Source organism: Pelmatolapia mariae, linkage group LG17, assembly GCF_036321145.2.
Source record: "Pelmatolapia mariae isolate MD_Pm_ZW linkage group LG17, Pm_UMD_F_2, whole genome shotgun sequence".
NCBI classification, from domain to species: domain Eukaryota; kingdom Metazoa; phylum Chordata; class Actinopteri; order Cichliformes; family Cichlidae; genus Pelmatolapia; species Pelmatolapia mariae.
The window spans coordinates 31,077,898-31,146,114 of NC_086242.1; the positions used below are offsets into that span (position 1 = coordinate 31,077,898).

The following is a 68,217-nucleotide window of genomic DNA, read 5'->3' on the forward strand; positions in this document are numbered from 1 at the left end:
AATTAGTGACATCCGATCTGCTTTAAGCTGCTTTTCCTGGTAATAAATAAAACTGTTGTTGATATGATTGAAAAAATTTGCTGTCTGGATCAGTATCACCTAGAATGTCTTGTGGTCGCTGTTCTGCATTAAGGTTTAAATTCTCTTAATGCACCTATATTCCTGTCTTCATTATTAAAAGAGCAAGGATAATTAGACAAGACATTAATCATGAAGTCTGTCAGTGAGTGTACGGAAAAAACATATTCATACTGTGCTGTACTTCTACTTATATCTGTCTAATTCATGTTGTTCCTTTATCCATATGACTTTTGCTTCTTCTTCTGGTTTTCCATTTAGTTCAATATATACCTTACAGTTTGACGTCCATGTTGCTTGGATCCTGTACTGTTTTTAAGATATGGGCTTCTCTTGTGATGTGTGCATTTCTTTCTTTCTTTTTTGGGGGGTAGGGGGTAAGATGCTCATTAATGAATATGTCTTTTTCAGTTTCCTCCCTTGCTAAAGCATTTTTCTTTTTTCGGTTCAGAAAACTCACTACAACTGCAGGTTTACACTGTCTTTCTTTCCTGGGGAGAGGGTGCCACGCCTCAGTGCCGCCGCTATAAACCATAATCCCTTTACTGTTCAGGAACTTGATCACCTGCTGTTCAGTGGAGTCTCTAGCATTATGTCCAGGGCTTGATCTCCAAACCAGTAATCATTGTATAATTTATCCGGAAGTATTGTTCCATGTCGGCCACCTGAGTTTCAGTAAGGATAATAGTTTGTCTTTTTCTTTGTTAAGTCTTTTCAGTTCTTTACCATCTTTCATCAGATCCATTATTTCCCTTAGCTGCAGCTTGAAGCGCAGGTTGTTGGTTGTTGGTACTGGAGGCCTGTGTTTGGCCTGGCAGCTAAGCCTCTGATAGCTGTTAGTGGAGGCCTGGATTCAGCTTGGAGGCTAAGCTTCCGATGGCCGATGGTTAAGCCGTCGAAAGCTCAGTGTAAGCTGCTGGTGTCCAAGCTGCCTGGACTCAGCTTGAAGGCTAGATTGTTGGTACTAGAGGCCACATCTAGCTCCTCTACTTTCATAAAGAACGCTTTCAAACTGACAATTGGGGGGGGGGGGAGTAAGCATCCTGGAACAAGCATCTGACTGTGGGATCTATTGTTGACCTTGCAACTTCTTGGAATGCTGATATTTTTGAATGAGGTGATTGCAAAGAGGTGATGCATATTTGATGATTCTAAATTGCTCATAGGTGGGAATGTGAATGGTTGTATGTCTCTCTGCATCCTCCTGTGACTGTTTGAATAATAATTTGATTTAAATGAATGGAGTGTAATTAGTCCACGTCTGTCTAATTTTCCTGTTACATAAAGGTAGTTATTTGGGTAAAATTTGCAGTCGTGAAGTTGCTGCACAGCTGGGTTATAGCATTTGTATACGCTGCTGGCTCCCCTGTGTGATTGAGGCAATGTTTTGGTCCGGCCACCTGTTCTTGACACTTGACAAGACTCTTCACTTTAAAATAATCTTTATTTAAATTGTTGTTGTTCTACCAGAAAAGAGAGTAGCTGAGCTATAAAGACGTTCGCTGTCCTCTTTGGGATCTGGCAGCAGTTTTGTAGTTGGTGACCCAAAGAAATATTTCTCTCTTGTATATGAGTCATTGAGTCTTAATGGGACTACCTGTATAAATAAAGGCTAAATTTCAAAAATTTAATAAAATAAATTAACATTTACACAAACACCAATGACCCCAAACACAAGCGTTGTGGCGATTCTGTCATCCAAATGTTCACTAATTCCTGTTTCCCAATTCATTTACATGAGGGGACATTTTGTCAAGCAGTTGCTAGGAAGCTGGCTTGTGTCGTCTGGGGAAGTGGGGCGACTTTGAAGCTTATTTTTGCTGATCAAAGTAGGGTGAAGATGTAGCTATGGAATATTTAGCCCAAACCTAGCACTGGAAATAGATTTGATGATATAGCTCAAAATTAATGCTATCCATCCCACATCTCAAATCTCGTGGCGACAGAGCCTTCTCTGTGGCAGGTCCCAGACTTTGGAATAGTCTTCCCCTAAATATTAGATCTACACAAACACTTGATCAATTTAAATCACTACTAAAGACATATTTTTATGCCCCGGCCTTTAACACACTATGACCCAAGAATTTTGGTCTTAGTTATCGTTTTAATTCACTTACTTTCCTATTATTGTTTTATATTGTTATTTTTGTTTTATATTATTTCTTTTAAATGACATTTTTAAATTGTTAAGCTCTGTGTGCAGCATCGTCTGTCTGGAAATGTACTATATAAATAAATTTGACCTTGACCTTGATATTGTTGGTGTTAGTCTGTCATTTTTCTCCAGCTTCCTGCGGTAATAGGTTTTCCACTTGATGTTCGTCACTAAACATTTAAACAAATACATTCTTAATGACAAACCTATCTGCATCTGTGTCTTCCTGCAGCAGTCACCCCAGACTAACAGTGCTGATTGCCATCTGTCCTCTGGTGATCAGCCCAAATCATCTGGAAAAAAACAGAACAACTTCAAATTTCTTAAATTTTTTCTCCATAAAAAAATTTATAGTGCAATTGGAAAATTAGGTTGGTCTCTCCTGCTCTCCACTCTAGGTTCTTTATCAGTTATGATTTCAGCAGTGACTGACTACTCTGACTGACTACGGTTGTTAGGTCCTCATCTCCTTAATGATTTGCCTGCAGGTAAGTGATCTTTTAGACTCATTTAATCCACCTGCAGGTTTTCCTGGATCAACAAGAAAGCAGAAAAGAAATCACTTGAGAAATTTCATCTTTGCCGCCAAGATTGTTGTGAAAAAATAAATTGAGCATTGAAACCAAGACTGAAATGTATTGAAAGAAACCTTTGAAATATAGCACAAACAGTCTGTAGCAGCAGTTTTAATGCCTTAAGGGAAAATTAACACCTCGTTTATACCTGCGTGGACACTGTCTTTGTTTCTTCCAGCTCATGATCTAATGACCTCCAACACAGGTTACAATTCGTTGTTTTGTATCTTTGCACGCAAACTCTTCATACAAACAAGTTACTTCTTACAAGACTGTCATAGAGGTGTTTTTGTTTGTGTTTTTATCATTATTGGATAGGTAATTATTGAAATGAACAGAGTACACTTTTGTGTATAAGTTAGCACACTGTTCATAGATACACCAAAGAACTTTCTACTTTCATGGGTGCATTCTTGCAAATGCATTATAAAGCTACTTTTGTCCCACAGCTTTTAGTTGCAAAACTTGCAACTCTTTGGTGAAACACTACTCATGTCTAAACCAACCAATGATCATTTCTCACGATTCATGTGTCAAACCAACTCCCTAAACACAACCCATTTAGAGGCGCTGTAGGGCGGGCTACAATTTCTGAGAATTCCCATAGTCCTTTTCGACATAAAAGCAATCTCACATGACACACACTGATTTTTCCCAACTGTCACTGACATGTTTATAAAAAAAATACAAAATTACCAAGGTCGGTGACCGCACAGCTGATTACAGCCACTCGGGTGACAAATCTCAACAACGTGGCCATAAACAAACTGTAACATCAGTCATCATTTCTCAGAATTTGGTCACAGTTCAAAGTAGGACATGAAAAAGATTGGACTTTTACTGATATTTCACACCTCTTATCAAGTTGTTGTAAAGTCACGTGTCCTTCAAGCAGAACAGAAGGAAAATGAGAATGAACTCTTATTGTTTATTACTGTGGTCAGACTTGTTCCCATTTATGAACCCTGGAGTTTCTTCTTCCCTCCCCCCTTCACTGCAGTACAGTGGCAGTGCAGAAATCGATCTTGCCTTTGTCTCTCTGTAACTAATATGAGATATAAAAGGGCGCTGACAATGGAAATGGTGGTAAGCGCAAATAAGCCCTCACCCAACACCAAGCCTTTACTCATGAACTTCATGGTGTGAGTGGTGAGTGCGAAGAATGAGAAAGAGCTGAAGACGATTGTGGTTTATTTCTCTTTTTCATGTGGCTTTCCCTTTTTAAGAAGCTTAGTTGTGTGATTTTTATTCCCTTCAGGAGGATCGTTGTCTGTCAGGAGTTTAATAGCGAGACCCCTGGGGTTAATAATAGGCTTGACCCCACAGATAAACCTGTGTGCATGTTTGCCTCTCTGTCTATCAGAGTGTTTGTGCATGCATGTGTGCAGCCTCCTTCTCCTCTTTACGTTGATAGTCAGTGTAATGAGCTGTTTTATAGATAATGCCAATTGCCTTTGACTGTAGCAGCGCTGCGATAAGCTGCCAAACGCTCTGTGGCTGCTTGACTCGTGCTTTGTTACACATTAATATTACCATTAAGGGTGGATATTATTAAGTGGGCACCCCTGGAGGTGCAGATAGTACCTTCTGTTCATCAAATATGTGGCTACAATAATCTTCGTGTCCCAGATAACACAAACTGATGGGTCCTGAGTAAAAGAGGGGCAGAAAACACTGACCTATTATTTTAAAGGGAAAAAAGTGAGCTAAGAGGCAAGAAGCCAGTCTTATCCAACTTATCATTGAACATTATCTTATGGTATGTTAATGTTAAAATTGTATTTAAAAAAAAAATAATGAAGGATTAATATTTGAAAGCAGTTATTTCAGATGAAGATTATGTTTAAAGATCAAGGACCGAGCATTTGCTCATGCTTGTCTCTCTGATGGCTGGGGACAGATATTTGTTTTGAAGGAAATCAAACTGTAGTGTAAACTGTCTGATGCAAATACATTAAAAGCATGAATGGCAAGATACCCCCAAATCATAAACTGGGACATTCAGCTTCAAGATCACAGTGTTGGGGAGTAACGGAATACATGTACCGCCGTTACGTATTTAGAATACAAAATATGAGTAACTGTATTCCGTTACAGTTACCGTTTAAAAAGGTGGTATTCAGAATACAGTTACTTTGGTGAAATAAATGGATTACACGGCGGTACTTTCCTGTTTCATATTGTCGCGGGTCAGGACTGTTTGGGTTTGTTTGACAGCTACGCTCTGTTGTTCCAGGCGGCAGCGTTACGGTTGCCATGGTTACAGGGTGACGCTCTCTCGCTGCGTGTTTCCTGGGTGAGAGAGCGCTTTTTTGTTGTTGTTGTTGTTGTTGTGCTAAGCTAAAAGGCAGAATGCTACAGGCATGGATCTAAGGAATGTAGCCTCATGGGCAGTGTAGTCCGTGCTGCAGGGAGAATGGACTGCCATACACGTTATGTGTCTGTGAGCGAGGGAGGGAGAGAAAGGAAAAGTCCGAGCTGTTACGGAGCAAAAACGGGAGCTGGAAGCATGTAAATATAATAATAACCACAGCAGCCAAGAAGAGTGCCTGACGAGCCCAGCTGTAAGTAAGCTATTAAGACTCGACTGTACGCTGTATTCGTGTTTTCCTCCGAAACAATAAGTTCCGTTGGAGCAGCCTTTCAACGCCTCTCTCTGTCTCTGGCAAGCAAAGTTGACCCAGACAACAAAGTAAAGCTATTTTTCGGCTACCAGCCCGACACGGAACCCGACGTATTAGCCAGAGGTCCCTTTACTACGGTTCGGAGCCGCGGACCTTCAGTAACAGTAATAAATCACATCAATAGTACATTCACGTAGTTGTAAACAACATGATAATATATTAAGTAATCCAAAGTATTCAGAATACGTTACTCTCATTGAGTAACGTAACGGAATACGTTACAGAATACATTTTGGGGCATGTATTCAGTATTCTGTAATGGAATACATTTTAAAAGTAACCTTCCCAACACTGTATATATATATATATATATGTGTGTGTGTGTGTGTGTGTGTGTGTGTGTGTGTGTGTGTAAAGCACAAAAATATGTACACATATGCATTGTGCTAATTGTGGACTTGGTAAGATTGTCTGAGGTTCAGATTTGCCACGCATAGAGTTAAAATGTCAAAAGAAGAGACTGAGGAATGTAGGAGGATAAAACTGAAGCAGAACTCCTCGTGACACATCCGTCCAAGTCACAAATCTGAACAAGTGCAGGATGTAGGACAAGCTATGGGAAAGCCTAATACATGGCAGAAATGTGGAGGGGGAACGAGAAGATGGAGGGAGAAATACTGATGGCTGTTTTTGTCTTGTGAGGATACAGGGCATTGAGTTAAGGATAGTCCTGAAAAGCAAGAAACTGAGGCTGATTGAACTAATTTGATGGTCTATTGGCATGGACCTTGGTCTTTCTTTCACCTTGCAGATGTTCAATGGGATTCAATGTGCAGGCCAGCCTGTCACTTTCACTTTGGTCTTCTGGAAGTAGTTTTTCACCGGGAGTGATGTACAGTCAGGTCCATAAATATTGGGACATCGACACAATTCTAACATTTTTGGCTCCATACACAACCACAATGGATTCCAAATGAAACGAACAAGACATGCTTTAACTGCAGAGTGTCAGCTTTTATTTGAGGGTATTTACATCCAAATCAGGTGAACGGTGTAGGAATTACAACAGTTTGCAAATGTGCCTCCCACTTCTTGAGGGACCAAAAGTAATGGGACAGAATAAGAACCATAAATCAAACATTCATTTTTTAATACTTGGTTGCAAATCCTTTACAGTCAATCACAGCCTGAAGTCTGGAACACATAGACATCACCAGACGCCGGGTTTCATCCCTGGTGATGCTCTGCCAGGCCTCTACTGCAACAGTCTTCAGTTCCTGCTTGTTCTTGGGGCATTTTCCCTTCAGTTTTGTCTTCAGCAAGTGAAATACATGCTCAATCGGATTCAGGTCAGGTGATTGACTTGGCCATTGCAAAACAGTCCACTTCTTTCCCTTCAAAAACTCTTTGGTTGCTTTTGCAGTATGCTTTGGGTTGTTGTCCACCTGCACTGTGAAGCGCCGTCCAATGAGTTTTGAAGCATTTGTCTGAATATGAGCAGATAATATTGCCCGAAACACTTCAGAATTCATTGTGCTGCTTTTGTCAGCAGTCACATCATCAATAAATACAAGAGAACCAGTTCCACTGGCAGCCATACATGCCCACGCCATGACACTTCCACCACAATGCTTCACTGATGAGGTGGTATGCTTAGGATCATGAGCAGTTCCTTTCCTTCTCCATACTCTTCTCTTCCCATCACTCTGGTACAAGTTGATGTTGGTCTCATCTGTCCATAGGATGTTGTTCCAGAACTGCGACGGCTTTTTCAGATGTCGTTTGGCAAACTCTAATCTGGCCTGCCTGTTTTTGGGGCTCACCAAAGGTTTACATCTTGTGGTGAACCCTCTGTATTCACACTGGTGGAGTCTTCTCTTGATTGTTGACTCTGACGCACATACACCTGCCTCCTAGAGAGTGTTCTTGATCTGGCCAACTGTTGTGAAGGGTGTTTTCTTCACCAGGGAAAGGATTCTTTGGTCATCCACCACAGTTGTGTCCCGTGGTCTTCCTAGTCTTTTGGTGTTGCTGAGTTCACCAGTGCATTCCTTCTTTTTGGGAATGTTCTAAACAGTTGTTTTGGCCACGCCTGATGTTTTTGCTATCGCTCTGATGGGTTTGTTTTGTTTTTTCAGCCTAATGATGGCTTGCTTCACTGGTAGTGACAGCTCTTTGGATCTCATCCTGGCAGTTGACAGCAACAGGTTCAAAAAGCAAACAGCACACTTGAAATGAACTCTGGACCTTTTATTTGTTCATTGTAATTGGGGTAATGAGGGAATAACACACACCTGGCCATGGAACAGCTGAGAAGCCAATTGTCCCATTACTTTTGGTCCCTTAAGAAGTGGGAGGCACATATACAAACTGTCATAATTCCTATACTGTTCACCTGATTTGGATGTAAATACCCTCAAATAAAAGCTGGCAGTCTGCAGTTAAAGCATGTCTTGTTCGTTTCATTTGGAATCCATTGTGGTTGTGTATAGAGCCAAAAATGTTAGAATTGTGTCGATGTCCCAATATTTATGGACCTGACTGTATGTTTTTGGTCGCTGTCAAGTTGGAAGACAAAGCGACAATAAAGACCCGGTTTTGCTGCTCACTGCTTTTCTTTCAGAATCTCTTCATTCTTCATGATTCCTTCTGTCTTGATGAGATTTCCAGTTTCTGAAGCACTGAAGCATCCCCACAGTATAAAAGTTCCTTCTCCGTGTTTAACTGTGGGGACTGTGTTCTTTGGGCTGTAGTCTTCTTATTTCTTTCTCCAAACAGTGTCTCTAATACCAAAGTGCTCTAGTTTTATCTTATCTGTAAAAATGATGCACTTGCAGTCTGAATATTTTTTTTCAAGTTTTTGTTGGTCTGCGACCTCAAATTCCTGTCATTGTCTTCTTTGAGACTAAAATTCCTGACTTGGCAAACTCACAAGTGTCTCTGTAGTTGTTCTTGAGTCTATAGACACATCTCTCATTAGATTTCTTTCCAGAGTCTTTGAGATCTTTTGCTTCCTACCTCTGCCAGTCTTGTTCCGTGGTGTGTGGCTGCCTTTGAATTTCTTGATGATACTTCTCCCTCCAGTTCTTGACACTTGAAACTGTTGTTAAATATTTAGATATCCATCTCCTCCTGTGTAAGCTTCTCCTTCTCCTCCTTCCCTGGATTCCTGAGTGTAGGTGTTGGCAGTGTGGCGTGGCATGACCGTAACAGAGTGAACTGTATGTCAAAAGCAGAGTGAGTGTGTGGTTCAGCAATCGGGTATGGTGTCCCTCTCGCCTCCTTCCCGTGGATCCCTGGAGCCACTGACTTTACCCACATTTGTAAATAGTTCACTTGGTGTTGTAAGTAAACCCTCTTTGCACTTTATCACTGAGTTTGCGCCTGTCCATTCAGTTAGCCTTGACAGTTATGGGTCAATAAAAAGGTCCGCTTTTTAGGGGGATAATAATGCTGATCTCGATCATCTTTTTTTTTCTTTCTGAAATAAATGTCACGGATTATTGAAATAGAGATGTTTCAAAAAGTACAGAAAACCAAAATCATGGTTTAAAAGTCCACCACATTACAGAGATGAGTCCTAGCTGATAGTTAGCAAGTATAAATGCATGCACCTTTAAGTCAAAGTTGCTATGTCCCCAGTGCCTGATAAAAAATGGATTTTCTTAATAAAAACAAAAAGGCAATAATTAGAATTAAAAATACTCAATAAAAAAAATCTTGAACTGCCAGAAAAATTACATTCCTTTGTTGTCAGTAATCTACCAGCAAAAATTCGAATGTAGTGAACCTAAAAACAATCACACAGTTACAGTACTTACAAAAAATAAATAAGCATGTATCCGACAGACACAGAGACAAACAGATGTGCAGACTGGTGGGATATGATGGCACAGAGCGTGTAGCATTCATCAAAACGTCTAAAACCAGACAATGAGGCCCCATGTAAAGTCCCTCTCTATTTTTCTATATCTCTTTATCCCTGCTAACATTTAGACAAACAAAAATATCTTTAAAGACTTTTCGTGAACAAATAGTTACTCAGTAACAAAAAGGCAACATAGTATATCATAGATTCATTTGCTTTGTGCAGACTCTTTGTTTGTGTATGTGCATGCCTGTTTCCATTTTCCATTACACAGCAGCTGTTTCAGACAAGAAGCACAACAACACTAACACACAGAATTTTCATTGTCTTTCATTGCATGTAAGTGTGAGGGCACATACATATAATATACATACATATAAGAGCCAAGAGGAAGTGACATATTGAGGCGAGCTCTCGCCCGCGTGTGAACGGGGAGGTGCGCTGTTGGGAGCGAGCGAGGAGTGCGGTACCTATCTCGCGCGTGCCATTAGGGCCCGAGACACCAAGAAAACCCCGCGGTCAGGACGAGCCCGAAAAGGAGTATCCGGGAGGTTAGTGGGGCCACGGACGGGATTGCAGTGAGTCTAGGCGGAGTTTTGCTCCGTGTGCAGAATCCGGCTCCGGTTACTGCAGACCTCCGGGCATGGCGCTGTGGTGTAGTGGAGACGGAGATAGCGTGGTGCAGAGGAGCTAAGTGAGAGCCCGAAAGCCGCCCTTCCCTTTCTAACTCACCTCTATTCCTGTCGCTTGAGGCTGAGTATGACTGCGGAGCTCGCATTGAAAGTGAGGCAGCACGGCTGGCTGCCTGGGAAAGAGCAAGCGTGTTTCCAGGAGGGGCGTTGGGCAAGTTCGCTTCGAGTTGCCCGTGGACTGCCGGAGCTTCGATATATTCCACGAACCCGACGTTTGGGGCCACGTGAGTCGGCGGCATTTTGATTACCCTGACATCCAGACGATGTCCGGGTCTTTCACCATGCTCCAGCTGGCTGTATGTGAGAACATAGCTCTTTTCTAACCCTGTGGTTCTTCACACCCCGTTTCTCTCGGGGCAAAGGTACAGTTTCTGTGTTCTTTGTATTTTGGGGGGTTTTTTAACACGGGACTGGTTAATCTGCTTCAGCTGCGGAATCTCTGGGCAGCCTAACAAACTGGAACTCTAGTTCACGACAGCTACACCTAAAACTGTTTATTGGTTTCACATACCAGGGACTGGATCAGACTTTACTTTAAAGACTGGAACTATTTTTTTGGTTTGGACATTGCAAATAATGTGATGAAGCTGTGTTAACCTTAATTGTTCTGCTGTATTGTGATCTTTGCGCCCTTTTCCTGTGGCTATTGTGGTTTGGGAGGGGTTGAGAACTCACAACATTGGGTCATAAAAGCCTGTTTGATTTGTTTTATTTGATTTCTTTTATTTCTTTGGTGTTGGGGGGTTTCCTTTCTGTCACCCGTGTTCCCCAGGGCCCTGTTAACATTGATAAACAGTCTTGGTTCATGAGGGCCATCTGAACAAATAAAAGGTGCCACATTGTTTAAAAAGTGACTGTTGCATGCTTCTGTCAAACCCAGGTTGCCTTGGAGTAGGGGCACCTGAGTTGTCTGGTCAGGTACAAAAAAAACGGAGGTAGGCTAGGCTGTGTTAATATTTGACAGTACAGTGCACTCCAGGCAGTCGTTGTTTCGCAGGTTTGAGCCCTGGAGCCCTTCTTCTGTGCCTGTAGCAGCCGGACAGCTAAAACCATTCTTACAGTAGTAAGTATCAGGGTCAACTGTACTGGGGGGGGGGGGGGGGGGTCACGGACTCAGATCCCATCACCCCTGTGGGCAGCCTGTGCACATATAACACCCATACATAACAGGGCTAGTAGCCCCTTACAAGAACAGGATCAACTTACTGGCTTGGGGTTGTTATATTGTGACAAGGAATAGAGCTGAGAAAGGCTAAGGTAGACATGTCAGAACTAGAAGATTTGAAAAAGAGCTTTGGTGAACTACAGGCTAGGCTGGCAGAGCAGGCAGGTGCTTTACAGCAGCCCCGGGAGGAGCAGAGGGAGTCCCTTTCCCTCGCAAAGGCAGTGATTGATCAACAGGCCAAGCTTTAAAAGCCCCGACAGCAATCTATGTCCACCAAGACCACAAACGGACAGATTTTAGTGGTTGCCCGGATGATAGTGTGGAAGGATGGATTGCTGCAATGAGGTCTGCATTCCAAGTCATGAAGGTGCCAGAGGAGGACCGTGTGGAGCTAGTTAAGCAACACTTAAAAGATGAGGCTAGGGCAACTGTTAAGTTCATGCTGGGCGGGGCAGAAGAGTCTGTTGAGGAGATATTTGATGTTCTCCTCCAAACCTATGGAGACAAAATCCAAATAGGTACCAGGCTAAAGGAGTTCTATGAGAGAAGGCAGATGTCAGGTGAGACAGTCAGAACTTATGCCTATGACTTACAGGAGAATCTAGCCACGTTCTCGACTCGGAGACAGTGTTGAAGGAACAGCTAGTATTGGGCTTCGAAACGAGCTTACCCTTCATACTGACCACAGATGGAAGTCTGCATGGACTCGGGGCTGTACTTAGTCAAAAGCAAGGGGGGGTCGAGCATGTGCTAGCCTATGCAAGTCATGGGCTAAGGTGCTCTGAAAAGAACGACAAGTATTAGAGCGCATTTAAACTGGAACTTCTTGCGCTTAAATGGGCTGTTACCGAGAAATTCAGGGACGACCTGATGTTCTGCAAGTTCACTGTGGTTACTGACCATAACCTGCTGCGCTACTTGGGAACGGCTAATCTGGGGGCTGTTGAGCAGCAGTGGACAGCACAACTTGCTGAGTACAACTTTGAGGTGTGTTACAAGCCCGGGCGGCAAAACACGAACGCAGACGTCCTATCCAGGATTCCTTGCCAGGAGAAACCTGATCAGGAGGACATGGACAAGGACTTTATTAAAGTGGGTCCTGAGGAAGTGCGTGCGTACTTGTGGCCTGCTAGACCGGACGGGGATGGTAAGACTGACCTGCAGGCCAGGGTGCAGGTGACTGCTGGGAAAGCCCTCAGTGGGCAAAGTTGGGATGAAGTGGAAGAAGCACAGAAGAATGATCCCGTTGTCGGGCCCATGTATCGGGTGGTTGAGAAGGGCACTGGAATGAGCCATGCCGAACTTTGCATGTCAACACCAGGTATAAGGCAACTTCACCAGCAGTTTGACCGCCTTAGGCTTTATAAAGGTGTGTTGTATAGGCATGTTAAAGACCCCCGTGATGGAGAAGAGATCAGGCAGCTCATTGTCCCAGAGACCTTGCAACGTAAGGTATATGAGAGCCAACATGAGCATGGGGGGCATTTCAGTGCAAAGAGTACCCTCAGTGTGATGAGGAGGAACTATTTCTGGCCCACAGTGAGTAAAGATGTTCAAGACTGGGTTCAGCAGTGTAAGCGATGCACATTGGCAAAGCATATCTTTCCTAACCACAGGGCCCCAATGACCTGCAGCAATGTCACAGCACCCCTGGAGGTCCTTGCTATGGACTATACGGTGCTGGAGAAGTCCTGTGGGGGATATGAAAATGTCCTTGTTCTTACAGACATGTTCACCAGGTTCACAGTTGCTGTCCCCACCAGAAACCAGACTGCTGAGACGACGGCAAATGCTTTGCTAAAGCACTGGTTCGCATACTATGGGTGTCCAGCCCGATTGCATTCAGATCAGGGGAGAAATTTTGAGGCTAGTGTCATAAAAGAGCTGTGTAAGGCCTATGGGATTGCCAAGAGTCGTACCAGCCCTTATCATCCGCAGGGTAACGCGCAGTGTGAGAGGTTTAATAGGACCATGCATGATATGCTTAGAACACTGCCACCAGAGAAAAAAAAGGGATTGGAAAACATACTTGCCAGAGTTGGTCATGGCGTATAACACTCGTGTGCACTCCTCCACTGGTTATGTGCCTTTCTACCTAGAGTTGGGGAAGGACGCAAGAATGCCCCTTGACCTCCTGGGAGGAAAAGACATGAGGGAACCTAAGGTAGATAATCTGGATGACTGGGTCAGGGATCACCATGAGAGGCTTAGGACTGCTGTAGAGGTAGCAAACTCAGTAGCTTAGGAGGCCTCCAGGAGGAGGAAGAGAATCTATGATCGAAAGTCCCACGGCGCTCTGCTCCGGTCAGGTGACCGGGTGCTGTTGCGTAACCACAAGCCCAGGGGTAGGAACAAGGATAAATGGGAACCAAACCCTTATTTGGTGGTGAAACAGAACCACCCCGACATTCCTGTGTTCACAATCAAACCAGAGAGAGGTGGCTCAGTGACGGTCGTACATAGGGATCAGCTCAAGTTGTACGCTTTTCAACCGCCAATACGGCGGTTAAGGCATGTCTATAGGTTACCAGCAGAAGTGGAGTCTGATACAGACTGCATGGCAGTTGTTTGTGTTCCGCCACCCCCGTGTGTGTCAAACCCGAACACTCGGATTGCCCCAGGGGTCGAAGAGGTTGGTACTTGTGTTTCCCAGGAGTCAGAGCCAGATTTAGCAGGAGGAGCGCAGGCAGCCATGACTCCAAGTGAACAGGAGGAGAGTGATGGGGCCTCCGTGATGAGTGACGAAGTGCAGGAAGAGCGAGGCGAAGTTTTGCAGTCTAAGCGTCCATTGAGGCGAACTAGAGGGGTACCCCCTGTAAAGTATAGGGATTATGTTATGAGATGAGGTAATGGGCCACTGCTGTGTTCATTTGTTATGTAATGTAATTCGTATGTGGACGATATAGAGTGTTACTGAGCAAGTGAGTTAATATGTGTTATTCTGTGTTTGTTTCAGGGATGCAAGACGTCGCTGGCGTGGCGGGATTTAGCCGGGGGGAAATGTGAGGGCACATACATATACCTTGTGGAAAACTGCCATGTAGGGCATTCAGTGGCCCGTCTGGAGCCAAGAGGAAGTGACATATTGAGGCGAGCTCTCGCTGTGAACAGGGAGGTGCGCTGTTGGGAGCGAGCGAGGAGTGCGGTACCTATCTCGTGCGTGCCATTACGGCCTAAGACACCAAGAAATCCCCGCGGTCAGGACGAGCCCGAAAGCTGCCCTTCCCTTTCTAACTCACCTCGGTTCCTGTCGCTCGAGGCTGAGTTTGACTGCGGAGCTCGCATTGAAAGTGAGGCAGCACGGCCGGCTGCCTGGCAAAGAGCTAGTGTGTTTCTGGGAGGGGAGTTGGGCAACTTCCCTTCGAGTTGCCTGTGGACTGCCGGAGCTTCGATACATTCCACGGACCCGACGTTTGGGGCCACGTGAGTCGGCGGCATTTTGAGTACTCTGCCATCCAGACGACGTCCGGGTCTTTCACCATGCTCCAGCTGGCTGTATGTGAGAACATCGCTCTTTTCTAACCCTGTGGTTCTTCACGCCCCGTTTCTCTCGGGGCAAAGGTACAGTTTCTGTGTTCTTTGTTTTTTTTGGTTTTTTGTGAGCCCAGGACTGGATAATCTGCTTCAGCTGCGGAATCTCTGGGCAGCCAAACAGACTGGAACTCTAGTTCACGACAGCTACACCTAAAACTGTTTATTGGTTTCACATACCAGGGACTGGATCAGACTTTACTTTAAAGACTGGAACTATTTTTTTGGTTTGGACATTGCAAATAATGTGATGAAGCTGTGTTAACCTTAATTGTTCTGCTGTATTGTGATCTTTGCGCCCTTTTCCTGTGGCTATTGTGGTTTGGGAGGGGTTGAGAACTCACAACATTGGGTCATAAAAGCCTGTTTGATTTGTTTTATTTGATTTCTTTTATTTCTTTGGTGTTGGGGGGTTTCCTTTCTGTCACCCGTGTTCCCCAGGGCCCCGTTAACATTGATAAACAGTCTTGGTTCATGAGGGCCATCTGAACAAATAAAAGGTGCCACATTGTTTAAAAAGTGACTGTTGCATGCTTCTGTCAAACCCAGGTTGCCTTGGAGTAGTGGCACCTGAGTTGTCTGGTCAGGTACAAAAAAAACGGAGGTAGGCTAGGCTGTGTTAATATTTGACAGTACAGTGCACTCCAGGCAGTTGTTGTTTCACAGGTTTGAGCCCTGGAGCCCTTCTTCTGTGCCTGTAGCAGCCGGACAGCTAAAACCATTCTTACAGTAGTAAGTATCAGGGTCAACTGTACTAGGGGGGGTCACGGACTCAGATCCCATCACCCCTTAGTCATCCAGGGCAGCCTGTGCACTTCTACACCCCTACATAGCGGGGCTAGTAGCCCCTTACATAAGCTAATATAAAGCAAGCACCTACCTACAGGTATACAGTAACAATTGGCAGACTGAGGGATGTTGTAACTTTTATGGAAACACATACACGCCAGCACTTTTAGGTGGATCGAATGTACTCACGGCTTAAACAGGAACTGAACCACTTCTTGTTATAAATATATCATTAAAATGTCATTAATATGAATAAGGTGTGTTTCTGCTTGTCAATGAAGTGTCCAGTAACTTTATACTTGTATTTTGTATGATCTAAAAAAAAAAAAAAACGCATGAAGAAACCACAATGGCCAAGCACAAACGCCACTCTTCCTCGTCATAAAACTGGCCTGCTCATTGCTAAGTATGTATCACCATCTAGTGAGGGGAAAGAGAACTGCTGGACCAAAGGAATTTTATTTGGTACAGTTGACTGATTAGTGTATACTTCACAGAGCGATCCAAGATAAACTGTATAAGTAAGTTCACATTTTACTTGAGCTTGAGTATCCAGCTGTCCTGACAACTGACAGTACTGCCTGTAAACAGAATATTGAAAGAATATGTGATCAGAGAAACTGCATAGGGCAATGCAATTAAATTTGTTTATTTCGGTAACATTAACTTCAAAACATAGGCTGCAACTGTCTGTCAAGCATTAAGTGCATGCGAGAACTTTAATTACACAATATGTAACAGGCATTTATAAGGTTTACCTCAGTAAATAAGGTTATAATTATTCAAGGGTAAGTTTTAGCCTATTTGATGCTTCCTGTGTTGAAGTACATGTAGAAACTGTAAAATGTCACCACTGTGAAATGTCCCACTCTAACTGATATGCTAGCAAATAGTGTAGAGTTCACTATAAATGGCACATAAATAAAGCTTTATCCTCCCCTGAGCTCTTAAAAAGCAAATGCATCGAAAATGCTTTGAATTAGGAATTAAACTAGACATCTTTTTAAGGTGACAGCAAAATTAACTAACGCCATGTTAAAAGCATTCACAGGTATTTATATGTGATTAATTTGCTAATTAATCAATTCTAAGATGTGCTTGTTCTATAAATAATAAAAGAGTAAACATATCATTTAAACCAGGCGTGCACCCACACACACATTTAATTAATCATAGCAAACAAAGTGAAGATGATGTGGTATTTAATAACGTAAGATGAGGTGGGGGTGGGTTGTAAGGAGCATTTACACACACATTTATATATATATACATATACTTTTCAGAAAGCCATATCCTCCTTGCTTTCCTGCTTTTGTCATTGACAGCTGTTGGTGTTTAGTGGCACGCTGCCTCTTCAGAAGAAAAGATATGGGGGTAACAAGAGGGACAGAAGGAAAACCAGGGGAAGAGGGAAACACAGATAAGGCACATGTTTGGTCTGGGCCTGATAGAGGCTTCAGATAAACATGCCCGTCTGTCTGCCCCCAAACCCACACCTGACTCCATATGTAGCAGCGAGAAGAAGCACAAGCACCTGATCACTGCCTTTCTCCTTTCATCTCCATTTCTATCTAAAGGAGCAATCCAAAATCTGTGTAAGTGTGAAGTCCTAACAGTTGTTGGCATAATGCAATAAGGTAGAGCATCTTATTGCATTATTTTGTGAAAAGCAGCCTGATTTAAAGACATCCCAATTCATACCATGCATTAGGCCAGGTCTATCAATGGATACTGGTTGGTGTGAATTTTTGGATGCTTTTTAACTTTTTCCCCCATTAACATGACATTTGATGACTTGACTGTCACATGTATTTGATTTCTAAACCATGGCACATTTAAGCAACCGAAGCTGATCCAAAGTGATTTAAAGGAAGATCTCCAAAAACCCCACTTTCAAAATACATGAAAAGCTGAAAGGTCTGTTTTGTTGTGTTAACTAATTATTGTAGAAAATAAAATTCACAGTGATTTACTGGTCATTAAAATGTCCCCTATATAAGCTTGCTTTATAAGTTACCAATACTGATACAGGTAACTTTATCAACATTACTGGCATCGTATTTACTTCTGAACAATACCAAATCTTGTAGTGTCACACAGTACTACCAAAAACTGCTGGTTTCAGAAAAGAGCTTTGAGGGTTACTCCTAGTAGTATTCAATAAACAAGACTTGTTTAAATGTTAAACTCCCTTGCCTTGGCTTCCAAATAATTCTCAAAGGTGTTAATCTGTTCAGATATCGTTTCATTTCAGTCATCTGACCCCGAACACCTGGCTTTGATTTTTTTCTCCCTATTAGCTTCTCACTTAAAAGGTTATCACTGTCCCCTCAAATCTTATCGCATGCTTAGACTCTGCAAACACACCAAATCTGGATGTTGTGTGCATGCGCCTATAAAACGTGCTAATCTGTGAGCCCTTGTTTTATCCTTACTAAATTCTGTTTATCAGTTATTACAAAATGCAAAATACGCCATTTGCATTATTGCAGGAGTAACAGTAGCAGCATTTTCAGTCACCCCATGAGTGTGTGCACACACCGATATTCTGTCTCGCACACACACACAGTAGCAGAAGTAATGGCAGTATCGCGCATTACTTCAGTCAGTGCAGATAAGAGAAGTTGTGAAATGAACTGTGCAAATCTTTCCACTTCAGCTCAAACTCAGTCTCATATCAAAGGTGTGGAGCGATAACAGCTCGCTCTCGCTCACATACAAGGTTTTAGATAGAATTGGTAACTATGCTGGTGGTCTCTCACCCCACCCCCCCCTCTTGTCTGCCACTCTTTTAGATTAGCTTACTGACTGACTGGTATGCATGTCTCAATTACCAGACATAGAGTCAGACTTTAACAGCTGTGTATGTTAAGGAGAAGGTCGTGCATTGAGACAGAGTGAGCAGTTTTAGGTGTTTTTGTGTCTTCAACTGATACTTTTATGTTCTGTTAAAGGTTCCGTGACAGTTTAAAGAACATATACATCTAACGAACTGGCTCATAACCTTGATTGGACAAGAGTTTGTGGTCACATGATCCAAAAAGGGTATATTTTCCATGTTTTATGACAGTAACATGCTTAAAAACACAAAATCTTAATAGCAAAATCAGTGAATCAATAAAGTACAAAAAAGCATAACGTAAAATTTTGCACAAGTTCGCACGCAAGTTAGCAACGCTAGCGCAACACAATTCCCTGCTGGGATTGAGCTACATAAAAGCAGGTCTCTTGAAGATACTAATCACCGCCTCTGATGATAAATGACTACTGCACAAACAGGATGTGTTAACTACTTCTACTTTTTTGCACAGCATGTATGCAGAAGCAGAGCTCAGTGTGTGTGTGTGTGTGTGTGTGTGTGTGTGTGTGTGTGTGTGTGTGTGTGTGTGTGTGTGTGTGTGTGTGTGTGTGTGTGTGTGTGTGTCAGGCTGCAGGTGTGCCATAAGTGTGCTTGTGTGTGGGACATTCTCTTCTGGTGCTGGAGCAGAACAAACATGGATTAGAGCCGCACCACCATGCAGGTACCAACAGCTCCCCGTTGGCCTGCGCGCACACACCTAGAAGCACTCATGTTCCAAACAGCCAGCTGCTGCGGCTTACATGATGTCAGGGCCATTAAAGTCGTGTAGCTAGAGAGAGCTGGCAGATGAAAGGCTTGTCATTTAAACAGAGCAAACTATTAGAAGGCTCATGATCGCTGATGGACAGGCAGGTTTACGGCCTCAGGCGTGGAAGGGTGCAAAGGCCTGTAAGATGGAGAGGCTGTTAAATATCTAGGGTGTGTCTATGGAGGGGGAGGGGTTATGCCGTGGCTGAAGTTCAACACTTTGTAAAAATAGGATTATTCACTGTTAAAAATCAATGATGTGATAAAGATGGAAAGAGAAAAAATGCTCAGTCTCACTCAACAGGTCTGATTGATGACTCCAGTGTTGGCTAAGTCCTTTACAAATATGCACTCATACACTCGCCCACAGTCTGTGCAGCAACCCACTCAGAGTTCAGCCGGAGGTTCTCCTGATAACATTTACACATATGCTCAGTTGCACATGCACACCTTTAATTTGGCTGGCCACTGCTTCACACACACGCACATGTGTTTTACTCTTACTTGACCCCTGGAACAATGCTCAGAAAGATCATCACTTTGTTTCGTTCTTCTTAACTGCACTGGAGTGTTTCTACTCTCTACAGGTTCAGCTGCTTTGCATTGCACCAATGTCATCTCTGCCATGCCATGCCATGCCAATATAAGTCATTACATTACAAACTAAACTGTTACTGTTTTGAGTTATTTAGTTATGACACATGTCCAGCTTTGAGAAAGTCATTCATTTGGCATGGATCACTGCTTAAGATATCGCCTGATCACTATGTCAACGAAACAGACATTTCTCATGTGGTAGAATATTTGTGGGGCCTTAACTGCTTAAGTAGAAAAAGGACTTATCGCTAAGTTGGCCATCTGCTAAAACAAACCACGCCACTGAGCATGTCTGAACTCATGGAGACACACCCGTCCAAACCAGCTGCGGCTCAGCCGGCCTCTACCTGGGTAGCCAAGAGAGGGAAGGAGTGAGAGAGATAGGGGCCCCCAAAAGGCCAAGGTCACCTGGGTCAAATGTTTCCATAGCAATGTTAAACACGCAGGCACACGCACATATACGCACAAAGCATTTACACAGGCAGACATATGATTTGAGCTACAGGGTTACCACGGTGACTTAATGCCAAACGCATACACCTCATGGAGAAGAGAATGCACGTGTTGTTGACACAGGTGCTTTTATCGCAGTTAATTTCGGAAACCTCTTCTGCATGCAGGGTCTTTCACCAGCATCTCTCCTCTAAACCTCTCTGCTCTGCTTGTGGCTCATTTTCAGTCATCAAGCATTTTTAAATGTAGCTTTTCCTTCCGTAGCAACAAAAAAAGAGAGACGGTAAGTTGAAAGTTCAAACAAAACAGCAGAGGGCGAACCAGAGTACAGTTTTTTTGCCAGCTACTGTGGCAAATTTCTTTTCAATAGAATGCCCTTCAGTTTTAATTACACTGGTAATAATTTAATAATAATATATAATGAGATAATGATAGTTTTCAAGTAAAGTAATTGTTTTCATTAGCAAAAGGGGGAGCTATATTTAATGGAGTCTTTATTTAAGCATTTTTGGTGATTAGCAGTGCACATGTGGAAATGAAATCACATCACGCTATTAGTTTGTGGGCATATGTGGATGAATTTCTCAGTTTATAAGATTTTTTGTCCACACTGATGCGTTTCTGTCATGACCTCTGTTTGTGTTTGTCTGAAGTTTGAGTTAACTAACCTCATAAGCAGGCAGGATTTCACCTACACCAAACCTCTCTGAAAGTGTGCGTCTGTCAGAATGATGGAGAGCCGAGGGGTTTTTTAAAACTTTTTTTGCACTTTCAAGCAGCTGCTTGTCCTGGTAGAAATGAAGCAGATCGAAAAAAGCAGAGAAAGTGCACACAGCAACCTTCGTGCACACATACCAACCTTCACCATCTTACAGAAGAAGGAACCTTGTGACACACGAGATACCAAACAGTTTAGGAGCTTCGTGGGTGGTTGCACTGCGGCAGCTGCCACATGGCGTCACCCAGAAAGTCATGTGTTATCTCCAAGATTCTGGTGTGATTGCAATAAATGCTTTGCAGTGGTGTAAACACGAAAAGAAGAAAATTGAGCAAACTGCTCCAAACCAAACTGTGCAATGTGCACGCGTTCGTGATGTGTCATGTGAAGGATCAATACACATCGGAACTTACCTACCGTCTCCACGTCCTGCTCTAGTTCTCAGCCCTGTTTCTCTATGTTCAATATTTGCCTGTTTACATTGCTGAAACCTTGCTAGGTGAAGTCACTTCCAACCAGTTTGTCATGTCAATGTTGAAAGACCACTGGAAAAGCAGTAAACCAGACTTCAATACAGTTTGCTGCAAAAAAATGTGTGGCAGTGACTCAGAAGGTTGAGCAGGTCATCTGCAAATTAAAATGTTGGTCGTTCAATCCCTCGCTGCTCTAGTTTGCATGCCAAAGTATCCATGACGAAGATCCTGCACCCTGAGTTGCTTCTAAAGTGTTCACTGGGTGTTTGAAAGAAAGCACGTGTGTGAATGGGTAAATGACTTCATTAGAAAAGTACCATAAGAACCTGTTATTCATTACAACTGCTGAGACCCAATCTCTCTTTTCTCAGAGCTCTAAACAAAAAGTTTCAAAAAATATTAGATACTGAGCTTTCATGATGCACTACCTCAAAAAACACAAGTGTTCAGGATACAGATTGTCTTTATAAACAAACCTGGCTGTATTTCAGTCCTGTAAAATAAGAATTATAAAGTGGCCACTTTCACATGTTTCTCCTCCACCATAACTACAGTACAGTGTAAGAAGTAAAAGTCAAGTAAACACTAAGAAAAAGTGTAAAATCTGGGATTTTTATAAGTGATTCATAGTGTGAAACATTTGGTCATCGCTTCTTTTGAGATGAGAACTTTCTGGGTTCTAATCGCAACAGTAGTGCAACAGCTGGGGTGTAGTTTAGCTCAGTGGGTGAGCAGGCAACCACATGCCACAGTGGCCCAGGTTTCAATCCAACCCGTGGGCCTTTGCTACATGTCCTCCCCCTCTCATTCCTCCCACTTTCCTGTTCTCTCCACCATATCACTATCCAATAAAGGCAAAAATGGCCAAAAACATAATGTCTGCCTACAACTCACCCTCGCTGGCTGTGCACAGAAGATGGATACATAAAGGCATGTACATAGTCAGCAAGAATATTCAGGTAGACTGTCATGTTGAAGCAGTCTGGCCTTTGTCCTGTAACCTTTGGCATCAACAACATATTTTGACCCAGAGAACTGCCGTTCATTGGCTATTTTCTCTTTTGTTCTCATTCTTGGTGAAGCCTGTGAGATGGTCATGTGAGGGAAAACCCAGCATAGCACCATTTTCTGAAATGCTCAGACCATCCCATCTGTCACTAACAACCATCCCATATTCAAAATCACTTAAATCATCTTTCGTCCCCATTCTGATGCTCTGTTTGAACTCCAGCATGCCCACATGCCTAAATGCACTGAGCCGTTGCCATACCATCAGCTGATTAAGTGCTTGCATTAGTAAACAGTCCAAGACGCATACCTAATAAAGTGGTCAGTGAGTGTGTTTTCTATTGTCATACTGTTTTATTTGGCTGTTTTTGTATTCTGCATTCTGTTTTGGTCTATTTACTTTTAGAATGAAGCATATCTTTGCTTTAATTAGATAATTAGCAACAAGAGTGACCAATTATGAATTAGTGTGTTTAAGAAATCTTATTTCTGCAGCAGATTTTATGGGGAGTTTCCCCCCTCTTGTGGTTTCCATTATGCATTACAAGGGAGCCACTGCAAATTGTGTTTAGAGTTTACTCATCCAATTTAGTGAACTGGATTTTGTGTGCTACTAGGGTTTCACGTTTTGGCAATAGAGTGAATAATTCAACAAACTGGAAAGAATACAGAGAATGTAGGTCACAGAAAAGACGTCAGTGTTTCAGCAACTCTGTGTTAAGCAGTGAGATGCATTTACAGTTTTGCCAAAAAAAAAAAAAAAGAAAGAAAAACAAAGAAAGTGTAACGAATACTCAAAGAGTGTGTAAAGCTCAGGATGTGCATTCAGTGTGATAACTGCAATCCTGTTGGGTTTCCACACTGACGAATGTGAAAACACAAAATAGGTTCACCTAAAAGTCAGAGCTTGCACACTATAAATATTGCAGTACTGGACATGGAGGAACAGTGAACAGAACTAGAGGAGAACGCTGGAGGAAGTGTGGTTGAGGAGAACAGCTGAGGTAGAGCAGAGGCTGCAAATGAACAGATTGTGGTCTTTCCATGTAAGCTTCTCACGTGGTGCTGCCAGCTCTTCTCTTTCTGTCTGTTCAAAAGTCACACTGCCCTTATATTTGCTGATGAGAGGGAGTACCAGCTATAGCTGGTGGCATGGTGTAGGTCCCAGGATCAAACCTTTGGCTGCTCGGACGCAGCAGCACGTTGAGGTCTTTGTGTGCACGGGCACACACACTCACACACATGTACACAAACTCACAAACCATTATCCAACATGAAATATCACACACACTTGTCATCTCAATAGCAAGGCACCCTTGCAGAAAACAGAAAAATTATTATTTTTATTTGTATTTTTTTTTACTGCATGCTTTGAATGGTAAAAAAAAAGAAAAAAAAAGCCACCTGGTGGACAAATATGAAAAATTAAAAATTGAAAGGTAATAAAATTAAAATAAAATCTTAACATAAAAGAATGCATTAGTTGATGTTCAGATAAATGTGATATCACACATTGTAATTTCAATTATTTTTACTGGGACATTTGTTTTTGGCCATGAGAATCAGATTTGATGTTTTTTGCATAGCTTAGCCATTTAAAACTAATGTCACAAACTGAGACAACAATTTTAAAATTTTAAAATAAAAATTAATATCCACTGGCAAATATGAGCTATATTCATTCAGCACAGCCAAAATAAAAAACAGAATGACACAAAATGTCCCGAGGATCATCCAAGGGTTTTAAGGACATGCCAAAGCATCTTAACTTGATTCTTCCCCCAAACTTTGACTAGACTTTGACATCATTTTGGGTTTTTCTTTTAGATATTCAGAGGCAGACTTGCTGGTGTCCTGCTGCTTAGCACAACAAACAAGCTTAAGCTTCAGGGCATGAGCTGATGGCCGGACATTCTGCTTCAGAAAGAACAGAATTCATGATTACAGCGAGTCAAACTGGTCCAAAAGATTTTGTTTGGCGGTCTTCAGATATTTCGGGGATCTTTAAGATGTTTCTTGGCAAATGTAAGATGAGCATTTGCGTTCTTTTTGGTCAACAGGTGTTTTCTCTTTGGATTGATTCCATTGTTGTCCAGTCTCTTTCTTATAGTTGAATCATGAACAGCAATGTTAACTGAAGCAAGTGAGGAGGTTGTATATAGGATTACATCTCAAAGTGTTTTGTCAGTCAAGATGTCAAAATGTCAATCTGTGCTGAACTAACTTTAACAGCCATACAAACGTTTTTATTCCCCACCCTCCTTTTTTCCTTAACTTTAATTAGTGAGAAAAAAAGAATGTTCAGCTGTTCTTTTCTGGCTCTTCTGATGCTTCTCAATGAAAGAAAAACCCTCCGCGATCTGTGTGGATTATTTATGAAGGTTCGTTCAGTGGTGATCCATTAAACACAGACACACACAGTTGGTCATCCATGACCCAGTCCAGTGAAGTGGATGAAGAGATACCCCCCACCCCCACCTGTCTCACTGGGTCACAGAGTAAGGAGGGCAGGGTAGCTCCTTAGGAAATCTAATACCACCCACCTGGTAACACACACGTACTTAGACAGCAGACACAGACACAGAAAAGAGCCAAACTGCAGTCATTCAACCAGTTTTAACTAGCTACTTTCACAAATGTGAAAGTAGGGTAACTCAAGGTTGAAGGGTAAGAGAAACAGAGAGGGGAATTATATATATATATATATATATATATATATATATATATATATATATATATATATATATATATATATATATATATATATGTATAACACCCATCTCGCCCCTGCGGGCGGTTTATCCTTCAAGCTCGGGTCCTCTACCAGAGGCCTGGGAGCTTGAGGGTCCTGCGCAGTATCTTAGCTGTTCCTAGGACTGCGCTCTTCTGGACAGAGATCTCCGATGTTGTTCCCGGGATCTGCTGGAGCCACTCGCCTAGCTTGGGAGTCACCGCACCTAGTGCTCCGATTACCACTGGGACCACCGTTACCTTCACCCTCCACATCCTCTCGAGCTCTTCTCTGAGCCCTTGGTATTTCTCCAGCTTCTCGTGTTCCTTCTTTCTGATGTTGCTGTCATTCGGAACCGCTACATCGATCACTACGGCCGTCTTCTCCTGTTTGTCTACCACCACTATGTCCGGTTGGTTAGCCACCACCATTTTGTCCGTCTGTATCTGGAAGTCCCACAGGATCTTAGCTCGGTCATTCTCCATCACCCTTGGGGGCATCTCCCATTTTGACCTCGGGACTTCCAGGTTATACTCGGCACAGATGTTCCTGTACACTATGCCGGCCACTTGGTTATGGCGTTCCATGTATGCCCTGCCTGCTAGCATCTTGCACCCTGCTGTTATGTGCTGGATTGTTTCTGGGGCATCTTTACACAGCCTGCACCTGGGGTCTTGCCTGGTGTGATAGACCCCAGCCTCTATGGATCTTGTACTCAGAGCTTGTTCTTGTGCTGCCATGATTAGTGCCTCTGTGCTGTCTTTCAGTCCAGCTTTGTCCAGCCACTGGTAGGATTTCTGGATATCAGCCACCTCCTCTATCTGCCGGTGGTACATACCGTGCAGGGGCCTGTCCTTCCATGATGGTTCCTCGCCTTCCTCCTCTTTCTTGGGTTTCTGCTGCCTGAGGTATTCACTGAGCACGCTGTCAGTTGGGGCCATCTTCGTGATGTATTCGTGGATGTTTCTTGTCTCATCCTGGACTGTGGTGCTGACACTCACCAGTCCCCGGCCCCCTTCCTTCTGCTTAGCGTACAGCCTCAGGGTGCTGGACTTGGGGTGAAACCCTCCATGCATGGTCAGGAGCTTTCTTGTCTTTATGTCAGTGGCTTCTATCTCCTCCTTTGGCCAGCCTATTACCCCAGCAGGGTACCTGATCACGGGCAGGGCGTAGGTGTTGATGGCCCGGATCTTGTTCTTACCGTTCAGCTGACTCCTCAGGACTTGCCTGACCCTCTGCAGGTACTTGGTGGTTGCAGCTTTCCTAGCGGCCTCTTCATGGTTCCCATTTGCCTGCGGGATCCCCAGGTACTTGTAACTGTCCTCTATGTCTGCAATGTTGCCTTCTGGTAGTTCAATCCCCTCAGTTCTGACTACCTTCCCTCTCTTTGTTACCATCCGACTACACTTCTCCAGCCCGAATGACATCCCAATGCCATTGCTGTATAGCCTGGTAGTGTGTATCAGTGAATCGATGTCTCGTTCACTCTTGGCATACAGCTTGATGTCATCCATGTACAGGAGGTGGCTGACAACTGCTCCGTTTCGTAGTCGGTATCCGTAGCCAGTCTTGTTAATGATCTCACTGAGGGGGTTCAGGCCTATGCAGAACAGCAGTGGGGACAGAGCATCTCCTTGGTAGATCCCGCACTTGATGGTGACTTGTGCTATGGGCTTGGAGTTGGCCTCTAGTGTTGTATGCCACATCCCCATTGAGTTCCTGATGAAGGCTCTTAGGGTCCTGTTGATCTTGTACAATTCTAGGCATTCCAGTATCCAGCTGTGGGGCATTGAGTCATAGGCCTTCTTGTAATCAATCCAGGCTGTGCACAGGTTGGTCAGTCTGGTCTTGCAGTCTCGGCTGACTGTTCTGTCTACCAGTAGCTGGTGTTTTGCGCCTCTGGTATTCTTGCCAATCCCTTTCTGTGCCCTGCTCATGTATTGACCCATGTGCCTGTTCATCTTAGCCGATATGATGCCTGACAGGAGCTTCCATGTAGTACTGAGGCAGGTTATTGGTCGGTAGTTGGATGGGACCGGTCCGTTCTTGGGGTCCTTGGGGATCAGGACCGTCCGACCTTCGGTTAGCCATTCCGGGTGTCTCTCGTTAACTAGCAGCTGGTTCATTTGTGCTGACAGACGCTCGTGGAGTGCAGTCAGCTTCTTCAGCCAGGTCCAACTCTTCATACTGGAGACCCTTTCTTGGATGTCTGCCACTGTGATGGTTACTAGACACTGTTCAGGGAGGTCGCTATGGTCTGCCCTTAGATCCACTAGCCACTGAGCATTGCCGTTATGGGTTGCGTCCTTCTCCCATATGCTCTTCCAGTATTGCTCCGTCTCCAGCCTTGGTGGTGCTGTTCTGTTATTGTTCCCTTGCCACTGAGAGTACACCTTTGCTGGTTCTGTGGAGAACAGCTGGTTTATTCTCCTGCCTTCTATCTCTCTGGTGTACCTCCTCAAGCGGCTGGCCAAGGCTGTGAGTCTTTGCTTGGCAGTTTCCAAGGCCTCAGGTATGGACAGCTTGCGGTATTAGTTGGCTAACCTCCCTCCATGCTACTTTGATCTTGCCCTCTAGCCTCCTTCTCCATGGAGCCAAGCATCTCACTAATCACTGCTGCCGTAGTGTAGATCAGCTTGTTAGTGTCGGTAATCGTGGTCGTAGGTATCGTCCGTAGTGCTGCATTAACATCATCTAGCAGACCTTCTGAGGGTACTTCACGTAATCTTGGTAACCGGCTACGGGGGAGCCAGGTTTCAAGCTTGGCCATGATCCTATCTTTCAGGTCAGTTCCTCTCGCACTCAACGATCCTTCTCCTATCGCACTTGGGGCTATGTACCCAATCTCGGGTGGGGGTGATGATATCTCCCCCCTGACCTAGCGTCCTGACTCCTCCTTGCCGTAGCATTTATGTTGTACCTCGTCAATCTCTAGCTGTGAGAGCAGTCCTTTCTTTCGAATGTTGGAACACTGAGCTACTAATAGTTTCGCTGTCATTGTGGATGTTGGGTATCGAAGAATCCATAGGTCCCTCATCCTATTCATGTAACCCCTTCCGCCAGGGTTACTTGCGTAGTAGCATTCCAACAACGCCCTGTTTTCGTCTCTTGCCCACCGATGCCTTCTTGTTCCAGTAGCCCACTTGTCCTCAGGTTGCCCTGGTTCATCAACACCTGACGCGGACCTTGTTGATCCGGGCGACGTCCGAGCCGGCATGCCTTCATATTTATCTGTCTCGCTCATGTCTGCGGTAGGCTTGCTTAGCATAGGGGGTCTAGCCTTAGGACCCTTACTGGATCGCAAGTGTATATATATATATATATATATATATATATATATATATATATATATATATATCTTTGTCAATCTTTGTCAATCAATGTCACATCTTTGTCAATGGTTTCAACGTGTGACCCCGCCCCTCCCTCAGCCAGTCGGGGATGAGTGCGCTAACATACCTGTAGGTTGCTGTTTTAATGAGTGTTTGATGGAAAACGACAATGGCGGAGTTTGCGCTCTCTAGTCGCATGATAGGTGAGTCCTAGTAAATAATTTTCCAGTATGTGTAGGTTACACATGCTATTTTTAAAAATATGATTATTATTTTGCTATCAAACTCGCTGGAGAAATGATTGAAATGCACTGAGTGTGATGCAGTATGGCAGCGCTATTATGGAATATGCTGTGAACTTAGCTAACATTACTTAGCTAAGTTAATTTACTCAAGTGAAAGCTTTAAACATTAGCCCGATACATTACTAGCTAACTTAAGGCTTCTGCCCTCTGGGGTCCACGGACCCAGAGTCTCCATTTCAACTTGGGTCGAACATACGGACTTCAAACTATATCCAGTTTTTAAATTGTGTTGACAGGCCACGTAAAACCGATGTTTTTTTCTGAATAAAACAGTGGTATTTATTCCGGGGAGAAATGGTAAAACTGTGTTTTCTAAGGAGAGCGCTAGCAAACACGCTTTGCTTGTGAGTGAAAAAAAGAAAAAAACACTCACTATTGGTGGAAAAATGTACCATGTCGACCAATCAAAAAATGATATGGCAACATGTGGTATTTGGTTGTTTGGGAAGAGGGGCAAGTTTTAGGAGTGACCGGCGAGAGAGAGCGAGTGAGCGAAAGAGAGAGAGAGTTTTGATACGTGAGAGATTTGTGACGTTTGCCGTGTTTGGAGTCTCAAGTTAGTGTGTTGTCTAGTGTAGTTAGTGTTTAGTGTAGTCGTTGTTTTGTTTTGTGTGTCAGTTCTACTAGTGAATGTCACAGTTGCTGCAAAACAGCCACCAAAGGCAGATTGCAGAGTAAACGCTGAGTGACACATCTGCTGTCAGACCTGCAGGTTTATTCCTGTGCTGTTCTCATCTGTTATAGTGGACACTAACTATTTTTTGGAGTTGCATAAATAATTTGTGTGCCTTCTTATTTGATGCAGAATACCTGATTGTTCTCTAAATAGTTTTAAATGGTTATATAAAAAACGTCTGAGCCTTGGCTGCATTTTTAGGTAAATAGTACCATATAACGTTGTTGTTTGCAAAACTTGTGCATATTTTTAAAAAATGTACAATTTCTATTTGCATTACAAGTTATGAAAATGATGCGTTAAACATGCTTGTGGTTTTTACAGTCAAAAATATCACTTTCTACTCGTATTTTAAATTTTGTCTGAATTTAGATAAATTGTGCTGATACAGTATGTCAAAATGAGAAAATAACAGATTGGCAAGATAAACAGTCTTTAAAGGTGAAATATAGAGGCCAAATCAAAAGTAGTCAAAAACGACCAATTATACCCTGGACACCAGAGGGTTAGAGGCTAAAAGCAAAGTTGTCACCAAGTACTGTTTATATTTGTGTGTATTGCTGCAGCTTTTTTGAGTATTAACTTGGTGCCTTTGGGTGAAATAATGGTAATATGAGGGACCGATCCATATGGTCACTAAGAATAGCCACTTGTTTCTGTGCTACCAAAGTTCCCCAGCTTTCATTCAAAATGTGTTTATCGTCAGCACCTACACATTAAACTACTTAAACATTATAAATGTCTTCAAGCTCACACTGAGGCCTGTGGGGCACTATCAGCCACTGAGACAGTACACACATTTATATGTGTTTTTGTATATGAATATTTCATACTTTAAGGCTGCCTGTTTATTAAGGGAGATGAACAAAATACATTGGATTTGTACATAATAATATCACGGATGATAAATTCAATAGATTTTAAGTAGATGCTTGTGCATTCTTCAAGTCTTATATGCTGAATTGAACTATGTGATGTGTCAGTGCTGTTCTCCATGCCTGTCTGACTGTACATGATGTTATTAGCACAAACACTTTAAAGGTGATCATTTAGGACTTCAGCAATAATACAGACAGCAATGTAGTTAGCAATAAAACAGTTAGTTTTATTGGGAATTAACTTAAAAAACAAACAAACAAACATCTGTCTCCTATTTTTTGTCACACAGGAAAGAAGCATCAATATCTGATGAGAAGACTTATTTATTTCTTTTTTTTTTGGGGGGGGGGGGGGGGGGTTCCAACAGGAGAAGAATATCTCTAACAAGTTGATTTGTTCACATTTTCACATCTTAATTTTTAAGTGAAATGTGCATTTTGAGTTTATACACTATGTATATAAGGCGACCATTTCCTTTTGCAGTGTTTTTGTATGGTGCGTTTTTCTGTGTCTTAACAAAAGGGGAACAAAGGTGTTTAAGTTCACCTAGGATGATTTGTCTTAATTTTCACATGGTCTTACTGAGGTGATGCGAATTGAAACATGCATTCTTTTTTTTGGTGGGGGGGGGATGTGCTGGAAAAGTTTGAAAAGGGACCTTGAAAGTGCTTAAAAAGTGCTTGAATTTGACCCTGAAAAAGGCGTATGAACCCTGAGTAAAAGAAGGACTGACTGCATTACAGTCAGTATGGGAGTAGCGGCTTTGCTCATGCACGATTCATTTGCAGTTTGGACGCATAGATGGGAACATCTCCTGCCCTGATAGCAGCTGGGGGAGTTTCTGCCAGAGCGATGGTGGCTGAGAGCAGCGGAGCAGAGGTGTGAGTGCCTGGCTTAAAGCAGGACATGTTAGCTGCATTTAACCTTCAGTTACTCTTTATGTAGTTAGGTAGGAGTCAGACCATGTTTGTTTTTATCTGAAAAACATTACACCCAGGTAACCTGCAGTGTTGAAAATGTGTTTTTCGACAATGTTTGCTACCCTACAATCCGTCCTACTCTCTAGTAAGATCAGCGACATCTGACCGTCCTGTTGCTCCCATTGAAATTTATATAGCCTATTTAAAACTTCAAACCTAAAATTGTCCGTAGCCTACTGTTGTTACAACTGTCGTGTTTGAAATGGAATGAAAGAAGCTGCTTATTTTGTCATATGTGCATGTGCCCAAGGTAGTAACAAGCTAGCTAACTGGATGCCCATTAACCTTATAACTCCTGTTGTGTGTGTGTGTGTGTGTGTGTGTGTGTGTGTGTGTGTGTGTGTGTGTGTGTGTGTGTGTGTGTGTGTGTGTGTGTGTGAGTGAGTGAGTGAGTGTGTACAGAGAGACAGCCAGGTTCATAATGGATATAAGGAAGTTTTTTCAAAAAAGGAGCCACATTCAGGTAAAAAGTGTAAGATCAAATGATCCATCAATTAAGGATAATGTTGGATCAGTGTTTCAATATTCATATCTTTTATTAGATGTACAGGTGGTTTGGTTATTTGCCTTTTGGTTGAACGTACACTGAGAGAGGACTTTTTTATTAGTGATCTTAATAGTATTTTTTTTTCATATTAATGTAATTTTTCATCTAAATGAATACAATCTATTTGTGTATGGTTGTCAGTCCAAAGAGGGAGAGAGGAAAGAGGGGAACGTGAGGAGAAAGTACAAGGTCAGGAAGAACCAGGTAAACAGACAGGGAACAGTGACAGGCAAAACAGAAACCGTTAAACTGACAAAGAAAAAAAAAACTAATTTTACTCATACAATCTGGAAGTTGTGTCCTCCCTATATTAAATCTGCTATACAGAATCTGCAAAACAAACTGGGTTGAAACATTTTTGACCCTCTTGACAACATAAAATTATCATTGATTGGGGAGATTAAAATTAATGATATATTTTTATGTGCTTCAGCCACAACTCTACTAAAACCTCAGCCAGTAATAGGTAGGCCAACTTTTGGACCATCTAGTTGTCTGTATGACTGCCGCAGTACATGCGCCACATTTGCACACTATCAGAAAATGCCAAACGGTGTCCTGGTGGAGTGAGGAGCTGTAAAGAGAAGCAGAGTGCTCTGTTTATATTCTAAAAAAAATTTAAGCTGGCTTGTACAGCAGCTTTAAATGTTTTCCAAAAGCACACATACACTTACCTTATCAGTGTTTCTCAAACTTTTTACAGTGTGTACCACCTGAGAAAGTGTCAAGCTCTCCCAAGTACCACTATGAAAGCATGAAACTCATAAATCTTACAACACATAATTCCAATCTGTTACTAAAATGAAAAGTCACATTAAAAAGTAAGCGCATTAAGTCAGAATGAGGTTAAAATAAAAGGAAAAATCTGCAGAGCCATAGTAGTATCTGCTGTAAAGATATTTTCATACATAGTATTAGAGCTGGGCGATAAAACGATAACGATATGTATTGTGAAATAACTTTTTCTCGATAGAAAAATTAAACTATTGCGATAGGCCTCATCCCTCTTGTCCTCTTAAAAAAAAAAAAAAGAACAGCCAATCCAAATTAAGTAGCGCAGAGCCGAACCAATCACAGCCGCAGCGTCACGTCACGTGACTTGTTACGTACAGCACAAGTGCCAAGGCGCACATGTGTATTTGTTTTTGCAGCCGGGCTGCCCAGATAATGGAGGAAATGAGTTTGCCGACTAGAGAAAAATCAACCGAGAGCGTGAGCGAAGGTTACCGAAGAAAAAAACGATGATGGTTCCAATTCCGGAGAGATTGTCGAACGGAAGGGCCATAGAAGTTCCGTAGTGTGAAGGTATTTCGGCTATTTCAAGTCTGACAAAAAACAGAGTAGCGCACTGTAAATTGTGCCGAAAGCAAGTCTGGAAATACAATAAACCGGTGCATGCTCAATCTCTGACTGAAAGCGCTAATTCGTCATTCGGCTTTTGTCAGACTAAAGTAACTGTTAAAACTGTTTGAAAAGCTAAGCTATACAACAAGGAGAGATTGAGAATTTCCTTTTAGTTCTCAGTTTATTATTTGATATTGACAAAAGTTAGTCAATTTTGTCTGTTCTTCTGTAAAACGAACTAAGATTTATTTTTAGAATTAAAATTTTGTTTCTAAGTGGAATTGACAATTTAGTAGTTTGTTTTGTTTGTTCTATTTTGAAACTTAAACGCTTTAGCGGCTGCCTTTTGTGTAGTTTGCAATATTTGCCTTTATTTATCTGAAACTGAAGTCTCATGTTCCTTAAGTACATCTGCCCTGTTGAACTTATTATGGGAAATAAATATTTAAATCAAAACAAGCTGCAGATTATTTCACATTTTACTCGTGAGCAACGGCACATTTAAATCTTACAAATATAGTTATTTGATTGATTATACTTTATTCATCCCGAGGGAAATTGGGTTAAGGCTGCCAGCCGTGCCAGCACCGTTATAATTTGGCTTATATCGTGACATATATCGTTATCGCCTGAAATGAAAAAAACATATCGTGATATGAAAAAATCTTATATCGCCCAGCTCTACATTGTATACACTGTACCATGGGCAAAGTTGCCTCCATTTTTATAATTTTTTTATTAATATTTTATACATTTGTACATTTCACGGGCTCTTCTATTTTTGGAGTATATTTTTATGTATCTGTATTATATTATACATACACATTAAAAGTGAATCTCTGTCCAAAAAATGCACTCAGTTTACTTTTTACTCACTATGAGCATCATTTATTATTCTCCTCCAGTAATTAAGGTTAGGATATGTATTTTTCTTTTTAATTCCAATCAATTCTTCTTTTGCAGCATTTAAATAACCTTTACCAGATTTGATGGTTTTGTTACAAACTTTTCAAAAAAGTTTGTTTTGCTTTCCTTCACAAATGTGGGATTAAATTGTGTTAAAATGTACAAAACAGTGATGTCATGTTTTGTGACAAGGACCCAGGCACAGAGAGACTTGATGAATTTAAGAATCTTATGATTTAATAAAGAAATTTGCAGACTTGCACAGAGATGGTAAAATTATGATGACTGATAACGGAGACAACAGTCGATGAGGACAGGGAGGAACAGGGCTTTAAATGCACCAAGGTGACAGTCAGAGAAGAGGTAGAGTCAGCCCCCCATTAGAGTCAGCCCCACATTTTTGGCAGACATTAGCACCTAAAAAAGCATCCCTAAATTTAGTCAGTTACAGCTTGAAAACCATGTCACCATAATGAAAAGCCTCAGGCTCTACGGATAAGGGACATCTGTGGGAATTTAAAAATATAATAATCCCTGTCCTTATTGCGAGTCCAGGGGAGATTTGACAAACTGGAGCAAAAATTGAGTGTGAGTAACAGCCTTGTTGGAGTGAGTCTCAGCTGCGTCTCTACCAGTTTTATAAGCCGAAATATACACAACATATGCTGTGTAACATATATTTTAGTCAAAGTCTGTCTTGCTTTGTTTGTCAGACTTTGAAAAATGGGGACGACTGCATTTACAGATCAGAGGTGGTGTGTCTTGTTCATATCTTCATCTGTGTGTGTGTTTTCTTTATCACAGCAATACTCTGAAGCTGCTCAGCTCTATGAAAAAGGACAGTATTATGACAAAGCAGTCTCTGTCTACATTCGCTGCAAAAACTGGTGAGGCAAATATGAAAACACCTTGACAAACACATCCAATCAGCACGTTTCTCATCATCTTGGTTGGATTTCACTTTATTTTGCTTCTTTCCCAGGACGAAGGTGGGAGAGCTGCTTCCAAACGTCTCTTCTCCCAAAATTCACTTGCAGTATGCAAAGGCCAAGGAGGCGGAGGGCAAGTAGGTTGTTAGTTTGTGTACCTGTGTGCTGTGATGTGTGGATCGCTGAAAGGGAACCTGACATCCTGAGAAGTGTGCGCACAGATACAAGGATGCGGCACGAGCCTACGAGAGCGCGAAGGACTGGGACAATGTGATCCGCGTGCTGCTGGACCACCTGAACAGACCAGAAGAAGGTGTTTGCATCGCCAGAGAGATGCAGAGCATCGATGGAGCAAAGATGGTTGCCAGGTAGGATTTTACTGACCTGAAAATCCAACAAATAACTCACTTTTTTAACATTTACTGTAAAGCTTTTACAGCTTTAACAAATTACAGGCACTGAGTGTACAAAAACATTGGCAGTACCGTGTTATTTTATTAGTGACCTCTTGAGATTGAAGTTTACAAAACTGGTGGCTGATACATTCACAAAGCTGCAACCAATGTCTGTTGTTACTATAGATATAGAGAATTGAATGTCTTTTAGGCCTGTAAATGTTATTAACAGGTGATGAATGACAGTTAGGAGGATCACAGTAGAAGCTGGGAATAGCTGTGGTTCAGTGTACTTGATGTTTAAAGGCTTTAAGGATTCATTCCTGTTATGATTGGTGGTCATTACCATCCACTTCCTGGTTTTATCCCATTGCACCGACGAAGCCTTCCAGCTGGCGCAGCAGCACAGACAGATGGAGGTCTACGCAGACATCATCGGTCAGCCTGTTTCTGGAAATCTGAACTGTTTCCCTTTTGCCGTGTTTGCTCGAGGCCTGAGCTGTTTTGACGTCGGTGATCGGGAACTTTTAGCCATCAAGCTCGCCTTGGAAGAGTGGAGGCACTGGTTGGAGGGCACTGCTCAACCGTTTATCGTCTGGACAGACCATAGAAATCTAGCGTATCTGCAATCCGCAAAGAGACTTAATGGCAGACAAGCAAGGTGGGCTCTGTTTTTTCCTCGATTCCACTTTTCAATCACCTACAGGCCAGGGTCTAGTAACGTCAAGCCGGACGCCCTGTCCGGACAGTTCTCCACCTCTGAAGGCCTGGCGGACCCTGCACCCGTCCTCCCGGCCACCTGAGTGGTGGGGGCCATCTCCTGGGAAATCGAGTCGGCCATTCGCGAGGCTCAGAGAACGGAACCGGACCCAGGAGGAGGGCCAGCGGGACGCCTGTTCGTTCCCCAAACCGTCAGGTCTCAGGTATTACAGTGGGCACACACAGCCCGTTCCTCCCACCTTCTGCAGGTAGTACAGTCATACTCACGATCGTTGACCGCTTCTCTAAGGCGGCTCACTTTGTTGCTCTGGCTAAGCTACCTACAGCGTTGGAGACTCCACGTCTACTCACCAATCACGTCTTTCGCCTGCACAGCATTCCAGATGACATCGTGTCTGACCGGGGTCCCCAATTCACATCCCAAGTGTGGAAAGAGTTCTGCACCTCATTGGGATCTAAGGTCAGTCTGTCCTCTGGATATATATATATATATATATATATATATATATATATATATATATATCCAGAGGACAGACTGTCCAGAGGACAGACTGACAGACTGACCTTAGATCCCAATGAGGTGCAGAACTCTCCCAAGTGTGGAAAGAGTTCTGCACCTCATTGGGATCTAAGGTCAGTCTGTCCTCTGGATATATATATATATATATATATATATATATATATCCAGAGGACAGACTGTCCAGAGGACAGACTGACAGACTGACCTTAGATCCCAATGAGGTGCAGAACTCTTTCCACACTTGGGATGTGAATTGGGGACCCCGGTCAGACACGATGTCATCTGGAATGCTGTGCAGGCGAAAGACGTGATTGGTGAGTAGACGTGGAGTCTCCAACGCTGTAGGTAGCTTAGCCAGAGCAACAAAGTGAGCCGCCTTAGAGAAGCGGTCAACGATCGTGAGTATGATATATATATATATATATATATATATATATATAAAATACTGTTTGGGAGACAAGCCAATAATCTAGTCTTGAACATACGTTCTTATTTGTTGGACTAAACCAAGTGTATTTCTTCGTATTTGGGTTTGTCATCCTCCAATAATCCATCATATTAGTTGTTGTACAAAAGTCACAAATAATGCTATCGTGTTCTGGTTGTTTCCCTCTCTGTGGTTGCCTGTCAAGCCATGAGTTAGGTGCCAGGTTAAAATCGCCTCCAGTTATTACCTGGGTAGAACCATATGTATTACTCCAATTTGCAATTAAATTACTTAAGTTTAACATCATGTTTCTATTTAGAGACCTGTTATTGTATCCATACACGTTGATAAGAATAATTTTCTGTTCACAGACTTCTACCAACACCATGATCCAATGTCCCATTCCATCGCTTTTATGATCAATAACCCTCCCTGCAAATTTGTTAAATAAGATCATCATTCCTGCTGAGTGAGTAGTACCATGTGAATAAAGAATACTTTCTCCCCATTGGTGTTTCCAAAACGTGTCCTCTTCCTTACTAGAATGTGTTTCTTGTAAAAACAGAATGTTTGCCTTAATTTCTTTGCAGACTAGAAACATGGCCTTACGTTTGACATTGTTTTTTAAACCTCGAACATTTAAAGAACTTAATAGAACAGCCATATATAAGGTGAAGAAAAAACAAAAAAAAACAAAACAAAATACAAAACAAGAACAGTATCTGCTTCTTTGGCACTTACTAGAAGAAAAGAGTGCTTGAAGCAGGAATAAGCCTAATGTCCTACATATGTCATCATAACAGTACTCAGACCCTATCACAGTACTACCCCCTTTATATAAGTAGCAATTCTAGCTCTCTATAGCTCACATTTAACTAAGACATTGCTTTATGACCCTCTCGTATTTATTATTTATTTATTTATTTTTAATATACATATACACACACACACACACACACATATAAAAAATAAAAAATATATATATAAAAAAAATTCATCTTATTTCTATAGTCTAGAGAAGCGTAGACAAACAAAGAAAAAAATAACTAAATTGAGTAAGGATGGCACTATGATAGAGGAACCAAACCAAATTAGTGAGGAAATTAACATATTCTATAGTAATCTGTTTAAACCAAGAACCGAAAAAGAGAATGCAGACATCTTTTTTGATATGATTAAAGACCAGGTAAAAAATTGGAAGAGGATGATAAAATATGGTTAGAAGAAGATTTGAATATATCCGAATTAGAAACAGCTCTAAAACAAATGAAAAATGGAAAATCGCCTGGAATTGACGGCCTAACGATTGAATTTTATAAAATCTTTTGGCAAGACATTAAAGATTTGTTATTTAATGCCTTTTTGGATTGTTTAAAAAATGAAGAACTATCCCCAACAATGAAAACAGGATTAATAACCTTATTGCCCAAACCTAACAAAAATTTACAAGTGCTAGACAATTGGAGACCCATAACACTTTTATGTAATGATTACAAATTATTAGCCTTAGCATATGCAAATAGGATTAAGAGCGTCTTAACCAAACTAATTGATGAGTGTCAATCAGCGTTTATTAAAGGAAGGCAGATTCATAATAACATAAGATTAATATTAGATATGATTGACTACCAATCCTTTATTAATTCAGAAAGTTTAATATTATTTATTGACTTTTTTAAAGCATTTGATTCAATAGACCATAATTTTTTATTTAGATCTTTAGAACTTTTTGGATTTGGAAACAAATTTTGCAAAGTGATAAAACTGTTCTACAAGCAGATTTATAGTTATGTTTCGCTCAATCCAGGCATAACTCCTAGGATAGACGTGTTCCGTGGAATTCGACAGGGTTGCCCAATTTCTCCAAAATTATTTATTCTTTGCACTCAATTAATGGCCTACCTCATTGTGAACCATTCAGACATCGAAGGAATAAATATTTTTGATACTGAACTGAAAATAAGTCAGTTTGCAGATGACACAGTAATATTTTTAAAGGATAAATTAATACTTGAGAAAGCATTGAATGTAATTTAAATTTTTTCTAAAGCTTCAGGCTTGTGTCTGAATCTAAAGAAATGTGAACTTTTGCCACTTTATGATTGTTTAGAAAATAACATGAGGACGATTCCAGTGAAAAATGAAGTCAAATATCTAGGCATTTATTTAAATAAAGACATCAAAACTAGAGAGTCCAAAAACCTAAAAGACAAAATTGATGGCATGTCCAAAACATTAAATCATTGGTTAACGAGAGATATCACAATTTTTGGACGCAATCTATTATCCAAATCAGAGGGCGTCTCAAAGATGGTTTATCCAGCTTACTCATTATACATTACCCCGAAAAGTATTAAAAAGATTAACTCCATAATCTATCAATTCATTTGGCGCAATAAAACACATTACATTAAAAAATCACAACTCGTCAAAGATTACACTAAAGGTGGTATACAGACAATTGATTTTCAATCAATGGTTGGAGTATTTAAAGTAAACTGGATAAAAGCCTTCCTCTTGAAACCTGACTCTATATGGTTCCATATCCCTAAAAATATTTTCAAAAAGGTGGGAGGGTTGGATTTTCTCCTGAAATGTGACTTTGATATATTGAAGTTGCCTGTGAAACTATCAGAATATCATAAGCAGGTCTTGTCTGCTTGGAAGATGGTTTTTGCCCATAACTTTACGCCACATTGCTCCACCTTGTGGAATAACAGGACCATTGCAATTAATAGGAAGTCATTGTTCATTAAAGAGTGGTATGAAAAAAAACATCATCTTTATAACGGACTTACTTGATGAAAGGGGGCAGTTTCTCCCAGTGGGTGTTTTCAATGCAAAGTTTAACATTCAGTGTTCCCTTAGAGAATATGACAAGGTTTGTAAGGCGATCCCCTTACCTCTGTTAAGTTTGATACAAGGCTATTTAAATTACTCTAAGGGACAAATTAGTTTACCTTCTTTACAGCTAAATCAGATTCGTTTAACTAATAGAAAGTGTAATAATAAAATCATAAACAAAATATTTAAAACTGAATTATTTCACAATTTTAACAGTAACACAAAATTAAAAGGGAGCAACGTTAAAATAATGAACAAATATACACAATTTTTAAGATGGCCTATCCCCCCCCAAAGTCAAAGAAATGCAATTTAAAATAATTAATGGATATTACCCAGCAGCTGAAATGCTTAAAAAAAGGTTTGGGTTTGAGGTGGAGCCATGTGGATTTTGTTTACAAAATGAAGAAAGTATTGATCATTTGTTTTTTTTCCTGCCCAGTAACGACTGACTTTTGGCAGGATTTGGTAGACTGGTTGAGTGTAAGAATAGATGGGATGACCCCACTGACTCTAACACAGGTCTTATACAATAATGGTGATCCATCTAAGGAACTTTCCATGTTCCACAATATGGTAATAATTATGGGCAAGTACCACATCCATAAGTGTAAATGGCAAAACAAAAGACCTTCCCTAAGTGCATTGAAGATTGAATTGAAGTCTTTTTTGTCATCTTTAGAATTACTGAAGGATTCATGTAAAGATGCTGCTTTGATATGTGAAAATGGGACCCAGTTTCTATCCTTTTAATGAATGTGTTTCGTTTGGTGTACCAAGTAAGCCGCATGTATGTTAAAGTGTTCACAGAAAGGAAATTGTTAAATGTCATAAGAATGGCCTTCACATATTTATATTGTTTTTTTGATTTTGTTTTTGTTTTTTCTGTTAGTTTTCTCCTATTTCGTTTGTTTTCTTACTCAACATTTCAAGATGTTGTTGCACCAATGTTGTCTCCCAATGAGAGATTGTAAATGTGTGCAGAAAATAAATAAATTTAAAGGAGAAAAAAAAACAAAAAAACAACAACAACAAAGAGAACTGTCACTACCCGATCCGTACCGGAAACCTGATCGGTACCCCGCATGCGCGAAAGGTGTCTACTTCCGGTCGAAGCGTTTTACGATAGTTACAGGTCAGAGTATCTGTTAAGATGTTAAGAATAATAAGTATCTCTTAAAATGTTTCCAATAATGAAACATTTCAATATAATGTAGACAAAAACGAAAAATAAAAAGATAGTTACGGATCAGGACTCCCCGATCCTTACTGCGCATGTGCAAAGTCCTTGGGGGGGGGGGGGGGGGGGGTTACAGTGTGGCAGATCGGGTCTACCCGATCCGTACCGCGCATGTGCAGGGGTTTTCTTCTTCTTCTGTTCGTTTAATGGCAGTTTAGCTAACTGGGCTCTAACCGTATCATTCAAATATATTGAATGTCAATGTTGGCAAAGAGAGGAAGTGATCTAAGAATTGCGCATACGGGGTACCGATCGGGTTTCCGGTACGGATCGGGTAGCGACAGTCCCGACATTTTGGGACACAGCTACAGTTGCAGAGAGAGAGCATCACCCTGTAACCATGGCAACTGTAACGCTGCCGCCTGGAACAACAGAACGTAGCTGTCAAATAAAACCCACACAGTCCTTACCCGCCACAATATGAAACAGGAAAATACCGCCGTGTAATCCATTTATTTCAACAAAGTAACTGTATTCTAAATACCACCTTTTTAAACGGTAACTGTAACGGAATACAGTTACTCATATTTTATATTTTAAATACGTAACCGTGGTACTTGTATTCCGTTACTCCCCAACACTGAACACATTTACTTTTATTTCACATGTATGTCTGTTTTCCCAATTTTTATAATCATTAGTTATATTTTGTATAGATACTTTCAGTTTGTGAATGATCAGATTATATAATTGCAAGTTACATAAATAAACTAAGGGGTAAGATGGCTTCAGTGTGCATGGCTTGCCGTCTACTTCTATCAATTGTCTTACTGTTTGTTCTGTTTGTCTCTGAAATCAACTCAAAACTGGTGAACACCAAAAACTTTTGGATCTTCAGCTTTTTGCCATCATCTTTCAAAACTCTAGTCAGAAGGACCAAAAACAGGGTATCCACTGCTCCTGGCTGATGTTCCTGCTTACTTGGGGTAACCGTGCCGGTCAGCTGGTGAAGTTTAAAGCTTGCCTTGTCTTTTCTTCAGCGGCCGCTCCAGCTGGTTATGGTCCGTTCCGTCGCATCCCAAGGCGTCTCCTGGATCCTTTTATCTCCTGTCTGGTTCCGGTTGTGGGCTTAGATGTTCATAACCCTGCCTGCTACTGTTTTTTGCATCGTGGGAGTCGCGGAATAAACTTTTTGAATTTGCGCCCATCAACTTGGGCTTCACAGACAACTTCTACCCAGGCTCCAGCTCCAATGAAGATGGCTCTAACAAATGCGTTGTCCTTAGCAAATAAACCTTCATTATTTCTCAGGAGATTCTAAATCTTATTCAGGCTTTTAACCTTGTACACTCAGTAGAAGGCCCTACACATCAGCAGGGCCCTACACATCATGTGGTTTATCTGTTTTTAATTTGGAAATTGGGGATTCCGTATTTTCTCATCACAAACCTGTTTAATTTGACATTTCTCTTGTGCATGAGTTTAAAGCTCCGCCCATGCACTGCTGTATGTTTGACTCTTCTGCCGCTGCTCTCCTCTCCTTTTATAAAAAAAAATCTTTACCGACCCTGAAATTAATTATTGGGCCCACCCCATATAAGCTGCTTTTGCAGTTGCAGGATACCTGTACTCAGACCTTAAACATTGTGGTCCCATTAAAAAACAGATGCTGGTTAAATGAATCCACCAGAGCAGACAGAAAATCAGAAGCTTTAAAACCTACAGCAAGTTTGATTAAAAAAACAAAAGACTTTAAAGATCTTATTTTTCATAACTTTCAGGTCAGATTTTTTATAAGCTGCAGGGACCCTGTTCAGTGTGAGTGGAGAACAGCCAGGTCTCCTCCTCTGATAAACCTCCATCTGTGCCACTGAAAACTGACTCATCTGACTGTAAACATGTTTCCATTTGTCACTTCAGTCTTTACTCTAAAATACAGAAAATGACATCATGGCTCAACATCTCTGTCAATAAACAATATCTTTATTTAACATTATTGATTTTTACATAACCTTTGCAAAACTTAATAACACAAAGAACCTCAACAAGAAAACAGAACATGTGGATCAAAATACATTCAAATAAAAACTTCATAACAGGAAACAGAGTTTTCAACCAACTGATGAAAAAAAATAAACACTCAACATGGACACTACAACAGAACAGGTTTGAAATGATAAAATGGAACTAGGGGAACAGTTTGATTTATAGCTGCCTCATCAGATTTTCACAGGAGACTCTATCTGAACTCTGTGGAGCCTGATCTCAAACTTTCTGAGTCTGACAATGAAACCAGAGGATCTTTCTGTCTCTTCAGCTTCACTGTGATCCTGTGATGGGAGGGATTTCAGCCCTGAGTGATCACGTTGATGTTTGCACAGAGACGACAATGAGGTGAATGTTTTGGCACATTGGTAACAGTGAAACAGTTTATTAGTAACGTGGGATTGTTTGTGTGAGGAGTATGAACTGAGATTCCTGAAGCTCTTGTCACACTGGTCACAGCTGTAGTTTCTTTCCATGTGTGTATGTTCATGCTTGTTACGATTACCTGATTGTGAGAAGCTTTTGTCACAGTGTCTGCACTTGTATGGTTTCTCTCCTGTGTGGACTCGTTTGTGTAATTTAAACTCACTTGCAGTGGTGAAGGATGACCCACACTGATCACAGAGGTGCTTTTTGACCCCACTGTGAAACAGTTCATGGCCTTTTAACTCAGTTGATGTGGTGAAGCTTCTCCCACATTCTTTGCAGTATTTCAGTTTGTCTCCAGTGTGTCTATGTTGATGTCTTTTTAGGGCGGTTTGCCAACTGAAGGTTTTTCCACAAAGGTCACAACGAAAGTCTTTCCCACCACCACAGCGATGACAGGGTTGAGAACTGGATCCATCTGTGTCGCTCTGCTTCTAAACAAAGACACAAACACAGTGTTAGTCAGTCCTTCAACATTTTTATCCTGAACGTCGCCTGAAATAAAGAGCATCTCTGCAGACGTCCAGTTACATTTTACTGTTTCAGTTGAAACACTCAGTTTACTGGGCTGCAATAACTACAATACTACCACCATAATACTACAGTAATACTAAAATCATAACTGACATGAAAATCTGAATAATCACTCAGAGCTGCTTTTCCATGCAGTAGAATTGCTAACATGTTAACACAATTTAATTAACAGAGTTGTTTCAAACAGTCAGGCTAAAATGACAAGATAAAAATAGAAATACATACCTCACAGTAACTGCATTTGTAGAGTCTCTTTCTGGTGTGGATCTGTTGGTGTTGTCTCAGGTAATGTGGAGCTTTAAAAGTCTTCTCACACAGGTCACATTTGTAAGGTCTCTCCTCAGTGTGGGTAAACATGTGGCGTTGTAAGTTTGTGTCTGTTGTAAACTGTTTGCCACACTGTTCACACCAGTACATATTATGTCTGGTGTGAATGCGCAGGTGTGTATTTCGACTTCCTATCTGGCTGAAAGTTTTTCCACAAATGTCACAGCTGTATGCCTTTGTTCCAGAGTGGGTAACTAGATGACTCTGTAAGTGGCTACTGTGAGTAAAAGCTCTGCCACACTGATCACAGCTGTACGCTTTAACTCCACTGTGGATGAGTTGGTGTGTTTTTAGGCTACTCTTCCAGGAAAAAGACTTTTCACAAAAGTCACAGCTGAACGGTCTCCCTCCAGTGTGGATGACCTGATGTTGTTTTAGTTTAAACTTCCAGGTAAAATCCTTCCCACAATCGTCACAGGTGTATTTTTTCTCTCTCTTTCTTCTGTGAGGTTTGTCGGCCTCCTGAGAGCGCTGACTTCTCGGTCCATGTTGGTCCTGCAGTGACAGAGATACAAACAGAGGAAGTGAGTGAAATGCAGACTTTGAACAAACTGAACCTTCAAACTCCCCTCCATTTACACTAGTTTTAAACCTGAAGGTGGAGTGTGGCACCATACACCTTAAAGGTCTCTTATCCCCACCAACTGGTAGTAGTAACACATTACATCCAACCTGGTGTTAAAAATAATTCATGACTGTTCAAACACTGAAATCATGCCCATCCCTCTTCAGGGCTCGCAAAATTTCAAAATCCCTGGTAGCCCTGCGGGCAGGGACTCTTCAGTTTTTGGTAGCCCAAAATAAATTTAAGTAGCCCGAATAAAAAAGGGAGCAATTTTTTTTATGTTTTGTTTCCTGTTTTGTTTCCGTTACAATATTATACTTTAATGTATAATATTGTAACGGAAACAAAACATTAATCAAAAAATTGTTGAAACACAAATTACAATATTGTATAAAAATTACAATCATCAACTCAAATACTTGGTTGTAATTGAACAGAAATTTCTATGAACTTGTAAGAACTGTAGAACATGAATCAGTCTGTGTCAGATCCTGAATTTGAAATTTCCACTGAAGTCACAGGTAAGAGGCAAGTGGAACCAAGATCTAGGACATTTGCTTTTTGAAGTTTGCAAAGACTGCTAAATTTTGCCAGTGGTAGTTCACTCTTTCCAACATAGTACGCTGTTCTAAACAGATTTTTCAGGTTGATTTTTAGTATGTTATTTGCAGACTGAGCAATAATCCATTTCTTGCATTTCTCGTGGGTTCTAATGGGGACCTTTCTTAAAATTACTGGTCCCAGTAACAAAGGCACTTGTCGACTCAGAAATCGAGGGAAACCAACAACACACCCGGCAGAACATTATGTTATTTACACGGGTGCACATAAGTGGTCCGCATGTGCGCATTCGCTGTCAAAAGACGCGCACCAGATAAGAAGTTGCAACGCGCGTTTGCATCCATATAAAAGGCACTGTTTTTGTCCGCTAGAGTGGGATTTTCATGGCACATTCTGCACCAAATCTCTGTGCATTCATCATTTGTTTAAAGCCAACTCACCTCCTGCAACCACTTTTCCTAGAATACGCGCTTCTTTTGTGGTTTGGACTCCATCTGACATTTCTTTGGAGGTGGAGGAACACCAAAGTAATTGCTTAAAGGAGCTTCTTCGACATCTTTAAGAGTTCTAAACAAATGTCTGTCCTCCTCCAGAAAATCTTATGGACGCAAACACGCGTTGCAACTTCTTATCTTGTGCGCGTATTTTATTTTGACAGCGAATGCGCACCTGCGGACCTCTTATGTGCACCCCTGGTTATTTAGCTTGTCATATTCCAGCCACAGAAATTCTTTTGTCCATGAAACCATAAAGCTGCACTTTCTTTTTGCCTTATAGTCTGATTTGTCATAACTTTTCCATTTTGTGGTAGGCTTTTCTTTGGCTGTCACTTCTTCACCCTGACCGGTCTTATTTGGCTCAGCAGAACTAAAATATATATCCTGCTGCCTTTACACACGCACTCACATAACGCTCAGCGATTCTCTGCGCGATCAACCTCTCACATGTTTAAGCTTGCTGCGGGAGATTTCACTTGTCATGTTTGCATAGTAAACTAACGATTGATAAGATGATGTCAGAGGAATTGGTGCGCAAATTATCGTCACTCACCAATCAGTACTGTCGCTCTCTATACACAGTTCGCGCGATTGCAAAGTGAAAGCAAAAAACAAGTGCAAATTCAAATGCGATTTCAATATGTCACATATAGGGCTGCTCGATTATGGCAAAAATGATAATCACGATTATTTTCACTGAAATTGAGATCTCGATTATTTAATGATATTTATTTAACAATAACAATGTATTGAATAATGGCTTTAAAGATTGTCAAAAATAGTATAAAATAGTGTGCAAATACTGGTAACAGTGCAAATGTTTGCAATATAAAAAATAAAATGTAAACATCTATGTTTAGTGAACTTTGCCATGTCGCTCTGTGGTGGACACCAAAGTTTACACACTATGTCTACTTGATCCACGTCTGACTCCGCGAACCCATAATGTTTCCACACGACTGAAGGGTTTTTTACCTCTCTTTTCAACCAACAGCAGTCACTCTCCTCTCCAAATAACTTCTGCTTAGCTTTCCGAGCTTCCCTCTGTTAGCTCCTCTTAATTGTTGTGCCGCGTGTTCGAAACGCAGAGAGGTGCGCTCGATTTGCCACACGGAGCAGCGCGAGAGTAAAGCACGAGGGAGGTGCTAATAATCGGCTCAGTCATTTTTAATGATCGTTGAAAGCCCAGATCGTAATTTAGATTAAAATTCGATTAATTGAGCAGCCCTAGTCACATATTGACAGTGGTTCACCGATGCCAAAGACGTATTTACCCAGCTACATTTCCGAAAGAATGCAAAAGCATTGACATATATTTTTCCTTCCTATGATAGCCCGACGGGCAGGGCAGGGATAGATTCTGGTAGCGCGACTGGAAAAATCGCTAGCCCCGGGACGTCGGGCTAGCGATTTTGCGAGCCCTGCAATCTGAAACAGACTAACTGAGATGTTTAAAGACTGCATGAAGAACCTCTGCAGGTTAGTGCAGGATAAACAGGTTAGTTTGCTGAACTGTGATGGATTTAAAGTAAAGAACAGTGTGTGACTGGTGCACAGTGACTGTGGTGCTCATGTCAGAGTTAGATTACATCGAGTGTTGCAGAGATTCATTTAAAGTGAAGCTCATGATGCTGACATTCATTCACTGAGTTCCACCTTCATACCAACAGTATAGTGTCTAATATAAAGACAGTGTACTGTCAGTGTAGAGGATGGAAATCACCCAGGACAGCTCATGAAACATCTGGTTGAATTCAGTTGTGTACATCCACAGAGAGCAGCAGGTCAGCTGATCACAGCTTGTACTTTAAGAAAATCTACTGGAGCTCTCAGTAGAAATTATTGTGAGCTGTGATTCTTTTCCCCACGCTGAGCCACTACAGCTGATTTTAGGGTCCCCCACCTGCTCAATCCCACTTTAACCTCTTCTTGCTCATTTTCCTGTTTAGAGGCAAAGTCACCCTCTACAATGTAGGCAACAGAAAATGCACACATGTTTTATTTTCCTTCATTTTCTCTGATCATCTTCTACTTAACTGATTCAAACTGAGTGCCTTTATTAGAAATAAAAAGTTCATATTTCATCTACTAATCCTATTTAAAATATTACATTAATATAGCACAAGGTTCAGTTAGCTTTGGATAAAAATGGGTGGTAAAAATGTTCTTCAAGGAGATACTTTTACTTTCTTACTCCTACTCTACACATTTCAGAGCCCGTACTTTTTCACTTGAGTAAACAAGTTATATCAGTACTTCAGCTTTTGATAGAGTATTTCTTAACACTAATATCTGTCACCTTCTGTGTTGAGCTCATTGTTTTCTCTGTAGTGACTCATCTGAGTCCAAGTAGCTGAAAATGTTCCTCTGCTGCTCCGTCAGACTCTTCTCCTCCTGCTGATCAGCTGGGACACAAAACAGATCTTTGTTAGGCTCCATACTGCACTGAAGAGTCAAAGTGTCTCACATGTTCATCTGTCAATACAAAGTGAGCTTCCCTAAGTGGGCAACTTGTTTGAAACAAACACAAAAGTTTTGAGCACCGATACTAAATTTAGCAGTATGGCACACCAGTATCAGGAGAGCAGTCCTCTCCCTGTTTATCCCACTGTACAGAAAGTGTCTGCAATTTAATTGGAAGTTTGCTCATTTTCTAGTCTATTTATTTTATTTATAAGTAGGGATGCACCGATACCGATACTGGTGTCGGGTATCGGGGCCGATACTGTAAAATGTGTGTGTACTCATATTCGTAAAAGTTAACCGATACCATGAACCAATACTAACTTATTTCATTAATCAGAGGGTGGCTTGTCATTTCTGTTGTAGTTTTTTAGATTGGCCACTAGGGGGAGCCGCGAGTGAGACTGGCGGCTCCAGATAGAAAAGAGAAACTGGAGGCTGCTGTAGCTAGGCTAAACAAAATGTCAGCAGTGTGGACCAGAACAGCCAACTTTAACTCAGGTTTTGGAAAAGCGATGAAAAATGTCAAGAGAAAATCCACGGGTATTTACGATATTTTGTTAAATTACAATGTGGAGACTCTGCAATAATTTAACAGAAGTGCTTATTTTTCACTTGAAATTTTTTTGTGGTCATTTTTATTAAGATTTTATTTTTTATCGTCAGAGAATAAAATAAAACCTGTCTTCCATGTGTGTGTGTGTGTTTCCATGTGTGTGTGTGTGTGTGTGTGTGTTTGGTAGAAGTATCGGTTTTTGTACTCTGTATCGGCAAGTACTCAGATCCAAGTATCGGTATCGTATCGGTTTGAAAAAATTGGTATCGTTGCATCCCTATTTATAAGTAAAATATATAAATAAGACTCTTCAGATCTGGCCAAGAACGAACACAAAACAATCAATGGAGCTGTATAAACTAATAACACACACACACACACACACACACAAGTGATAAAGATGAGATACAAAACAAAAAACTAACTTAACTAACTAACGTCACAACATTGTGCTGTCGCAATCCTTTGCCAAGAACATGGGACTCTATGGTGAACGTGTCGGAGGCCTCACTGTCGTGTGCAAAGATGCAGAGGAGGCAAAGAGGGTGGAATCTCAACTCAAGATCCTCATCAGGCCCATCTACTCCAACCCACCAGTGAATGGTGCCAGAACTGCAGCAACTATTCTCAACACGCCAGAGCTGCGCTCACTGTGGCTGGAGGAGGTCCATGGTATGGCTAACCGCATCATCAAGATGAGAGAGCAGCTGGTGGCTGGTTTGAAAAAGAATGGCTCCTCCCACAACTGGCAGCACGTCATCGACCAGATCGGGATGTTTTGCTTCACAGGACTCAAGCCAGAACAGGTCGAGCGCTTGACAAAAGAGTTCTCAGTGTACATGACCAAGGATGGCAGAATTTCCATGGCAGGTGTGACCTCTGGAAACGTGGGCTACCTTGCAGACGCGATCCACGCAGTCACCAAGTAGAGTGGATCCCGCTGGGAGAGCAGCAAAAATCAGAAGGAGCAGCACTAAAGAGGAGCTTCAAGCGTCATTTATTCTGTCTCCTTCATTCCACCTTTAGAAAACTTCCTCCTTTTTTTTTTTTCTTTTTTCTTTTTCTTCTAAGTTGTATTGACATTGAAGCAATGTCAATAGAAGCCTGTCAGATGGCTGCACAAAGATTTCAGATTACATAGAAGTATACAGGAAAACAACTGGAACATCTAGTGAGTTTATGGCATCAGTCACTCATTTTAACTCTTTTTATTTTCCTTCTTCTAAGTATTAGGAAAATAAAATACAGTGAATTAAAGCTGAAATTCTGCACTGAAATTCTCCAGACTCACAAACAGCTTCTTCCCCAGGGCCTTTCAGACTCTTAACAAACACTGCCCCCCACACCCCACTCCTGTCCACCCACCCAGAAATCTGAGCCATGATCTGAGTCCACTCACACTAGGCCTGAAATCTGTCCTCTAATGTCTGCCTGCTGTCTTACTATTTGTATTATTTTTCATGCACAGTTGGAGCACCCACAATTTAGTTGTATATGTACAATGACAATAATAAGCTGGTGGTGGTGGTGCTAGCTAGCTAGCTTGGTTAGCAAGCTGCATTCCTAAACTGTGCAGGTGCCACACAGTGACACAAAGATGCTAACTAGGGCTTAGTAACAGACTAATAAAATAACAGAAACTCTGATTACACTTAGCTCATTTAAAAGCTTTCTTCTAATAATAAAGCTGTTTACTTCTTTCTGTTTCACTCGCTTTTGTTGATATCTTCCTGTAAATTAGTTTATAGCAACTTGACTTGATGTATTGACTTTTTCTTTCAACAGGTTCACAAATAACTGACAACAGATACCGAGGAGAGCAACAGAAAACTTCATTCAGGAGCTAAACTCAAGATTGACTGAACTCAGATCAAAGATATCTAGTCACTTACCTTTAGATGAGCCAGCGAAAAACTGAGAAGCGAACGCAATCAAGCGGGAACTCTGCTACTTCTTCTTCTTCTTTTTTCTTTTTGGCGGATAACGTTGGTGCATTATCGCCACCTGCTGGACTGTATTATCATCAACTGGGCACAGACCCTTGAAAGTTTCTGCCCAAATAAAAAATGGAATTCAAGCATCTTGTGACTTAAGTTCGTGGTTTTCACTGTTTACTCTGTAATTTTCTCCACGTGTGTTCTGCAAACCCCAAAGTTTAAATCAAAGAAGAATTTAGAATCTTTAAGACGAATCTTTAAGCTGCAACCAGCAGCTATGTAGGCCTAATTATTAACCCAAACATGTGAAAGAGGTGCACACGTCTGCTGTTGCTCACAGTGGTCCAAGGGACCGCTCAGGGAGTTTGTGTGTTCGCTCAGACACGTGAAAAATTAGAGGGAACATTGTTCTGGACTACGCCTGAACCTGGACAAATGTGAACTCATGAGTATCCATAATTGTTCTCACTCTTCTTTGTATAATATACCTGTCAAAAATGAAATCAAATATCTTGGAATTTGGTTAACTAAATGCATGCCTGATAAAAAGAATATTCAGAATACAACCGACAAATGCAAAAAAGATTTAAACCATTGGCTACAGAGAGATTTAACGTTGTTCGGCAGGACAATGTTAACCAAGATTGAATCTTTGTCCAGATTAATCTATCCAGCTTATTCTCTAGCCATTCCACCAAGGATCATAAAATAAATCAATAAGGTGAATTTTAATTTTATATGGAAAAATAAACATCACTATATCAGAAACAGGGACTTGATAAAAGAGATGGGTTTAAAAGCGATCGATTTTGACATAATGAATGGCATGTTAAAGATTAATTGGCTCCGATCTTTCTTAAAAAGTGATGATAAGATCTGGTTCTTGATACCATCTCTTATTTTCAACAAAGTTGGGGGGATCCAATTCCTATTAGTATGTGATTTTTTTCCCTAAACTGCCCATAAAACTCTCCAAATTTCATCAACAAGTTTTGTTAAATTGGAAATTAATGTTTAAACACAACTTTATTCCCCACAACGTTCCATTGTGGAATAATTAGGTGATATTGAATCGGGGGAAATCTATGTTTGTGGAAGAATGGATGACAAAACAAATTTGGTCTGTGACACATATAATGGATGAAAATGGAGATATACTTGAATTAAACAGGTTTAATGAGAAATATGGCTTGAGTTGCTCGTTTGAGCTCTATAAAAAGGTTTCACAGAATATCCTAATAGTTCTTATCAACACGATAAAGAACAATTTTTCAAATATACTGACTCCAAATTTACATAAACTTAAATTAGATGGTCTTGACCTGGTTAATGGAAAATGCAATAATCAGTCTTTGAGGAGGTATTTAGTCAACACGTTATGTCCAGGTAGGACAAAACACTGAGTCATCCTATAATTAAAGATTATAACAAATCTGAGATTTCACTGATCAGAGCCAAATATTTAAAATATCCAACCCCCCCCACCCCCCCCCCCCCCCCCCAATTTTTTTTAAAGAAGTTAATTTTAAAATTACAAAAAATATTTACCCCTCTATGAGATGAGAGAAAGATTTAAATTTGTGTCAGACAACTGTTATATTTGTAAAACAACTGTGGAAACCACAGAGCACATTTTTATGGGTGTGTGACAGTCCAAAATGTATGGAAATCTCTCCATGACCTAATATCGTCCCAGTCTAGAAATATTGATTTTTAGTCTTTTCAAAATATTCAAATTGGAGTAATCCTTAAGGACAAATAGTGAGTTTTTAGTTAACAATCTCATTATTATAACAAAATATTACATTCATAAATGCCGATATGCTAAATCCCGCCCTTCATGGCCTGCTCTTAAAAACGAACTCTCCCTGTTGTGTAAATCTCTGAAGCTAATAAATAAGCCCCGAGCAATTAAATTACATAGATTTTTAGAAGAGTTTGATTTTTCTTAGCCCCTTATTTAAGTTATGTCTTGTTTATGGAACCTAACTTTTAGAGATTGTATGACCCCCCTTGTCTCCTTTATTTTTGTTCCTTGTTCTCCGTTTATTTTTATTTTTTTATTCATTTATTTATTTAATTATTATTTATTTGTGTATGTATGTATATGCATATGTGTGTATGTAGAGATAGATAGATAGATAGATAGATAGATAGATAGATAGATAGATAGATAGATAGATAGATAGATAGATAGATAGATAGATATGTATAGTTTCAGTTATTTGATTGTGGTGTACCAACTGCAACGTTGCAATGATGTGTTTTCCTCTGATTAGGAGAAAAGAAAAAGGAGGTGTGATATACTCTTCTGAATGATTCAATATTTCGCTTGTCTGTTTGAAATTGTTATTGTTATTATTCTAAATAAAGTTTATTTTTTAAAAGACTGTCTGAGGTGAAAATTGAACATGAAGCCTTTATTTGTTCAAACTGTGAAACACTTGAAAAAAAGTTTAAAGAGAAAGTTAAAAAAAGAAAGAAAGAAATGAAGCTGTGCAAGTGGCTCCTCCCACTTTGTACACTCACGACTGTGTCGCCTCCAACAAAGAGAACATCAGAGTCAAAACCAATGACTGTATAAAAGTCATTGGTCAAAACCAATGACTGTAGAAAACATGGACGACGCGACAGCTCCCCAAAAATGAAGCCAAAACGTCTCTATCGCCCCCTGGTGTCTGGCTGCAGTATAGGTCATAAACCCTGCCTTTATATCTTTTATACAGTCATTGGTCAAAACATTCAAGACATTCCAGATGCATAATTTCATATTTCCAAGCCATAACAAATAAAGTAAATATTTCACAAATTTAAAAGGATGTAACTTGATTTAAGACGGTTGCTAGGATTTACAAGTGCTGAATGACACATTCAAATTGGAGGAGAATTACAGCCTTAGCCCTTAGACTATTTTCTGATCTTCGAAGTGGAGCTGCTGAGCATCGAGAGGAGATCCGAGCTCTGACGAAGAAGAAGGAGAGCTTTGAGAACGGTAAGATGTTAACACACCAACACACCAGCCTGAGGGGCAAAGTCTGCAGAAAGGATTGCTGCTTTCAGAGTGGTCATTCACCTAAAGGTGGCCCAGATAACATTTTCATAAGTTCAGATCCAGCTAGAAAACAATGTGCAGAGATTTTGGTAATAGAAACAGCATGACGGCGGGGTATTTTCTGCATTTTTAGACGTTTAAAAGCATTAATATCCTTAAAGCAAAAACACAGAGCTATATAACTAATGTAACTTATACATATGAAAAATCTTCGGGATTTGTTAAGGGGATGATGTCCTTGGACACACACTGACTGGGTTTTGTTTTGTTTTTTTACCCTGACTATAACAATATGCTCTTTAACTTTATTTTTCCAGGTTCCAGGAGGTGCTGCGGCATTAAGTGGAGACCAAGTGACACCTAATGAAGATTAAAAGGCAAATGTGAGAGAAGAGTCTGCAAAGCTCCTGTTTTCCTTCTAGCAGTTTTGCTTTTTATGCTCTGATTCATTGAATTGAAACTGAGAAGATGCAAGAACTGGCTGTTTGTACCAGCTAAGCTCTAGAGTGAGGGTTGACAGCAGCAGCTACGTCCTGTATTTGACTGTGCTGTGCCGCCTCTTCATCTCATTTCATTTTAATTTTCTGTGAGCGGGTTTATTCACATCTGCACACCGTTTTTGTTATTTGGGGAGTTTTGTTCAGAAAATAATTTAGTGTGAAGTGGGAGTTGGGTCAGACTAGGATCATTTTTTTTCACTGTAAGAATTTGAATTATGTAATAAAATGTTTATTAGTACTTTTCTTGTTTTGATTTCTTTATTTTTTTACTACTTGAAATAGAAGGACTGTGCGTATATATTTTTTTTAGCTAACCCCCAGTTATTTCTATTTTAATTTCAAGCAGACTTGCAATTGTTTTTGTGGTCTTCAGCAGTAGTTCTGCAGGCTTTCTGAAAGTCTTACTAGCATCCTGTTGCAAACATGCAAATTTTGTTAGCGCTATTCTAATTGAAACTAGAAAACCCCAAAATGGAAGACTGTCAGTAGTACGTAGTGTTGACTCATCCTGACAGACAATGGAGCAAAAGGCAGCCAACATCCAAAAAAAGAGCTCTGAATGTCTGTTACGGAGCCTGGAGACTAGTTTGCCTATGAGAGCTCAGCTTCATAAATTAATTAATAATAAGTTCACACACACACACACACACACACACACACACACACACACACACACACACACACACACACACACACACACTTTCCATTAACAAAAAAAGGTACTTGGAAAAAAAGCAAAAGAAGGAAGGAAAAGAAGGGCACTGATCCTTTTGTAGCCAATAATAATAAAAGTGCAGTAGCCAATAGCGTGGCACCACATCTCACACAACAGCTGCACCAGTGGTCATGTGACTATGAGTCAGTTTAACAGTAGCAAGCTTTCAGTCTTTTGGTGTCCAATTTGGATACAAAAAACAAAAAAAAAGACTTTTAAAACTGTAATATTAATGAGTTAAAATCTGTATTTTTGGCATAAAAGCCAAATTTGCTCTTTTATTTATTTATTTTGTGGACTTTGAGTTGGTGTGACCTTTCATTAAAATACATATTTTAGTATGATTTTGAATAAACAATTGAAGTTCATTCGTGATTATGCACTTGCACTTGTGTAATAGAAACAGGACTCAAAATAGTATTTTAATGCTTTTATTAACATTTATTACATTTCTTTTTTAGGCTTTTGGGGTTTTGTGATTTATGCAAATAGCTCTTTAAACTGTCACAGACAGTCTGCCTGCTGGTATAAGTGACTGTATTTTGGCGATGACTGAATATCAACCGATGACTTTACAAATCACTGTACGTGTTTTCTGCAGTCACTGATACCAACAGGCGGCGCCATTAACGCGATCTAGAAGCTGCTGTACCCGGACTTTTTCAAAGGACGGACTCATGAAACGGAAGCAACGTCGTCGCTTTTCCGGCATGCTCCTAGTTGAATGAGAAGGGTCCACACTGTAAAATGTAATATTGTGTTTAATTAAAAATATTAAATAGGCTGAACTCAATTTTTATCAATTTGTTATTAGAACTCAATTTAAATAAGTTACCAGTACTTTTTATGCAAAAATGCTGATAAACTCGATTAATTTGAGTTGTCCTAACTTAGAAAAACTAAGTAAGCTGGAAGTTTTGCTTCTCAGGGCGGAAGGATGAAAGATGTGTTTTGAAAATACCACGTGACTGCCGTTCTCCTCCCTCCCGGATCAGTCCGCATGTTCATGGCACCAGCATTTGTTATGGAATATATTGAGCAAACCTGGAGATATTATTGTTGTCATTGCTGTGGATCTTTACTGACTTGGTGAGTAAATGTTTACTCTTATTCAAACTGATTTTGTGGCTTCTCTTAGTTTAGCACCAGGTTTCTAATCTTGCTAGCTAGTTAGTGTTAGCCTAGCGTTGCTGCTGCCGCTGGGCTCATGTTACTTAAAAATTAACACCACAGCCTTAAAAACCTTACATAAAACTACGTCGGTGAATTTTTTTGTTGATTGTTTGAAATAAATAAGTGAGATAAGAGCCCAGACAAAATTCTTTGGGAGGTGCAGCCGTTAGGGGTGGGGTGGGTGTGGTGTGGGGGGTGGATAACGGAGCTCTCCGAAAACGTGGAAGCACTTTTGCAAATATGTGATATTTTGATAAATTAAGTAGATATTTGAGCATTACTCAGCTACATTCTCGCCTGAAAATATCTTAAAAGGTTATTTTGTGACCCAGAAAGGGTAGTCTGGGGAAAAAGAGGATCGCATTTGTCGGCCACGGTTGTCGGAGCCTGTGCGCACTTGTAAGCGCGGCAATGGCGGAGGAGCGCCGCTGAAAAACGTATTACTTTTTCTGGGTCACAAAATAAACTTTTAAGATATTTTCAGGCGAGAATGTAGCTGTGTAAATTTCAAATATCTGCTCGATTTATCAAGACATCACATATTTGCAAAAATGCTCCGACGTTTTCGGAGACGTCTATTTTTTCATGCTTTGTGGCAGCTTTAGAACATCTGTGGCATCTATTAATGTCAAATCTAGCCTTTATTTAACAACATAAGCGAACTCTATGTTACAGTGATTGCACAGCCATTAAGGATCAAATCAATGTTCTGTTTTTTTCTCCCTCTGCTTGCTTCTTACTGTCTTTGAGGCTCGGGACCAGCACTCCTGTTGTTGGACAGAAAGACATCAACTCAGTGGTAAGTATTTTTGGTTTTCCAATATATTAGCAACTGTCAGTGACATTTATATTAATCAGGCTGAACTTTAATCATACTTTAGATCAGCCTGTCTTACTTATTGTTTTATTTGTGCTTTGGTTTGGGGAAGTTGTTTCTTTACTGATCTTTTCCTGTCTTCTGTTATTAGACTTGAGATATGACTGCACTATGCTGTTGCTGTGACTCCAGTTAATTCTACAAGACATGCTGTGTAAGTAAACAAACAACAACAGTTTGGTCTGCATTTCTTGAAAGTTCACATCCCCCAAACTTAGTTTAGAGGGTCTACACTGTATATAGTGAAGTCTGCAAGTTTTCTAACAGCAAAATTTGTTTTGTGCCCAAAATCATTTTGCACATCATTAGAATGAAAGTTATTGCCCATGTTTGCATAGCCCTTTTTAAAATTATTCTTTCATGACAATATTGTGTGTTGCGTGGTGGTCACGGCTATCCAGACTGACAATTTGGGACATTGAATGTCACCTCTCCGGCGGGGAGGGAGCCTGAGATTGTCTAAATTGGAGTCTGTTTTATACCAAATGCAGAAAAAATGTTTTAAGAAAGCAATTAAGTTCATGTTCCAAAAAATATGATTGTTTGCTTGCAGGACACCAGGAGAGATGAGTCCTCCGTCACAGATGGTGTGGTCAGTGAAGATGGTCGCCTGCAGGTTCAAGCTCATTGCATCTCCAACCCACATCCACTGCGACTGTACTTAAGGGAAGTTAAAGACTTTCTTCTGCACTTACATTTGGATCACCTCGATCCATGATAGTCATTCAGGCAGTAATGCCTGGACTGGAAACAAGCCATCCTTAAAATATTACAACATTCCAGCTCCTGTGTTGGAATGAAAAACGAATGTGTTGTTTAAATTAGAGACTGCACTTGTGACAGAACAATAAATATTTTATGTTGATTATATAAATAATGTAAGTACAAAACAAACTTGTGGTAGGCCTAAACTTATTTTCAGAATAATTACATCTAAGACTTTGTTTCGTTGTAAGATTATAACAGTGATGGCAATATCATTTTTATTCAGCAGAACAGTGTCCAGTATGTTGGCTGTTGTACTTTGTTGTGTTTGAAAATAAAAGTTGTGCTCATTTTAACATCATTACAAAAGTGTTGTTAATTATTTTTAATGATATTCATGGTACCACAAATTGTTTTTTCATTTAGTTGAACTTGAAATGTTTGTCAGTAGGTAAACAATTAGTATTGTCAGAAAGTCAGAAATATCAAGTTATTCTTAATACTGCAGACTTGCAATGTATAAGTTGTCCTAACAGTCATCCTAAGTAAGCTTTACTTAGTTTTTTTGAGGCAACGAGTTTCCATAATTTTTTTGAGTTCTGGGAACTAACACGGCTGTGTACATTTTGAGTAGGGTGTACTCAAAATGAGTAAGTTGCCCTAACTTGGTCATCTTACGTAAACTTGATCCAATTTTTTTGAGTTCTGGGAACAAATGAGCTTGTACAGAATACTCAAAATAAATACGTTGTCCTAACTTAGTCATTTTTAGCTAAGCTTTACTCAATTTTTTTGAGGCAACGAGTTTCCATAATTTTTTTGAGTTCTGGGAACTAATTAGATTTTACAGTGCAAGAGCACCTGACTGCAGCCAGTTTTAATATACAAATGTGCCATTAGTAATTTAATAATTCTAGGAATCAACTACTCTGCTTACACTGACCATGTTGCCACTTTGTTTGCATTTTTTATCGTGCTTTATGGCAGATAAACACATAGATATGTTTCTTTCCTGGCCCTGGTTTAAGTAAGAGAGCTGGATTAAGTGCTTCTGTGGGCGACATGACACAAATATTCTCTAAACCACATTTTGCATTAGGATATGATTTATTGTTGGCATCAGAGATGGAAAGTAACGAAGTACAAATACTTCATTACTGTACTTAAGTAGAATTTTCTGGTATCTGTACTTTATTGCTGTACTTTTTTGCCAACTTTCTACTTCTACTTCTTACATTTTAGCATTTGTACTCCCTACATTTTCAAATCGGGGTCGTTACACTGATTATTTAGTGGTCAGTTTGAAATGTATTTGTTTTTTGCTTGTTATTAAACAAATTTACTTGACTACTTTTCACTATCTGTAATATCAATGCACATTGTTCTGTATTGTACTGCATATTGTACTTTATTGAGGTCTCTCATTCTACCTGCATCAATGTTGTAAAGTTTGTTACAAAGAGATTTATATATTTATAAATACTTCTATTCTCTACTGCTTTTTTATTGCCTAGATTTTAGTTAGCCTTTATTAAATTGAATATTATACATACATGTATAACATACAATACCACATTTAATTTTTGTGGTTATTTGAAATGAAAGTATCTTGTAAAGTTTTTTTTTAATTAAGACTTTTCTCCCCAAATCTATTACATGCTAAGTGTAACATGTTACTTCTGCTAAAACCTGAACTCTTTTTTTTTTGGGGGGGGGATGTGGAATGTGGGTCAGTTTCAAGCTGAAGCCAATGTTCGCTGTGCAGAAGTTTAAGGTCTGTGGTGATATCACACAACAGGCGAGTGCAAGTGGTCAGAATTGGACTTCGAATGACGCATCTAAAAATGGTAGCTGCGCTGTAAGATAGAAGTTAGGGTGACCAGCAGTAGTGATGGGAATTCTGGCTCTTTTTAGAGAGCCGGCTCTTTTGGCTCGAGTCACTAAAAAGAGAGAGCTCTTTCGGCTCCCACTGGCTCTTCAGGTTGTTTTGTTGCTTTAATTAATTTATTATCAACAAGAATAAGATAAGATAAGATAAGATAACCTTTATTAGTCCCACAGGTGGGAAATTTGTTTCGTTACAGCAAAAGTGCAGAGTTATGTAGCAGAAATTAGAATACACTGGAATAGAATAAAATAAAATACTATATACAATAGAATAAAATAGAATAATATATAAAATAGAATACAAATGCTATATACAACTGAGTAAGAAAATACAAAAGTACAACTTTGTCAGAAAAAAAGAATTGCACTTGTAGCAGTCTTATTGCACATGTGAGGTTTTATTCTTTGATCAGCTGCAAAGTCTTTTTTGTGGAGTCTGACAGCAGTGGGGAGGAAAGACCTTCGACATTCTCTCTGTCCCACATCGTGGGTGCTGCAGCCTGCCACTGAAGGAGCTGCTCAGTGCTGTCAGAGTCTCCTGCAAGGGGTGGGAGATGTTGTCCAACAGGGATGACAGCTTAGCCACCATTCTCCTGTCACTCACCACCTCCACTGGGTCCAGAGGGCATCCTAGAACAGAACTGGCCCTTCGGATCAGCCTGTTCAGTCTCTTCCTGTCCCCGGCAGAGATGCTGCCGCCCCAGCAGACCACACCGTAAAAGATGGCAGAGGCCACAACAGAGTCACTCCAAAAGACCTGAGCCTCCGCTGCAGGTACAGCCTGCTCTGCCCTTTCCTGTAGAGGGCGTCTGAGTTATGAGTCCAGTCCAGTTTATTGTTCAGATGAACACCAAGGTACCTGTAGCTGTCCACAACCTCAATGTCCATACCTTGGATGTTTAGTGGTTGCAGTGGAGGATGTTTGTGCCTGCAGAGGTCTACCACCAGCTCCTTGATTTACTAGTGTTGATCTGGAGGTAGTTCAGCTGGCACCAGTCCACACAGTCTTGGGTCAGTTCTCTGTACTCCTTGTTGTCCCCATCAGTGATGAGGCCGACTATTGCAGAGTCATCAGAGAACTTCTGCAGGAAGCACTGGGTGGAGTTGTGGGAGAAGTCTGCAGTGTAGATGGTGAAGGAGAACAGAGCCAGAACCGTTCCCTGTGGGGCCCCCGTACTGCAGACGACCCTGTCCGACACAAGGTAAGGTAGTCCAAAATCCATGTGGTGAGGTGATGGTCCACTCCGGTGTTCTCCAGCTTGTCTTTCAGGACCATGGGCAGAATGGTGTTGAAGGCACTGGAGAAATCAAAGAACATGATTCTCACAGTGCTCCCAGCGGTCTTCAGGTGAGAGAGGGAACGATGTAGGAGGTGGATGACAGCATCATCCGCTCCGATGCCCGGCTGGTAGGCAAACTGAAGTGGGTCCAGTGATGAGCTCACCAGGCGCTGAAGCTGAGCCAGGACCAGCTGCTCCAGGGTCTTCATCAGGTGGGATGTCAGAGCCACCGGCTTGTAGCAGTTGAGGTCCTTGAGGTGTGAAGTCTTTGGCACTGGTACAACACAGGAGGATTTCCAGAGCTGTGGGACTCTCCCCAGTGTGTCCCAATTCAGGGTCTGCTTCCTTCAAGGCCACATTTGAAGGCCAATTACGTCACAGCGACGCGACGAAGGCTGTCCCAATTCAAAGGCTGCTCGAAATGCAGCCTCAAATGCGTCCTTCATTTCCCTGAATTTTAAGGATGGGTCGGTGTATCCTTCATGGGCCAACATATCCCAGACTTCATAGCGCGGCGGTGGGTGTGGATAATTTTGCCGGAAAAAGACGGTGGATGCCTAAAGCGGAGCGGCCAAAGAGTAAACTTTCAAAAGTAAGTGCTGAATATTATGTCACTTATTTATGTGCGAATGTTTAATAGTGAAGAAGCACTCGTAATAACACAAGCATTAAATCCTCCTTCTCTTGTGCTGTTTTGTAGCAGTGTATACACCTGAGACTGTCACCTGTCTGTCTGTCCTGCACTCTCTCTCTTTTTCTTTCTCTCTGATTGTGTAATAAAAGTATGAACATGTATTTATAAGTTACACTTGTGTTTGAATCCTGCAGCTTATCACACATTTGATTTTCAACTGCAAGTGTCCAGAGTGAGGACAGACTGAGGGACCCACTGCTGCACATCATCTGTGAGGCTTTGCACCCCTGATGATTTAATTTAATTATTAGTCATGTTTAAGTATGAATATTAAGATTCAGTAGATTAAAGAAAGATTAAATAACTGATGATAAATTATGCCAGAGGCAGCATATGTATATTTAATTAATAAAAAAATATACATACAACATATATTAATAAAAGTGAAACACAGAGAACAGATGTGACTTAGAATTGTAAGATGCTTGATAAAATAAAATAAATGGTTTTACATTTGAGTGGAAAAAAAATTTCACTCCATGTAGTACTTTTCGAATCTCGCGTTATTTAAAGAAATATCGCGAGGTTCCCCCCCCTTCTGGAACGGTTTGCATTTCGTGTTCTTGGACAAAGCTGACAGTTGAGCTGGCATTTTTTGGATAAGTACATCTTTCACCTACGGACTTATTTTCCGCACCAAAGGTAAGAACTTTCTCACCTAATTTGAATCCCTAAGTGTAAATGAAATGTTTTAAAGTTACGATGCTGCAAAGTAATGTATGTCACAAGTCCTGGTGAACTTTTTCCTAGCACTCAAGCAAGGTTAAGCTAGCTGAACTTTTGACCGTTATGTTGGATTTAACCAATTTTCACAGTTTGAAAGCATTTCCCGGTGTTTTGTACACTGCTTAACTAGCACCAAAATTAGGTGTACTTAACATCAAGTTGTACTTAAACGTTATCTTGTTTTTTTTCTCTAAGATTAGTATTAATGAAGGAATGTATTAGACCAATTTTTACTAAATTCTAATTTGTTAAGAGGAATATGGGAGGGCATTTTCACTATCCTCCTTTTTTTCCTTTTATGTAATGTATATTTAGCTAGAATCTACCCATTTATTTATAAAAAAGAAAAGTGATTGCTCTTTGGATGTGGTTCTAAAGATCTGTGATCTTTAAGTGTTTGTCTGATGCCTGATTTGTGCATGCCCACTGTTTTTTTAATTAGTTTCATTGTGGCCAGGAGGGTTTGCAATTATCTTAAAACATGAGATGTTTGTTGTTTTGATTATGACTTGTCTGTCTATGGCAACTTATAAATTGCATAGTTACACTATTACATTAATATGTTATTAATATCTGTATATTGGTTTGATTTTGCTGTTGGACAGTGGAGTGAGACTTTGACTTTGACAGTGTATATTTCAAAATTTATTTCTATTCAAAACTTAATGCATACCACAAATATACTAGTAGTAGGGCTGGGCCATCTTATACCATTCACGTAATACCAGTACCATGTTAGGCATCGATGAGAAAATAGAATATGGGTAAAACGCGCATGCGCAGTGCCTTTGTTTTCATACGGACATGGCCGAAAAAGCATGGCGGCAACGGAGAATGAGAAGGGAGAAAGCAGATCGTTGAGTGAAACGGATGAACCAGAATTAGTTTGTAAAAATGGTTCCACTTCAGTGATGTGGAACTGGCTTGGTGTTTGTCCGTCAGATACACAACAAAGTACATTTTTTTGTAGAACATGCAAGTTATTGCCGTATTTGTTTGACTACGCTCGTAAATCTGGGAGTAATCTGGGTCCTAAACTCCGTCACTTCAGGTCCCAAAGTCCAACGAACACTGCAGCATCACTCAGAGTTAAAAACTGTCTAAATTCTTTCATCTTTAATAAAACGATCCGCATTGCTGCTTTACCAGGTGTAATTATGAAGTTTAACATCCAGGCATCCATGAAAACAGAATTTATTACACTTAACGGAGTTAGAAGCTAGCAGGAAGTTAGCGGAAGTTAGCTCGCTAGTTTCCTAAGCATGATATAGCATGTTCTGACTGAGAGATTTCTGAAAAAAATTCAAATGTACAGCTCTGCTATCACTTCCAAAATAAATGAAGACAGGAAACTAAACAGCAGTGACGTTTGTAGGGTTACTGAAGTTGGGCTAGGTGGTATATAATGATGTGCTACATGATCGCTAGCGACACAGCTATGTTAGCATAACATAAACAGTGAAGCTGGAGGAATCAACGCTAACACTTTTTCCACTCGATAAAAGTTAACGTGAAGGTTCCTGATAGTTAGACAAATGAAATCGCATGGCAGGATGCTGTAAACGGAGAACAACTGAGATAATCCATCCACAATATGAGGTTAGTCAATAATATACTGCAACAACACGGGAATAGAGCAGCTGTGATAGAATACAGCATTAATGAATCAATGGTACAGAAGTGGAAGAAGCAAGAAGTATGAGTTGAATAAAGTTTGATTTATCTGACTGCTTTGTTTCGCTTAATGTGCCTTATAATCCCCTGCACCTTATGGTCCGAAAAATACGTATTTGACTTTTTTATTTGGCACACCGCAGTTTAATGTTGCAGAGCACCTCTTTTTAACTTCAGTGGATATTATACATGGTTATGCTCAGGATATGTCAGCCCATTTCTATTGGAAATGCCTTTTGGTTAAACTTTCAGCAAGGAATTTGAATTTGCACTGTTAAATTTTTATTTAGCTTTAATGCAAATAAAAAACAGCTGCTTGTTTAAGTGAAAATAAATGGATGGGTTTTTTTTTTTTTTTGCGCTAGTAAAGTTGTGGAGTTGTATTTTGTCTCGCGTCAATTATATCGTCAGTTATATCGTTATCGCAAATTTTCAAATATATATGGTGATAAATATTTTTGGCCATATCGCCCTGCTCTAACTAGTAGGAATCTTTTTTTGAGTTAGTAACAAATTAAATTGTTACTTTATAAAGCAATGTCAGGGTCTTTTATTGTAGTACTCCAGCTTTTAAGCCTGGTGTAAGCATCACAGCAGATGTCTTTATGTCAAAGTAACTGGGGATAAAACACAGAAAACATGAAGGACATTTTCCTGGCCTGGCTTTTTATAACAGATAACCTTAAAAATTTTCTGCAGTAGAACAAAAACTGAAGAAAACCATTAATCAATATATGAACATTACCTGATGCTGCTAAAGTGAAGCAGAGCAAAGTTACAGAGGTTTTTTTGAGACACAGATGAGAGTTTTGCAATTTGGCATCATTTGTAAAACTTTAGATTTGTTCGGTAACAGCAGAATTGAGGCTTTCTTGACATTGAGGTCAGTTTTGGAAAAAAAAAAAGAACCGCCGACAGCGCTAAACCCCACGGTAGACTGATGTATAAATGCGGATTCGAGATGGGGAAACTGTTCTTGAAGTACACTAAGAGAGAGAGCTGTGCAGGAAGTGTGATTTTTATCCTGGTGGAAACAAAACAGCAAGAGGGAATTAATGATAGTATTTATCAGACTCACGTTGGATCTTCTTTTGCTGCTGGTTCAGTTAATTTTGGTTGGAGAGTGATGAAACCTGCAGCTTCAGAATCTGTGAGCTGTCTTTCAGAAATCAATGGAGCAATCTGAGAGGACAAAGAGAAGGAGAATAGCTCAGAAATTTGTTGAACATTTTAGTCTTGTTCCACAGCAAAATGAGTCAGAGCGTCATCAGGACTTAATTTTGTACTCTGATTCTTTTGAGAATAAACCACTTGAGGAAGAGCACCATGACTGCAATGAACATGCTGAAGTCATTTTACAAAATGAACCATCTGCAGACATTTTTTAGAATGCTTTGGGCTTTGGCATGTTTCCTGATGTTTTTATATCGTCATCCGATATATATCGTTATATCGAACAGCCCTAGTGCAGGAGTACTTGAATGACTTTTTACAAGATGTAAGGGCAATTATACAAGAGGGAGTTCAGTACAGTGGTGTCCATTTCAGTGTTGCTGCACCAGAAACATTCATTTGTGATGCACCTGCTCATGCTTTTCTTAAATATGTGAAGGGACACACTGGCTATTATGCATGTGAGAGGTGATCCAGTTGAACTCCAGTGAGGATTGGGACAACGCTGCAGAACAGCCAGAGACCTCACCACCATCAGCAATGGAGAATAGACATTCAAGTGAAATTCCCCACCTGAACATCACTCATCCGTTTGTTCAGCTGCCACAGCCGTCAACTCCTTCACCAGTTCCAAGACAACTTGTACAAGCCACTAATACCAGCATGTTTGTACGTGTTCTAACGCTCCTGGAAGACATTAAGGACACTCAGAGGGTCCACAGTAGAATGCTGCAGTCTCTCCTCAAACAACCTGATGGACCAGTTGATGCAGTATTACCTGAGGGTGCTGTATTTCCCCTCCGGACAGTAGCAGACGTGGAAGCACTGGAGCAAAAACTGGCAGACCCTGTCTTCCTAAAAGAAGTGGTAAATAATAATGATGTAATAACAATATTCAACGATTAATGCCTCAATCAGTCTGTGTTTCATACTAGCGGTTATGAACAAGGAAAGTTGCTGTTTGTTGGAACATGGTCAGTGCAATGAAGGAGTGGAAGGAGAGCTAGGGCTGTGCGATATGACCAAAATTTCATATCCCGATATAAAACATCTATCGTCCGATAACGATACAAATCACAAAAATTTAACATTTTCTGTAAATTCTGTGAATCTCGGGTAGCTGAAGTGTTTCCAATTGGGCGTCGTGTGCCTCGAGTCAGTGTTTTAACCGATGCATGAAACTACACATTTTTAGACATAGGTTGTAACGGCCGCTGTTTTCTTTGTGAGTATTTATTACACGGCGTGCTGCGGGGAAAAGCCTGTTCTAACGTTTGAGTCTAAGGTTTATTTTTTAGCACCTGACGGCTATTTTTTGCTTCTCATCCGTAAAAACTCTGCATACTTTTTCACATGATTCAATTTATTTTGAAAAGTCTCAACAGGATCTTTATTGTGAAAGGTTTATGTGGAAAATAAACAAGCGGACACGCGATGGTTATACCGTCATTGTTGCTAACGACAACGCATAAAAACAGGCACTTGTCTGTCCGTAGTGTGGTTATATTAAATATAAGAGAAAGAGAGAACTTTAAGAAATTAATATAGCCACTACAGTGACCATCAAAACCATGAAAAAAATATTGTCTTGTTGTCTTGTGTCTTGTTCATATCTTCATCTGTGTGTGTTTTTTCTTTATCACAGCAATACTCTGAAGCTGCTCAGCTCTATGAAAAAGGACAGTATTATGACAAAGCAGTCTCTGTCTACATTCGCTGCAAAAACTGGTGAGGTAAATATGAACACACCTTGACAAACACATCCAATCAGCACGTTTCTCATCATCTTGGTTAGATTTCACTTTATTTTGCTTCTTTCTCAGGACGAAGGTGTTCGCATCGCCAGAGAGATGCAGAGCATCGATGGAGCAAAGATGGTTGCCAGGTAGGATTTTACTGACCTGAAAATCCAACAAATAACTCACTTTTTTAACATTTACTGTAAAAGGGACAGCTTTTACAGCTTTAACAAATTACAGGCACTGAGTGTACAAAAACATTGGCAGTACCGTGTTATGGCCAGTCTGAACGGGCGAACCAGGAGTTGGAGGCGGCCCTGCGCTGCTTCGCCTCTTCCAACCAGGCCATCTGGAGTGAGGAACTGCCATGGATCGAATACGCCCACAACAGCATGACCTCCTCCGCCATGGGCCGTTCGCCTTTCGAAGCTTCCCTGGGATTCCAGCCACCTCTTTTCCCCTCCATCGAAGGCGAACACTCAGTGCCGTCAGTTCAGGCGCATCTGCGTAGGTGTCGTCGGGTATGGAAGGCCACCCGGGCTGCATTATTACGCACCAAGGACCATAATAAACGCATTGCTGACCGCCATCGGCCCCCCACCTATGCTGTTGGACAAAAGGTATTGCTTTCCACATGCTTCGTTCCCGTCAGGGCGGAATCCAAGAAGCTCACTCCCACCTTTATCGGCCCGTTCGAGATCTCTGCTTTGGTTAACCCTGTGTCCGTAAAGCTCAAACTACCTCGCAACATGAAAATACACGACGTCTTCCATGTGTCTCAGAATAAACCTCTTCAGTCCAGCCCTCTGTGCCCTCCTTCCAGGCCCCCTCCTCCTCCCCCCAGCTCGTGGATGGTCTGCCGGCCTACTCTATCACCCGTATCATGGATTCTCGGCGCCGGGGGCGTGGCTACCAGTACCTGGTGGATTGGGAAGGCTACGGCTTGGAAGACCGGCCCTGGATCGCTCGGGCGGCCGTCCTGGACAAGCGCATGCTGCGGGAGTTCCATCGCCTGCATCCGGGTAAGCCTGGTGGGTCGTGTTATGGGTTCGAAATTGAGGA

General features: G+C 40.9%; 2 protein-coding genes and 2 long non-coding RNA genes across 4 annotated transcripts in view; all 4 read left to right on the plus strand.

Moving 5' to 3' along the window:
- Window positions 1-49,469: 49,469 nt before the first annotated feature.
- On the plus strand, window positions 49,470-50,080 carry LOC134615606 (aspartate aminotransferase, mitochondrial-like; the record flags this gene model as incomplete). Its single annotated transcript, XM_063460161.1, has 1 exon — window positions 49,470-50,080. A coding segment is annotated over one exon (483 nt), but the record flags the coding sequence as incomplete, so codon positions are not given.
- Window positions 50,081-53,872: 3,792 nt separating this feature from the next.
- LOC134615780 (uncharacterized) lies at window positions 53,873-54,750 on the plus strand. The gene is made up of 2 exons (XR_010091344.1): window positions 53,873-53,952; window positions 54,330-54,750. It is a non-coding gene; the product is annotated as an uncharacterized LOC134615780 (long non-coding RNA).
- Window positions 54,751-56,948: 2,198 nt separating this feature from the next.
- LOC134615583 (uncharacterized) lies at window positions 56,949-58,336 on the plus strand. The gene is made up of 3 exons (XR_010091305.1): window positions 56,949-57,199; window positions 57,369-57,431; window positions 57,831-58,336. It is a non-coding gene; the product is annotated as an uncharacterized LOC134615583 (long non-coding RNA).
- A 7,674-nt stretch (window positions 58,337-66,010) lies between these two features.
- Window positions 66,011-68,217, plus strand: part of LOC134646697 (uncharacterized) — a 5,318-nt gene continuing 3,111 nt past the window's right edge. The window contains exons 1-5 of the mRNA XM_063500554.1: window positions 66,011-66,283; window positions 67,062-67,144; window positions 67,240-67,301; window positions 67,396-67,880; window positions 67,979-68,177. Coding sequence (XP_063356624.1) covers window positions 66,080-66,283; window positions 67,062-67,144; window positions 67,240-67,301; window positions 67,396-67,880; window positions 67,979-68,177 — 1,033 coding nt within the window. The 5' untranslated portion in view covers window positions 66,011-66,079. The remainder of the gene's footprint in view (window positions 66,284-67,061; window positions 67,145-67,239; window positions 67,302-67,395; window positions 67,881-67,978; window positions 68,178-68,217) is intronic.